General features: G+C 28.3%; 6 protein-coding genes, 1 long non-coding RNA gene and 1 pseudogene across 7 annotated transcripts; 4 read left to right on the top strand and 4 right to left on the bottom strand.

Moving 5' to 3' along the window:
* Positions 1-25,159: 25,159 nt before the first annotated feature.
* Positions 25,160-27,718, bottom strand: LOC126554354 (52 kDa repressor of the inhibitor of the protein kinase-like). Its single transcript, XM_050209437.1, has one exon. The coding sequence runs from the start codon at positions 27,716-27,718 to the stop codon at positions 25,160-25,162; it is 2,559 nt and encodes an 852-aa protein (XP_050065394.1).
* Positions 27,719-31,630: 3,912 nt separating this feature from the next.
* Positions 31,631-35,558, top strand: LOC126554355 (uncharacterized). The gene is given in 13 exon segments (XM_050209438.1): positions 31,631-31,693; positions 31,987-32,118; positions 32,548-32,666; positions 32,751-32,872; positions 32,944-33,065; positions 33,167-33,308; positions 33,370-33,567; positions 33,761-33,870; positions 34,487-34,645; positions 34,743-34,884; positions 34,887-34,931; positions 35,053-35,375; positions 35,445-35,558. Coding segments are annotated over 13 exon segments (1,791 nt in total).
* A 3,768-nt stretch (positions 35,559-39,326) lies between these two features.
* Positions 39,327-40,427, top strand: LOC126554356 (uncharacterized; annotated as a pseudogene).
* A 2,939-nt stretch (positions 40,428-43,366) lies between these two features.
* LOC126554362 (uncharacterized) lies at positions 43,367-44,561 on the top strand. Its single transcript, XR_007606658.1, has 4 exons — positions 43,367-43,733; positions 43,884-43,975; positions 44,051-44,253; positions 44,350-44,561. It is a non-coding gene; the product is annotated as an uncharacterized LOC126554362 (long non-coding RNA).
* A 359-nt stretch (positions 44,562-44,920) lies between these two features.
* LOC126554363 (death-associated inhibitor of apoptosis 1-like) lies at positions 44,921-46,198 on the bottom strand. Its single transcript, XM_050209443.1, has 2 exons — positions 45,845-46,198; positions 44,921-45,016 (listed from the first exon to the last, which is right to left on the bottom strand). The coding sequence occupies exons 1-2, from the start codon at positions 46,185-46,187 to the stop codon at positions 44,985-44,987; spliced, it is 375 nt and encodes a 124-aa protein (XP_050065400.1). The 5' UTR covers positions 46,188-46,198; the 3' UTR covers positions 44,921-44,984.
* An 802-nt stretch (positions 46,199-47,000) lies between these two features.
* LOC114119087 (zinc finger MYM-type protein 1-like) lies at positions 47,001-49,698 on the bottom strand. The gene is made up of 5 exons (XM_050209439.1): positions 49,546-49,698; positions 48,948-49,377; positions 48,450-48,827; positions 47,643-48,404; positions 47,001-47,344 (listed from the first exon to the last, which is right to left on the bottom strand). Exons 1-5 carry the CDS (start codon positions 49,696-49,698, stop codon positions 47,001-47,003), a joined length of 2,067 nt encoding a protein of 688 aa, XP_050065396.1.
* Positions 49,699-58,198: 8,500 nt separating this feature from the next.
* On the bottom strand, positions 58,199-65,514 carry LOC114129090 (uncharacterized). Its single transcript, XM_050209440.1, is given in 10 exon segments — positions 58,199-58,551; positions 58,627-59,203; positions 59,206-59,919; positions 60,023-60,189; positions 60,310-60,442; positions 60,923-60,998; positions 61,273-61,405; positions 64,526-64,678; positions 65,164-65,316; positions 65,448-65,514. Coding segments are annotated over 10 exon segments (2,526 nt in total).
* Positions 65,515-69,811: 4,297 nt separating this feature from the next.
* Positions 69,812-72,072, top strand: LOC126554357 (uncharacterized). Its single transcript, XM_050209441.1, has 3 exons — positions 69,812-70,361; positions 70,706-70,933; positions 70,994-72,072. The coding sequence occupies exons 1-3, from the start codon at positions 69,812-69,814 to the stop codon at positions 72,070-72,072; spliced, it is 1,857 nt and encodes a 618-aa protein (XP_050065398.1).
* The last annotated feature ends 17 nt before the right edge of the window (positions 72,073-72,089 follow it).

Raw genomic sequence — 72,089 nt, forward strand, 5'->3', positions numbered from 1 at the left:
AATATATTTAATGAATTACAAATAAAGGCACTATATTGGCTTAAAACTATATCTTTTTCTTTTAACACAATTGTGGGTATAGGTTGTTGAATGAGTGAGTATGCAAATTTTAATTGAAACTTTTTTGCTAATGTTAAAGTTATGTGTTTTCTAGAAGTTGTTGCATGAGCATACAGTTTTAATTCTTTGTGTTTTGCTTCAAAACGAAAGCACCAATAGTGACGAGGTGGACCAGAATATTTTATAATTGAAGGGTAGTGAATTAATAAATGATGTTTTGGTTTAAGATTATCTCCGAAGAGTAAAACATAATTAGTGTTATGTTGTTTTATAAGCTGTTGTAGTAAAATTATTTTTTCTTCTATAAATTTAAATGATAGTAATAAATCTATAATTTGAACTAAAACTAAAACAAATGCCCAAATTTCATCATTTTCTGGTATTAGTTCTCCAATTATTATTGGAAAAAAAAAACAAACGACATCATTTCCCTAGCAGACATTTTAAGATGGAATTTATCTAGATGTTTTTTTTTAATAGGAGGGCTAATATTTCCTACTTCAATTGTTCCATACTCAAAATTAGATTTGCGGTGATTTAATGTTTCTAAAGAAAAAAGTTTCAAATACTCTGTATAATATTTAATAACATGGCATAAATCATAATGGCAAACACCCTCAAACATATCATGCATAACATCAACGAAATAGTTACTAGTGACATGAAATGAAGGTATTTTGTTTAAGAGAGATTCTTTATAAACGCCTGTTAATGAAAAATTATCAATTATTATATCTGTGTTAAAATTATTTCTGTTTCTTAATAACTCAAAGTTTTCTATGCTCATATTATGTGACTCGTTTTTATGTACTTTACAGAAACGACAAAAAAAAAATTAGCTGAAAATGACTTGGAAAATTCTAGAAAGCTGTTTATACTTAAATTATCACTCAAAATAATGGCTAAAATAAAATGAACATGTATATTGCCTTTAGATGTTGAAATTGACAAACCTTCTCGTTCTAGAAATATAATTTCATCTATTAATTGGTTAAAACAGACATCATTTCCAAAGTCTTTCACATCCTTAGATTTTAGTAACCCAGCTAAAAATATGTTAGAAAGTTTAGAAGAGTTCTCTAGTACAGGAAAACTATAATATAAAGCTGATATCATTTGAATGGTGGCATGAGATCCTAATGGATTATTAATCTCAACATCATCAATATATAAAAAGAAAGGTATAACAGTCTTGTTTTGAAAGTTCAATACTTTTTGTTTCCATAATTTTCCTTGAATAAAATGTGATAAGACATTATTTGGTTTATTTAACTCGTTAATTTTGTTTAAAGTTTTTAGAAGGTTATCATCATATTCAAAGTATCTTCTGAATTGAAATTGCAGTGGTGAGAGTATACCTTTTGTTATTTGTTCATCATATACAACATCACCTGATTGTCTGGTTATACCAATTTCATTATTAATGATAAATTGTTGGATATTTGTAGCAAAATTATTTTCAATGAGCCATTTATTCAATAGATACTCAGAGTTTCAAAATTTAAAAGGATCGGAAATAACTGATGTTACATTATTAAATTCTAACAACATTGGATCTTTAATATGTGTTTTAACAATATTATCTAAAATAGTAGAAATAGGTTTAATTATGTTTTCTGCAATACTTTTTTGAATATTTAATATATCTCGAAGAGTAAAATTATTATTGTTATGCAAACTTAAAGTAAATTCAACAGCAGACTAATATACTAAATAAGATGCTGCGTTCAAGTCAAAAGGTATTGGTGAATTGTTAGGTTGAAAAGTGTCACAAAGTAATTCATCATCAGCAGAAATATTATCAGTAGGTAAATAAGTGGCTGAATTTAAAATATTTGTTGACGTTTCGATTTCATTTAAAGGCAAATTGATTAAGTGCTTAGTATTAACATGTTTTTTAAAACTATTTAAGTTTTGAAATGACTGACTACAACTATCTTCAATGCATTTATAAGAACTATATGCATGAAGAGAATGGAAAATTCTAAAATGAATTATTAACGACTTTAGATTTTCTAAATTGTGTTTACATACAAAACACTTCATTATGTCTTATTAGCGTTATTAATATATAATAAGTACTTACCTATATCGTTTTTACCGTTGAGACGATTATTAAAATAATGTAGGCGTATAAAACTCAGGCACCTTGGAAAAACTTCATAAACTTAAAACTACACTGCAGTAGTGCAGTCTGAAAACGTGATTTGTGAATGACGTGGAAACTGGAGTACTGGACGGTTAAAAGCAAAATGCAAACAGAACCAAAATACAGACATTCCGAGTGCGGAGTGAATACAGAAACACATATTATTGATAAATGATAAAGAACATTTTCATGACAACAGTTTTGTGTATTAGTTGAACAAATAAGATTGTTAAATATCTGGTAAATCCCAAACAACAGAAACCCGCGCGACGACATAACGATATAAATAGAACTAACGTAAACGGTGCGTATAATACTAACTTTTAAAATATCGTTCATTTAATAAAGAAATTGTCACATTGAAAAATATTTTATAACAATTATTATTATTATTAATTATTTAAGTGGTATTATATCGGTATATAAAATATATGAATATGCCTAATGTAGTAATGTGCATACAGATTTCTTGTTCTTATGAAACAATTTGTCATAATGAATATTATTTATATAATAATATTATCAATTGAAACAATATACTTATAAATATGACAAAATAATATTTTTTTAAATAATAATACATTGTTAATTCATTAAAAACTGTTCATGCCCGGTTTGATAAATTATTATTTGTAAGATGAATTGTTTTATCAATACGAACATTTAGGTTTGAATTAATAACTTCTGTGTTACTTGGACAAACAACTCATTGTTAGTAATTAACAACATGCATTTTTCATTATGAAGTATATATTTTTTTCAGTGAAGTCTAACCACTTCATTCAAACATAATCCATGTAGGTATCAACATTTTTAACTATACCTACATAATAAATAAGAGTGTATACAGTCCTAAGTCTGTTATCTTTTCGATATTAATAGGAAAACAAATGTTGATTATTATGTTTCTAAATTAGGTAGTATGTAACCTTTTTGAAGGGTGACCTGAACTAGTACGTAATTTTTGATTTTGACCGCAACTATAGTAAACACCGAATATTTGTAGTAATTTAATTTCACATTTAATTTATATTTTTATTTTAATCTAATCGATTTATTATTTAATCGAAACATTTTATTGTGCGACAACAAACACTCAATTGATACGGTGCCTTTTTCCAACTGTGTAAATTTAATTGAGTCTTTGAAGATACTCGCAGTCTCTGTGTGGAATTTATACAGTACAGGTGAAAATATGGAAGAATATTGTGATATTGTCCTGTCACAACAAGGACGAGAAAAATTGGTAGTGAAAGGTTATTTAATGGTTAAAGATAAAAATAGAGACGATCTGTATTATTGGAATTGTGAAAAAAAAGTATTATTTAAATTCAAAGGGCGTGCGTCCACTTTTTTAATTGATGGAAGACATAAGTTGAGATCCGATAATGACCATAATCATGCTCCAGAAGCTAGTCGAGCTCCAGTTGCTATTGCAAATTCTATATTAAAAGGTAAATAAAAATTATTAGAAATTTTTTTTAAGCCTATTTAGTAATTTAAATTAAATTAAATATTAAGATACAGCCCGGTCTACAACAAATAAACCGTCCCAAATTATTCAATCTACACAATCCAACGTTTCAGAGAATATAAAACCTTATCTTCCTAGTTATGAAGCACAACGAAAAAAAATAAAGCGTGCACGTATTACTCACCACCATACAGAACCAAATTCAATTGATGATCTTAATATACCGGATAATTTGAAAAAAAACACTATCTGATCAAATATTTCTCATTAAAGAATCAGTAATAGGTTTGTTAATAAATTAATAATTATGCAATCTAAATTTAGTTTTTTTTCTATTTATTTTAGGTGAAGATAAGATACTTGTATTTTCTACTGTGAATAACGTTCAAGAACTCAGTCAATCAATGTTTTGGATAGTTGACGGTACTTTTAAACAGTGCCTACTATATTTACGCAACTGTATACTATTCACGCACAAGTTGGTTTCGGTGACAACTCTAGAGTTTTGCCTCTAGTATATGTTCTTATGACAAGTAAAAGAGAGCAATGTTATAACCAAATGTATCAGGTAATAATGAAAATGCAACATTTTTTATTAATTTAGACATCTGTTTTTCAAGCTTATATATTTATAATTTAGAAATGAATTTACTTTAATGCGTTCTCGTTTTTAAAGTAGCTATTTAAAGCAATACATAATAAAAATATTTATAACATTTTTTTTTTAGGATATAATTGATTTTGCTGAAGACAATAATATAAACTTAGCACCTCAATACATAATAAGCGACTTTGAGATAGCTGCAATAAATGCGAGCAAACATGAGTTTCCGTTATCTAAAAGTAAAGGATGTTTATTTCATTTATGCCAAAGTGCGTGGCGAAAATTACAAAGCCTTGGTATATCCATCGAGTATCGAAATAATGAAAATTTTAGTATTAAAATTCGACAAATGTTGTCTCTTGCATTTTTGCCCGAAGAGGAAATTCCTGATGCATTAAAAGAGATTAAAGAAATCATGCCTAACAATGCAAGTAATTTTGTGCAATGGTTTGAAGACAATTATACATAAGGTAAAGTCCGTCGTATAGTGCGCAACACCGAACATAGGAACATTCCACTTTTTCCTCCATCGTTGTGGTCAATTTATGAAAACATTGGTACCTAATTACCTATACTCTATTTTTATTCGATAATTTTCAATTATTTATAAAGTTTGTTTAATTACTATTATCATCATTTTATAGATAATGGTATTCCTAGGACTTCTAACCATGCGGAGGCCTGGCATCGGCGTTGGGATGAATTGGTAGGGAGAGCTCATATTGGTCTGTTTACGCTGATTAAAGAACTTCAGAAAGAACAAAGTAAGGTTGACGCAGATAAAGAAGCAATTCTCAGAGGAGCTCCAAAGCCACGACCAACAAATGTTCAGCAAAAACGTGAACAGCGCTTGAAAACGGCTTTTGATAATCGTGAAGGTAAAACACGTCTGGAGTATCTTCGAGGTATTGCTCACAATCTAACCATGTAATGTTGTAATGTACACTTTACAATCGTATTAACTTATACATTATTTTTATTATTTTTTATTATACTGCGAATTATTTTTTTTTTAATTTATTGATCTATTACATTTAACATTATTATTTATTTTATAACAATTTTATCACTACGTGTATTATTGTCAATCGATTTTTAAAATTAATTATTTGCGTACTTTTAAAACAAAATTATAAATTAAATGTGTAATTAAATTATTACATATTATATTATTGTTGGTAATTTGGTTGTCGGTCGATTGTCCTGTCGGTCGAATGATTGTCGGTCGATTGACCCAGAACCATTGAGACTTATCACCCTCGAAGTATTTTCCTTCATGGTTTATACACTTTTACCATGAGCATCGTCTGTCGATGTCGACGGACGTCCTGAATGTGGGTCAAATGATGTTATCGAATCAATATTTGTTTTATTCAATTTGTAATGTATTAAATTTGGAGGTGACTGAATTACTTAGGATCTTGTCCTTCCACTCAGGAAAAACTCGTAAATCGAATGACTTTAAAGATGATTACTAAATGATCCTTGAGCTATATTACACATCACTTTTATAGAATTAATCGTGTTTAAATTTACAGCTTTTTCTGATTGATGGATTGCATACTTTGGTTCATAGCTTCGTTTTTCAAACCCTAATAAAGGCACTATTCCATTAATCATCTTAAACATAATTTTACCATTACATTTTATGTACGATCTAAAATCATTAGGATCAACTGAAATATAAAATGTTAAATTTGTATAATTTTCTTCATTACAGGATTTTACTTGTTTCATAACTTCACGATTAATATCTTTAATTTCATAACACCCCGTTTTTAGTGTAATAAAACATATATTTTCACCATTATCATTATCATCTATTACTTGTATCTCAAATTTGTTATTAGATGAATTTATATTTGGAAATGAATTGAACGTCTGTTAACATAACAAAGCTATTTCAGAGTCATCATAAACGTTTAGGGATGGGAAATAATTTGAAGATAATATGGTCTCATTCCCAGTTAAACTTAATATGATTGATTCGTTCCTTTATCACCACGATCTAACGTCTTTTGAATTTCGTACCAAGTCCGCAATATTGATATTTCGGAACATGGGCTTCAAATGGAAGACTATTTATAAGGTAGTTCACGAAACCTTTACCAGTCTTATTTGATTTCCACTTGTAGGTTGTACGCGTAATCTAAAACTGATTACAATTTGAAAATTCTAGAATATTTATAAGAAAATGGATTTTGTTGAACAAAAAGATAAATTAGATATTTTAAACGTAGATGTCCAAATTATAAACAACCCGTCAAGACACGGTTCATTATTACCTGATACTATACGTGAAATTATAGATGGTCCTAGTCCTAGTGGTTCAGGTAAAACAAATATAATGTATAACTTAATCGTACATAAAAATGGATTAAGATTTGAGAATATATATTTATACTCTAAAACTTCAAATCAAGAAAAATATGTTTTATTAAAAGAAATAATAGATGATGTAAAAGGTGCAAATTTAGAGAAAAAAAATTTTATTTTAATATTTGATGACATGATTTGTGATCCGCAATCTGTAATCAGGGAATATTTCTCAATTTGTAGACATTCAGGTGCTAGTTCTGTATTTTATTTAGCACAAACATATTCTAAAATACCAAAACAATTAATAAGAGATAACTCAAACTTGTTAATAATTCTTAAACAAGATGATAAGAATTTACGTAATTTATTTAATGACCATTCATCAGCATATATGGATTTTTCAGAATTTCGGAAAATTTCTCATTTATGTTATAATGATTACGGATTTATGGTTATCGATAAAACACGTGAAATGAACGAAGGAAGATATAGATGTGGTTTTTATACATTCATTAAAATAAAATAATGATATAAATACAGTTTTAAAACTGATATCATCTACATAGTATTATTTAAAGTCAAACGAAACAGTTATAATAAGTTCATTTTTTACAATGAATAAAGATAAAATTTTGTTAGACAATTTGGTAACATCAAAAAAAAATATCAAACGTAAAATAATAGATATGAAGCGTGGTGTTATAGATTCTGATAACTATTTTCGTGAAACATTTAAACATTTACTCAAACCATTGAGTACATTGTCTGGAAAAAACACTTCCCATATTTCCAACAATACTAATAAAAAAGAAACCGTGTACACTAGTGATGAACTGATGAAGATAGCGATAGTGTACTTAATTCATCATCGACAATTTTTTAATTTCAAATCCTAAATCATAACGTTATGATAAATCATATGGTATGCATTACTACGTGGTTAACGATCAACTTAAAATATCAAATATTCCTGTTACTTTCAATCATGGTAACTTACACTTGCTCGATAATTACTATCCTTAGACTAAAGGACTTTGGTCTTAATTATGTGAAAAAGTTCCAAAAAATATGACTATAAAAGACATTGTATCATATTATAATATTTTAAAAGTAACTGTCTATTTGAAAGCAGACGGGAAACCAAAAACCTCAGGATATTTTAAATGGATAAACGTTGTAAAACCTCTTTATGAACGAATGAAAATTATTGAGGAAAAGCAATTAAACGCAGAAATATTAAAAAATAATAGTACGAAAGTTAAAACTCCTTCCCAGTTAAATTTAAAACAATTTGATAACTTTTTATTTAGTTCAAGCGCTAAACGAAGAAACGTTATTGATGATTCAACCATAATAAATGATTCATTTGATTTTTCTCCTTCAATGAATAGTTCTAAATTTACAGAACCTCCAATTGATCAGCTATTTAAATTTGGTTTATCCCCAACGACTAAGAAAGGTTCTGGTTTATATAAAGATGTAATACCTTAAACACTATTTGCGTATTATGATGATCCAAATGAATTAATAACTAGATTGAATCTTATAACATCATCTCAAATTGCTGGTAAAACTGGTGTAAAAAATTAAATCATTTCTATTTTAGAAGAATTACGTGAGAGGAATATTATAGTATTATGGGCTACGAGATATCTATAAGATATCTACGAAGTATCAAGGCTAAGTTAGTATGACCATGAAACGTATCGGGATAGTAAGAGCACCAATAATTGAGGGGCGACATTCCAAAGTGTACTATTGCCAAAAATTGAAAATATGAGTTATACATTAAAACATATAGTTTAAATGTCGGGGAATCGTTTAAAACCATCAAATTATACCTAAGTGTACTATTTCCTATCAATAAATTTAGTAAAAATACTAAGATTGCGTCAAAATGCACTACTGCCGATGACGAGAATTTATCAGAATGTACTATCTGTACTGAATCTATCAATTTTGCCAAAAATGTACTATTGCCCATGGTAATTTAAAAATCAGACCATAGAAATATTTCAAAAAGAATTATTTCCATGAATTTTTTCAAAATATACTATATCCAGACTACGACATAACGTACTATTGCCCATGATAAAATCGAAATTTAGTACATCGGTTATATTCAAGATGCACTATTGCCATGTGTTATAAATGCAAAAATTATTTTTTATTTTAATTTTAAGTTTATATTTATTCTAAATTTATGTTATCACTATAACTGTGCGGATTTCCATTTTCATATAGTGATTATAATAACCTAAAAGGCAAAACAAAATAAAACGTTTCTAACTTCATAATTATACCATCAAATTCGCTCCAAAACTTGGCTGTTATCAATTGTGAATACGTGATAGACAATAGTTTAAATTTTATATTGCTTTTGAAGCTAAAAACAATTATTTTCACATGCTATTGCCTTATAAACACGTTTTTCTTAAATGTAAAGATGACTTCGAAAGGCCGCATAAGAAATTTAATGAAAAATGCAAGAGTAATGGTAAGATATTTATTATTTATAATTTGTAGTAGTTAGTATGTACTTATTAATTTATGCTTTAACAATAATAATATGTTTGGATCTACGACAAATCAGCGATAACATTTTAGGGCACGACAGTTCAGCGAACGATAATACAGCGCATACGACATTTAAGCGCAAGACAAGTCAGCTCTACGATATTTCAGCGCACGACAAGTCACTTTTTTTTTATAATAAATTATAAACTTAATTAATTAATATAAATGAATTAAACCTAATAAATATAATAAAATACCAAATCAAATTATGTTAAAAAAATATATTGTTAGATATTGCTAAATGCATATTATATTATAATATAAGTCACTTATTTAAATTTAGATTGTGAGCTATATAATTAACTAGCTGACCCGACACGGCGTTGCCCGTGTGTTACTTTCTTTTTTGGCATTTTCGTATGCCGTGTGTTAATTTTTAATTTAATCTTATTGATAGTGCTAATATTACGTCGAATTCACGACGAAAGATTTGTAATGTGGCAGTTTTTGTGCCTACGTATTTTAAAAAATTCTCCTGAACAGAACCGTCACCCTGGTGATAGGGCGTTGTGAATAAAAAATAATTAAATAAAACATATATAATGATTTAAAAGTAAGTAGTTATAGTTTTAACTGTTATAGTTTTATTTAATTATTTTTTATTCACATGTCCTCAATTGAAATCAATGCTTCATTGTAAATTTCTTCACTGATTTGTATATTTGGATTTCCCATTCTATTCTGTATTTGATACAAAATATCATCACACATATAATCTTTGTACTTGATCCACAAATCAATTGGGTTTGATGGGAAGCATGTAGATATGATTATAGAAAACAATGTTCGTATTTGATGAGCGTGTGATGATATTACAGCATCATTGAGAGTTTGATCCCAATGAGCGTCATTTTCAAGCAATTGCAAACGTTGACAGGCTTCTCTGTAGGATACACACAATTCACCATCAACAGTTCGTAACTGTTGGAATGATGTTGGGCCACGTACATTGACTAATAGCAGTCGTAAGTAAAAACATTCATCATTGCTTGGATGTACTGAATAAATCCGGCCAACCGCATCGGTGGAATATACATCTGTATATCCTGGAACTGGTTTTCCTTGTTTCCGTCGTATAAATCTCCTTGAGGATTGATTCCAGGTATAATATTTTGGCATTTCAGAATATAGCAATGTTTGTGCGAAATCATCGTTTTGGCATGTCTCAAAAAAACTGGTTAATGTAGTAGATGGTGGCTGAGCAGCTCTTTGTACTGCGTTCTGTGCTGTAAAATACACTCTTTGTCCATTTTCTAAATGCACAGCTAAGTGAACAACAGAAGGGTGTCTCTCATGAATAGGAAAAGAAAATATTCGCCAAACTGCTTCATTACTACTGACATAGCGGCCCATTTGGTATTGGGTAACTTCATCATTGGAATTCTCTGCACCAATTCCAATCACAGCCATATCACTCCCTTTGGTTACATATTTGCAAATGTATTTAATAGATTTCACTGAATGGCAAGATTCAACGTTGATGTGTGCTTTGAATGTCTTTGATAAAATGGGTGAATATGGAACAATCCAACGATTATCTATTTCAATATCTTGTTGATTTAATTTGACAATTGTTGATTTTCCATTGTCTGCTGTCGATCTGCGACGATACAATGGATAACCGTCATTACCAGTAATTGTTTCCGATATTAATGTCCGTGGATATCGTTTTGAACATTTACCATCCATCATACACGGTGAATTTTGATTAAGAGTTCCACAGGGACCATGTATCATGTTTTTGATAACTACCTCATGCAATCCAGGATCTACTTGTACATTAGGGATTTCAGCTGATATCACTGCATCAACTTCATTTGGCCTTATATTTTCAACCAACCAAATCAAAATGTGTGGTACTAGGCGGTATGAATAATAGTTCATTGAACTGACTTTTTTGTTGGTTTCAGAACCTGTAAATAGATTTTGTTTTAATAACATTCAAATATAAAATTAAAATACATAATATAATGACTGAGATATTATCGCCATAGCTAAACTAATATTTTAGTTACCTGCAATGGGATTTATCATTTTTATTGAGAAATCGTAGCCATCTTCACCTTGCCAAAATATAATGGGATATTGCAGTGCATCATATGAGCGGTGTGTTTCCTTTATACGTTGTAATTGATCATTCCGACGACGTAAAACAATATCACGGGATTCCAAGTTTTCTCCAACTACAACGATAGCAACTTCATCAATAGTTGGTGCATTAAAACGTCTTGTATGTTGACCTGCAGGTGTTTTATCAGCTCTGATTACAATTTTGTGATTATCGGATGGCATCAGATCCAGGGCAGTTTTAAACAATATAATCAATTGATTGTGTTGATGAAATAAAGTTTGTAATTGTTCTACAATAGACCTCTTTACTAAATTGTAATGTGCACAACGCAGATCAATTTCTTGTGGTGAATTGCCCATAAAATAAATTTGCAGGAATTTGTTGTCGCTATCTGACACTGGTAACAGTGAACCTGCTCTGTGATATATTTGCCCTTGTATCTGTAAATAAAAAACAAATATTATGGTGTGGTATAAATTAATGGATTGTCGGTGATCAAACTTAAATAATATTTGATCTTAAAAAGTATATATTTAGTTTTAACTAATATCTATCAAATATAAAATATAATAAAAGTGTCACTGAAACTGAAACACCATATAATATGATGACTAAGTGATATATTCGTAATGATTAAGAAATTGAAGATTAGTTATTAGACACATCTTAACTTTGGTGACAGAAAATTTTGTTCGCTAATAATTATGAGTAACTGCTATAATACATACCTTGAAAGTTGGCATAACATTTTCCCGAACTACATTTGTTGCCCCAAATGAAGTCATTTGAAAGCAATTGTTATATTGTTGGATATTTGTCAAAAAGTGTATAGAATCTGTTCCTATTCCTGAAACCAATGAGTACAATGGTTCTGGTGGTGGATCCAATGGTATCAATTTCACTTTACCATTTGCGCAACACAATCCATTGGCTTCGTTTTTGTATTTTAATGCCTTACAGTGTGAGCAAACCGAGTTCATAGAACCAATAACAACACACTGGTAGTTACTGTAGTCAATTGACACATCGTAACTGAAAGCAGCTCGATTCAAACTTGCGCGATTATTAGTTGAATTTCGCGTTCGCGCTTCACGCGTTTGTGATATCCGAATTCTTTCACGTTCATTTCGGTCGTCACGTTCTTGAGGACTTTATATTAGGATTATATTTTATTCAAACAATTAAATTGAATAAATATTGTCTATAATATTTCCATGGCAACACAAAAATATTATAATTTTAATTTATTTTTTATATTTTGACGGTATCGGGTTCAAATCAAAACCTTGCTATAACATTTTAAATAAATTATTTATTTTATTTTAATGGTTGCCATTGACTACCAAAAATAATTTAGTTTACTATTTGCTGGACAGATGGCGCCTCTGTAATTTCATCACCATCTCGTCATATTTCTCAAACCTGATAACTTTTTCAAATTTTTCGTCCGTAAGAACCTTCTCCTGGCAATTCCGAACAGTTGAAGAAAAAAATCAGCCAAATCGGTCCAGGGGTTGTTTAGTTATGCGAATACCAACACATTTTGCGATTCATTTTTATATATAAGATTAAACCTAATAAATATAATAAAATACAAATAAATTATGTTAAAAAAAGTAGTAACTGGGTCCCTGGGGGGCCACCACCGCCACCGCCACCGCCACTCACGCGACCTACCACTCACCCAAGTTACCGCCACTCGCTACCCAGCCATGGTTAGCGCCGCCGTCACACCACCTCCCGCCCTGCCATAGATGCTGCAACCGGACACTGCCCAGCCGTTATCTTGTAGTACACATTATCTTTATACCTATATTATATACTTAAACATATATCTATAAACCTATATACGTACAAAACACAAATGCATGAACCTATGTATACATGTGCATATCCCTGCAACAGGATAGTATAGTTTCTGCAAGCACATCACAAATCTTTACATGCCAATTATGCACGTAATGTGAAATCCAAACATTGTAAGATGTTTTTTCACATACATATTTTTTTTACTTAGATTTTTTATTCAGCATTTCCATACACTTAAAATAATGTGATTTAAAATAATCATAGATTATTGAATCAGTATGAAACAAATTTGTCATGAGAAGGTTTAGTGTCATTTCATAATGTTTAATTTAGCAGTCTTTTTTTTTTTTATTTCTTTATTAATAATAGAGAATTTTCAAGACATAAAAAAAACAACAACAACAACAACAACAATAATGCATTTGATACTCCAAATCAGGATTTACCTCCAATGTAAGTTTAATGTTATTTTATTTTATTATTAGTTTATTTATCATATTCGGTGTTTAGTGTTGATGAACTACCTACGACACCCGTTACAATAAACGAGGTAAGAATAATGATGGGGGAATTTCTCGAGAACGAGATCAGGAATTTGATGGTTGAAGGTGGATTGCCACAACCTTTCAACCAAAACCGATTATTTATAATGTAAGTTTATTATTATTATTATTATTTTTTCTAACATTATAAAAAAAAAATCTTATAGTAGTGATGATGAAGAAATGCCAACTGACGAAGATTTGAGTGACGACGAAATGTCTGAAACGTTTTCGTCCGTTATTTCAACAGACGACGACGAAGATTTGTGATTAAAAAAAATAAAAATAAAATAAAGTTATAGAATAATCAAGAGTTATATTTTTCATATATATGTAATACGTGTTAGGTATTAGATTCAATACAAGCTCTTAACAACATTTTCTCATCATCTGTGTATTCTTCACCCCAAATATATTTATCAAGGGCTTCAAGACATATATTATCTGAATCTTCGCAACCCCATGGATCGATATCATTTGGTTTATCTATAATAGTAAATATTTGTTATGCATAATGCACGGAAAAAACAACATTAAATGAACATACCATTGGTCTGTTGTTGATTAACACAATCATCCGATATATTATGTTAAATGTTTTACATCGTTTCTAGTCTATAACAACAACAACAAATATATAGGTATACATGACGATGGTAAGGTAAGTGCTATAATAATATATTTTGTCATACTAACTTTGTCAACAGAAATATTTTAACCTTGGCTTAATAGATTTTTATAAAACATACGTCTTGGTGTATTTGATAGCTACAAATATAATAAAATGTGTTATTTTTAATATATTATGTATAAGTAATTAAACATACCATTTTATCAAACTCGCCATTCGCTAAAAAGTCGATGAAGCCTGCTGAAACGTCAGGTGTGTTTATAGTAGATACTTGGCTGGAGTATGCCATTTTTAAAAACAAATAATTTTTAACACAACTCAACAAACTACACTAACATAATGTACTAAGATTTATCATTAGTACCGATTATATTCCAGTAAAAATTAAAAAACACCAACAAGCATTTTTTTTTTCTCTTGTAACACGATTCTGCTGACATATTTTGTTCTCCTAATTGCATTAGGTTATGGCACAGTATCACTGATTTAGTGTGGTTTTCGCAGTGATATCGTTCTGGTGTGTTTATTAAAATAATAATAATAATAATACAAAATGTTTAAGTGCGATCAGTGTCAATGTTTTTTTCTCGCGAAAAGACATTTTAGCTAGGCATTTAAAGCGCCATAATAGTAATAAACCATTTAAGTGTACTATTTGTGGAAATTTATTTACTAGAAACGATGCTCTCAAACGGCACATCAAAAGTATTCACGGTGAGTAAATAAAATTTAACGTATAATGTATAATGGTAAATATCCATACGTAATAATCACGATTTACATGCGTGTAATTTCTCACAGTCGTACAATATTAGATTTGTATGAGAAAAAAAATGTATTTATTTATTTATCATTATATAATACTAATACATGCACCATTAACAATACTACATTTTTGAAAATACGATTATAAATTATTTGGTTGTAGAATATACTACTATTTTGAACATTTTTGCATTCAGTTTCCCGCGTTTTTATCGTTTATTTTTATCGTCATATAATTCATAGACAGCACAGACTCAGGCATGCAACTAAAACGTCCATGAATTTGGGCCACCCACCTTACCTGATATACTTCAAAGGTATATTTAAAAATAGCGAATAATTAGCAAGTAATAGCAAGTTAGTTTTCAAAATTAGCAAGTCATTTTTACATTTTATATGATTCATTTTTAATTGGGTGGGCCAAGTTCAGGAAGCCCACCCACTTTTTCCGATCCACTCCAAAACCATGCCGAAAAATAGCTAATAATAAGCAAGTTATAGCAAGTCAGTTTACAAAATTAGCAAGTCAATTTGCAATTAGCAAATTAAAATTTGCACCGGGTGGGCCAAGTTCAGGTAGCCCACCTACTCGTCCGATCTACTCCAAAACCATGCCGAAAAATAGCTAATAATTGGCAAGTAATAGCAATAGTTTTCAAAATTATCAAATTAAAATTTCGATTTTCTACATCAGTATATTTTTTGACCGGAAAATGAATCTAATTAGTACTTCTAAGAGTTCAAACTAGAAAATTCACAGTAGTTTTCAAAAATACCAGGAAAAACAAAACCTAACCAGTTTCACCTAAAAGGCTGATCACATTGAAATTCGCTTAACTTATTAGTTAATTATTATTATTATTATTATTATTATATGTATGTATATTGGTTTTTTTCTGATTTTTATATTGGGTTTGGATATACCTAATATATTATATAATATTACTAGCTATCGATTCATACACATGATGAAAATTGAAAAGCATTAAACTAACTGTTATAGATTGTTTTATTGTATATACCTACGAGTAAAAATACAATTTGAGCACTTTGAATATTTAAATATTATTAAAATTAAAAATTTAAGTTTAAAAAAAAATCAAAAAAGCAATAGGTATATGAAATTAATCATTTGTTTCTATATACAAAATTAAATGAGGATTAACTGTTGTTTTTTCAATACTCTTGATTTTTTTAATTTTTTGTTCCAAATCATTATGTCTTTCCCATTTGCCGTGTGCTCGCCTAACATAAGTCATGTAGTGAAATGAGACATAATGAACAACTGCAACCAAAGCGTATCTAAAAAATTATTGTTTATAATTATTTTTAAATAATTAATAATTATTGTCAATGGTTCCTACATGTTTTCCACGAAGCAGTGCATGTATAATATTATAAGGCCTCAACATTTGTTTTTTGATGTTTGATTCAAATAATTTTTTTTTAATGCTGTAGGTAACTAGTTATAAGCTATAATTCTTTGAAACTAGTGAATGTGCACCGGATGCACAGTGTGTACTCAACGTGGGAACCATTGATTATTATAAAATTATGTTTTTTATGCTTACTTTTTAAATTTTAAATCAATTTTTACAGGAATTTCATTTAAATGACATGAATATGTTTTCGAGTTCAATGATAGTGTATCAGCTTCAATAAAAATGTGATTTCCCAAATGTATGTTTGTGCTTAATATCCCGTTGCATTTATTGTTTGAACAAGTCGTGGTTTTTGATCGTAAATATTTTTCTACTAAATTTTGGAGATAAGAAAAGCTTTTAGTATGAATTTTATTTAAGTTATTTAATATTATTGTGGCCGAGTTTCTTGTTCTGTTTTCCTCAAAACAATTTGTATTTGAAAACTTTATAATTTGTATGGAACTTGGATCGTCTTTTAAATAGTCTTGAACAACTTTAATGATATTACATTCAGCATTGAGAGTATTCACTGCTGGAATACAAGTTGAAATATCAAAATATGGTAGAAGTAATTTTAATCTCTGGTTATAAATTGTTTTTGAAGAACCATGAAGGCCAAGCTCTTTAGCAAGATTTAAGAATTCATTCTTTGATTTATTTATATATGAAGCATATTTTTCATAGTCTATATATGCAACTGCTACCGCAACTATTACTGAATCAAATGGACAAGTATTACTAACTACATATGTTTTTTTGTTAAACTTACACACTGGAGCTATATTTCCATTTAATATGACCGATGTTAAATGAGATCGCATTCTGGATCTATTTAGTATAAGATCGATTTCAGGACATGTATTTATAAATTTTGTTTGTCTTTTATTATTTTTTCCGTATTGATTGCATTATTTCTTGGATTTTTTAATGGTCCAGTTATAATTGTTTTATAGCCTCCCCGTCTTTCTTCTTCGTCGACTGTTAATGTACTACTAAATGAATATGTTGGTGATAATCTTTGTGTTATGTCTTTTTCATAATCATAATCATATTTTTCATTGTTGTTGCATTTATTTATATCCATACTGTCACTGATATCTTCGGCCGTCAGACTTCCAAATGAACATGCTGGTGACATTATTGGTGTTACCGGTTGATTCGATTCTTTATTTATGTTCATACCATCACTGAAATCTTGATGATTTATTTTATCATTAAACTCAATCCCCGTTAAATCTCCGGCAGTTAAACTGCCAAATGAACATGCTGGTGACATTATTGGTGTTATAGATTTATCTGATTCTTTAACTTTATTACTCTTGTTGTCCTTCACTTCATTAATACTGCTAATTTTATATTCTTCGAGTTGACTACTGCGTGCAATTTTCATTGTACTCTCAATACTCATTAGATGCGTGACAAGAAAACGACCAACTGCCATGGGCATTGTTTTGTGTTTTAATATATTATTTTTAAGTAAGGCGAAATCTCCTTCAACTGATGCAGATGATGCATTTGTGTAAGGAGATTTAAAAATCGAACACATAATATTTGACCATAATGGAAAGTCTTTACATAGTCTCAATACATTTTTTGTGAAATCAGGTAAATAATAAGGACTGATTCTATCACCTTCCACTAATGAGTAAGAAATACTTTGGGTTTTTATTCGATTTAAAAATTCATTAATTTTTGAATTTTCTTGTTCATTTGTATTAAAAACATCAATTTCCTCATCTGAATTATCTGAAATTGAAAAATTGTTATCTGAAGTATATTTTGACAAAATATTTTCATTGATTGTTTATTTGTTTATTGATTGATATTTTCTTATTTTGTTGAGTAATCGTATTCTGGCTTCCTCAGCTGGACATTTATTAAAACTTCCCATTTGTTCACCCTAGGTTTGGCTTATAGATACTGTTAAAATATCTAGTAAAACATTTTCAAATTCTTCTAAGCAATTTGCTCGTACTAACAACATAACACATCAAACATAAAATTCCTTTAAACGGTAATTTTTTGTGCCTGTTAAACATTTCCAGCGACAAACTAGTTTCACTAAATGAGCTATGTCAATTCGTATATAACAAGGAGGTAAACTATCAGATTTGTAGTACAAAATGTTGAAGCATTTCTCTACATAATCGTATAGCGTAATTCCATTACAAAATGCCCTCGAAATTGCACCCAACAATGCTTTAGAATAGTCACATGCAGTTTCTTGTGGTATTGGAACACCGTCTTTAAGCCATTGTGCTAACCAGTAAAAAATAGTAAGCGTATCATGTTGCTCACTCACCATTTGTGTGACTGGAACTTGGTAACAATTCGTATTTAACACTGCTTCATACAATAATATGTGACCCGATAAAATACCTTGCTTAGTTCTGTTTATTTTTTTTATCAAGCCTCCTGTTGCGTCAATCGATAAACGGCAATACGATTTTTGAACATGCTTATATATAACAAGTTGCGAAGGCATCCAATATAGAACAAATAGTTTGGCTGCAGACATTGTATGGATTGAGCCTGCATATTTCCCATATTTTAGTTCAATAAGTGACTTTATTGGACAGTTTTCCGTGATTCCTAAAGAACTGTCAATAAATTGTTGTTCACACTTCCATAGCACGGAATTTTTATAAATATTGGGCGGTAAATGATCACCAAAATCAATAGATGAAACGGCTTGTCTTCGCCAATTTCCGACAGTATCTTTCGATAATGCTTTTCTGACAATTGATCGTTTATATCCGTTCAGGGGCCTTTTTGAATAATGTTCTTCCCAAGAACCCCTTGTATCTCTGGTTTCTATGAATAACTTTAACGGAAACCCTTCTTGAGGTTTACGATCTGACCAACCATGTAAATATACTCCGCAATCCTTACATTTTCCTTGAAATGTAAGATAATGTTCAGAACTAGAAGAATTATATATACGACATCTTTTGTATATGTATGTACATGGCATTTTATAATTCTTCAGAAACTCATCATTAATTATGTTTGTCCAGATACCAGGCTTTAATGTAGTGTACGCCTTTTTTTTACTTTTTTTCCCATACAAAACAGTAGTTGGTTTCATTTTAATAAATTAACGGTAAGAAATATTAATACTGAAGCATTTAATATTTTTTTTAATATTAATTGAAGAATTAGATATTGATGATTCTAAACTTTCATCATCTGATTTGTTTTTAATTATTATAGATGACTGTTGAATATTTTGAAAATGTTCACTATTTTTCAAACGTGATAACCACGAATGGTGATTTTGGTATACAGAAATGTATAAGCTATGTGTGGTTATTTTACCATCCAAACCGTTGCTAATAGTAGACCAAATATTAGAAGTGTAAGGCATTAAGTTACCATTTGAATCAAATAATTCATCTCGAACATCTTCCAGTGCTTTAAAAACATCATCATGCGGTATTTTAGGTTTAGGACCACGAGGCTATTAAACAAAATTCATTTTACTTTTTAATTTTTATTAATTAATTTTATGAAGTTATACAATATACAGGATATTAATATATCTTACTTTTAAAGGTAATTTTTATAAACATATAACTCATAAATATAATTTATAATACTGATTAATAAGTTATTAGAAATAATAGAAATGATAAGTAAAATGTTATTTATATTAAGATGAACGTGTTGTTGTTACCATTTGCTGAGTCTTAATTTTTTTTCTATTAAACTTAATTTTATAAAATGGCAATTTCCAAGTGTTTTGTTGTAAATATTGAATACTATTAGCAATATTAAAGATAATATTATAGTGCATATTTATGGAAATTAAGTAGCTACTACAAAATTTCAACACAAATCATAATACATAAAATAGTAATGATCATAGTCCATGAGAACAAAATATAATATTTAAATATTAGAATATTAAATATACAGGGTGATTTTTTTATCAAGCAACACTCATTATTTCAAAAAGTATTAACTTTTTTCAATTTTTTTTTTCTTCAAAATTTTAGATTTACACTGTTCTAGAATTGTAGAACTCTTTATTATTTTTCGCTCTTATATTTATTAGGTAAACCACTATCAACTTCTGATTTTCAAATACTTTAAATTTTATAAATTAAAAACTCTATTTTTTTTATGAATTATCACGTTAAAATTTTCATTTTTCGTCAATCCGTTGATGAGATATAGCCCCTCAAAGTTAGGTAGTTTTGGGAAAGTTAGCGCAGTTCGCCCCACAAAGGTGATTACTGATTGATCATAATAAAACTTATCAGTTATAAAGACCAGAAGTTATACCTATTATGTAGTAAATCCGTTATCATTCGACCCAAGTTATAGCGATTATCTGATCCTACCTACCTACAATAACATATGATTATTAGGTACCTATAACTAATTGGACTGCTACTGTCGATTATCGCTTCCGATCCCAATTAATCTCTTTTCTAAGTGCGTTGAAAATGAACTTTATAATATAGTATTATTGTTCAAATTTCATAATTCATATGAAATATGATTATATCATACTAGCAAGTTGAAATAAATAAAAATATTATACATAGGCACGAATTCAATAAAATAAATATTTAATAGACTAAACAAAATTTATGAACATTTTTAAATTTAAAGTAGATAATTACTAAATAGTTCCACAATATATTATTATAATACGGTACTAATAATTTTGTTTAAACTATGATAAATTATTTGTACATGCAATACCTAATTTTAAGTTATTTTCAAGATATTGATATTAATGCTTTAAATATTATAATTTAAAATAAAAATTAATAATAATAAAAACTTTCTCTTTATGAGCTGCCACATGAGCCACTACTATTTTCTCCCCATGTTCAATTGGGTCATCAATTTTCTGACCTTTCCTCCAATGATTTCAAATCGATGTCTTACTCCTCGGTTAATGCAGCTTTTTCAAACTATCTTAATATACAGTTTCCCGACTTTATTGTTATCTATACGGATGGAACTGTATCACCTCTTTCTGCAGGTTATGCTTTCCACATTCCAAAATTACATTTATCTTTCACAAATAACCTCCCTCCATCGTCTTCCTCCTTCTCAGCTGAGTGCTATGCTATCATCGAAGCCCTAACATTAATTCTTAACTTTTCCCCAAATAAATATTTAATAGCCACTGATTCTATGTCCTGCCTACAATCCTTAGTTTCTAACCCTTTCAACTCTCAAATCTCCCCTCTCATTCTTCGTATTAAATCACTTGTTTTCAACCTCAACCAATCTAAGGTAAGATTGCTGATAATTTGGCTAAATCCTCCTCCCGTCTAATTTGTCTCTCTCTTATACCTCTACCACATTCTGATTTTATTCCGTTTTTAAAACACTACCAATTTAGCCTATGGTCTTCCCTTTGGCATAACTTACCTGCTGAGTTTGCTTCGAGATACAGACATATAACGCCTAATATAAAAAAAAAACCTGGTTTAATAATTTAAACTTACAAATATCCCATATAGTTCAGTATAACCGTTTACGGATAGGACATTCATTATTATTTAGTCACTCTTTCAAACTTGGATTAAACGACTCGCCACTTTGTACACTTTGCAAAAAGCTAAAAAATTACATTAAAAACTAGGTATTTGACATTTTGTTGTATGAACTATTATAGGATATTGAACTGTTAAATATTTGGGAAAGGAAGATTCCACGTAAAGACAAAAAGATTTGTAGTAAGGATTTTGTTTGTGCACTTCATTTTCAAATAAATGATATTGAAATTATTACCTTTGTAATGATTTGTGTATCTTTAAATGCAATATTGCTATAATTTTCAACTGTCAACTTATATATGGGCAGTTGAATAAAATGTTTCATATACCATTATATATGTATAGGCGCACACAGGTATTTTTCATCTTAAATGAAATATTTATTTATTTATACATGACGATTTAATGAAAATAATGCATTATTGCATAGTGGTTATAATGCTAAATTATTGAAATTTGAAATATTGAATAACAACCGGCCTCCGATGTTTGTGGTGCCCCCTGTGGATATTATTTAAACATACAATTTCCCAAACTCTTAAACTGACAAAACTGTACAAATTACAAATTTTATTTACACTTAGGTTAAAAATAAACATTAACACAAAATAAACACTATCAACTTATCGTATAATTATTATTATTATAAATAATAACCTAACCTATACACTTATAGAACAAGGTTTAAGTAGTGAGTTCTTATGTTCTAATTAACATGTAGAGAGAATAAAAAAAAAAATCGTTTATTTTTATTTAGGTATAACGATTTACATAAATACAAACTAGGTAACTCCTGTCCATTTGGAGTTAAGAATGCATATACACGGCTGTTAATTCAGTTTAATTGTAATTTGTAATATTGTAAACGTAGAAGTTAACATGTTCATACTTATCAAAAATATAATACATATACTTTAATACAGGTTGAATCACAAATATTTACTTGCTTTATAACATGCTAGGTAATAACAGGTAAAAATTTAATATTACATATCACCACTCTCCGCTACACCATGGATCGTTGATATCGAATTCATTACTATTATAGCTACTGGACTTAACAAATAAAAATCCCAATTCTGACTAATACTAATTAGTACTGATGTATAACACTTAAAAACTTTCTAAAACCAACCAACTTTGAGCAGCTATAACTCGCCGACGGATCAATGAAAGTTAAAATTTTAACGTGAAAATTCATGAAAAAAATGGCTTTATTATTTATGCAATTATTAATATAGGTTGTCATTTGAAAATCAAAAGTTGATAGTTATTTTACTATTAAATATAAGAGCGAAAAAAATTAAAATTTTATACAGTTGTAGAAAATCATGTAGGTATCTAAAAATTTGAAAACAAAAAAATGAAAAAAAATCTATACTTTTTGAAATAATGAGTGTTGTTTGATAAAAAAATCACTCTGTATAAACCAAGTTCTAATCGTTCTAATCTTATCCTAAGCTAGTTAGAATTATGGGGGAGGGGTGAAAGTAATCAAAACACATTTAGTTGTTTTATAATTATTGTAAGCTAAATTTATGAAAAATTTTGTACTAAATTTTCAACTCTTAGCTACTTATACAAAAAATTTGATGAATTATAACTACAAAATAATTTGCAAATATTCATGATTTTGACGAATTCTTGTCAATATTTGAACTTCAAATACTACTAAAAAAAAAAATGCTCCTATGTATTCTTATAATTTTTTAATCACTATAAGAATAACTTATAAGGAAATTTGTATTAAATTTTCAACATTTTTTGGTCATCCAAAATATTTTTATCGACACTTCAAAAAAAAATGCTCATAAAAATCGAAAATTTCAGTGGTTTACAAATAACTAAAAAAAAGTCAACAATTTTTGAAAATTTAACTGTATATAGATTATATAACAAAAACGGTGGGTGACCGAAAAAACTTGAAAATTCAATACAAAGTTTCACATAAGTCATTCTTATTGTTGTTTAAAAAAAAAAACAAAAATCGTTGGTCATAATTTTTTTTTAAGCGTTTATAGTTCAAACTTTTACGAAATATGTCATAATCGATAATAGAAAATAGGATCGAAAATAGATTTGTTGCGCCTTGTTGACTAATTTAATTAAATAATATATTGCTATTATAAGTAGGTATTTTATGAAATTTGAAATAAATCATGTATTATCTTTATTAATAAATAATATGATGGTAGAAAAAATGTCAAAATAAAAAAGTTTCGGAAAAGAAGTACAAATTAAAATATTTTAAATAACACATATAGGTACCTAATCACTCTGTATGATAATATGTTATGACATATGAATCATGAAATAAACGTTACAAAAATAACTATAAAAAAAAGTATAAAAATAAAATAAATAATTTGAAGTTAACATTTTGTGCTGTAACTTTTAAAAAATTGTTAAATTCTATTTTATTAGCATTTGAAATTCAAATATTGACAAAAATTCGTAAAAATCAAGCAAATTATTTTGTAATTAAAAATGTATAAAAAATTTGTATAAGTAGCTAAGAGTAAACAATTTAATACAAGATTTTCCCTAAGTTTGGCTTAAAATAACTATAATTTGTAAAAAAATTAAATTTTGGTGTATATATAGTGACATACTATAGGTACTGCAGAGCGTTACTCACGTCTTGATCACTTTTTTATTTTTATTTTTTATTAAAAGAATCTTAATAATAACATCTAATTAATTACTACAGGCCTGTCCTACACAATTCTGCATATTATTAGATAATTTATAACATTGTTTTATACTGCAACTTGCAAGTAGTGCAAGATAAAATTAATATTAGTTTATAAAATGTCATTATGATTGTTGACTACAATATATTAAATGTAGTTTATTTGTATAAATTATTAATTAGATACCTATATATTGTATATTAATATTAATTCAGGCATTTAGGTCCTAATAGTTACATGGGCTCTATAATATTTGATCAGGGCCGGCGAGAGCTTTTGTGGGCCCCAGGGCTAATTATTTCCGGGCCCCTTCACTTATATATACTTATTTTACTGAGATTTATAAAGCTGTATGGCATTTTTATGCAGTAGCGATACTTAATATTTAAGTTGGATGAATTGTAAATAAAACAAACATAATATATGGTATATAAAATCTTTTATTAAAATTGAAGAAAATAATGTAAAAAATTAAACAACTATTTAACAGTAGTTATAATGAATAATTATTAGGTTTAATTAAAGTGTTCCTTTTCTGGCCTTTTTCATAGCAAAATCATCGATAACAGCATCCAAGTTGGTGTTTTTAGCTAGTTCTTTTTCCACTGCCAAGACTCCTAAGCTTGATAGCCTGTTTTGACACATGGTCGAACGTAAAACATTTTTTACTCTTTTTAATACAGAGAAAGAGCGTTCTGCACTTGCTACTGTAGCAGGAATTGTGATAAATATCCTGAGAGCCACAGTAAGGTTAGGAAATAAATTTTCCAGATTTGAAGTTTTTATAGCATTGAGAAGATCCCAAGGTGAGAGTGTCTTTTCACCAAAGTTGGCTGAATATATAAGTTTTAAACTTTGAAGTTCATCTGTAAGCTCATCTCCTAAATCCTTTGGATACTGTTTTACCAGCCTAGTAGTTTTTTCTTGAATCTGGTCTATGGTCATTTCTTTATTCAACCATAGCACAGAAAATCTTTCACAAAGAGAATGCACTGATTCGAACCTAACTGTCATATCTCCAATAACACTATCTAGGATAATATTGAAAACGTCATTCTTGAATTTAGTTCTTTGAAGATCATCTGCATTTTCGTTTTCGTCATCTTCATCTATATGTCTTTTTCGTTTCCGAGTTCTTTTTAATTCTTCTTCGAAATATTGAGGCCAACCTATATTTTTAGCCACTATTAGAGTTTCATTAAGTATATTATCATAACCTTCATTTCGTATTTTGTGCAAGTCTTCGATCAATGAACTCAAATTTTTCGAGGCAACATCCAAAGTACCACTTTTACATTGTAATACACGGTTTACAATGTCTATTGACTTTAGGATCTTGAACCAAATAGAAGCTAGGAGAAGACAGTTAAAAGTTTTGAAGTACTTTTCTAATCCCTGTATGTCTCGACGACATTCTGATGTCAAGTTTAGTAGCTTCAAATCTTCAAGGGCTTCTAATATAGCTGGTAGATGTGCAACGACTGGTTTTACACTATCAACTCTTGCTGACCATCGTGTTCTTGACATTGAATGAAGAGAGGACGGTATTTTTTTTTTTAAGATTTCCCATCTTTGGGGGCTTGAACTAAAGATATTATATAATTTTTGGATGGCTCCAAAAAAAGTAATAGCTGCTGTACAGCTCTCTGCTGCTTGTTCCCCACATAGATTTAAAGAGTGACAAGTACAAGCTGAGTATATAGCCTCGTTATTAGCTCTGAGTATAATAGCTTGAGCTCCTTTATATACACCTTTCATATTACTACCATTATCATACCCTTGGCCCTTACAGTCTTCTAATGGAATTTTAAATATTTTTAATTTACTCATAATGAGGTCTGCTATAGCTTTTCCACTTTTATTGGCACAATCTACAAAGCATAGTAGACGTTCTTCCACTTGGTATTGTTGATTTTCTACCTGTTCAGTTAAATTAACATATCTAATTAATATAACAGTCTGTTCTACATGAGCAGAATCAGGTGTTGCGTCAACAATTACAGAGTAGTACCTTGCTTTTTCTCTCTCTTCAAGAATGTTTTTAGTTACTTCAGCAGCACATAAGCTTATGAATTCATTTTGAATGTCATGGGACAGGTAATGCACTTGCATTCTATCTCCCTTTTCTTGAAAGTGGCGAATTTTATTTAAATGTTCATTCAAAACTGGATCATAGTTAGCGAGTAGTTCTAAGACGCCCAAGAAATTCCCATTAGATGATTCACCGATTTTTTCAGAATCCCCTCGAAAAGCCAGCCCTCTTTCGGCCAGAAACAAAGTGACCTTAATTAAACGCTTTAAGAGCTCACGCCACTTTTCTTTATCACTGTTTATCGATTTTAATAAAATACCTGACAAGGATTTGTCTTTTTTTATTTTAAAGATCTCTGATTTCCATTGAACGTAGCTTTTTTTATGTACTGAACTATTTTCGTGTTCAGGGACCTTATCATACAGCTTTTTCCAACGTTTCACTGTAGAAAACCCTTCAGGAAGTGCCAACGCGGAACGCTGTGACTCAGGCAACGTGCTAAATAGTTTACAAGGTAAACAGTAAAATGCTTGCTTTACTTTACTCCAAACTAGCCAATCTCTCGTAATCATTTCATTATTAGTTAGTTTCTTTTTAAATATCGATATTGGCACACTAAAACCTTCAGAATCCACAGGAAAGCTTTCCGGATTTGGAATATGGGGATACTTCAAGTCACGATCTATGTCAAAATTGGGATCACCAATATCAAAATATTTATATAATGGCTGTAGCGGTGGCGAAGAAAGCGATTTTTCAGTAACAATAGTAACATTATCGGTTTCAGTTATTATATTATCCTCATTTGTATGAATAACCATACTTAAATTAGTGCTATTACTATCAATAATAATTACAATGTTGCCCTTACCTTCCAATTCATTTGATACTGGACTTGATTTCACATTAGACCGTATAGGTAACTCAGTCGAAGCTGTGGAAGGTTTAAAATATTGCCCGAGTGATAGCTGTCCTTTTTTTGCTTCGTTGTCTCTCTCATCCTTTTCTTTTCTTTTTTGTGCACCAGATTTGTGTTTATAACTCATTATAATAAAATTATATAACAAGTACTCAAATATGTACTAACAAAACACAAAATTACACACAATTCGTATTCCGTAATAACAAAATTATAAAAGATAGTAAAAACGGTAATTTCGGAACGCGATGTATATTATGCATAATGCATCATTACAACTAAAACTAATACTGGACATTTGATCGAACATATTATTATTATCTTATCTGATATATTTTGCTTCTATTATTAAATAAGCAGTCGGTCGTTATACATAAAATAATAAAATACCATTGAAAAATGTAATAACGCTCTTTAGGGACGTATTTGGGAATTTACGACTATATTATATAACCATATTATTAATAGCACACCAATTACGCGATTATACCGATCGAACCCGCATTGAATGTGCGTTTGTTTTGTTATCTATGTGCGTTCTGTGTTGCGTATTGTGTACAATTTAGTAGGTGTAACGTGTATATTATGAATATATTATTAAAGATGGTTGTTTAATTTTGAGTGAACGGACGATAGTGTTTACGCTTCAACTTGTAATTCTAAATTATATAACATAAGTAGGTATTAAATATATAATTTGTATAAAAGTAATTTTTCTAAAGTTAAAAAATTTGTAAAATTTGTCCTTCTCCTAATTTCGCCGCTCTAGGCCCGGGCCTACAGGGCCTGTGCGGCTGTGCCTAAATACGCCTCTGACAACGGGCCCCTACTGCCCCACCCTCTCGCCGGCCCTGTATTTGATTGCAAACCACCAATATAATATGTATACAAAATTGCGGCACTGTAGTTAATAATTCTAATAATTTCTTTATTATTTTTTTTATTTCTAGGTTTATTAAAGATACATAATTTTTAAACAATCAATGATAACTTACTTTTTTATTGTCCATTTTTCAAGTTCAGCAAGCAAATGCCAAAGATTTATAACTAAAACTTTAAATAACGTAATCCAATTCACATCAAACATCCACATCGAAAATTGTAGGACGAATGGCAGACATCACAAACATGTTTTTTTTTTTTGTTATAAAATTAACGACGATACAATAATATGAAAATAACATGATAACAAGACTAAACGTTATGATTATATATAAATATAGATAAATCAGAAGGCTGGAAAAATAATAATGTAATTTAGATTTAAAAATAGAAATAGTCTGTAATATGATTGTAATAAAAGGATATTACTATAATATTGAAACGTTCGAAATGAATAACTAATAAAAATAAAATGTATTACTAAACTATTACTTGTTAATGCAATTGTATTGTCTATGTACAACTTGTATTATTTTTAGTATACACTCATAAAGCAATCGACTCGATTAAATTGGTTTGGAACCCCCCCCCCTCTTTATCTTTATAGATATAATAACTAATAAGGAATAATCAAATTGTAGCCAAATTTTGGCGGCCTCACATGCACTGCTTCGTAGAAAACATGTAGGAACATGTTAATAAGAAATTAAAAATCTATATGTAAAAAAATGGAGACAAAAATGTATAAAAATTCATCAATTGAGAACAGCTGAACCGATTTCGCTAATTATTTTTTAGTTGTATTTGTTATTGTCTGGAGAAAGTTTTTACGAAAGAAAATTTTTAAAAAGTCAACCGAATAAGTAGAAAAAGTGCAAAATCTATTCATTGATGTCTGGGATTTGAACTTGATAACATTGTCTTTATTTACTCTATGGTAGACGTAGACATCTAAACATCAGCTCGATGTACAATCAATATAATCTATGGTTTCTATAGTTATTTTAGTTTGGAAATTGGAAATTTGTTGAGTGAATTTTTTTTTAGTTTACAATGATCTATCTATCTTCTATCTTTATATAAATAAAAATAGAGACAAAAATGTATAACATTTCATCAATTGAGAACGGCTGGATCGATTTCGCTCATTCCTATTTTGTTTGGGTCGTAATTTCCAGGAGAAGGTTACCGATGACTACTATTACTATTATTATTATTATTATTATTATTATTATTACTATTTCATTTTCGGTAATCAATAATCATGGTAACAATTTTTTTGTTATTATTATTTATTTTCCCCATTTTTGTAACATTTTTCACTGATGATTCGCTCCTATTGGTCGCAAGAGAAGGTGCTTATGTAGTACAATTTTAGGAAAATCCACCATAAAAATTCAGAATCTGGATGTAAAAAAACAACAACAACTATCACTGCAGTCCAGCAAGAAAATAAACTATATTAAGGTAACTATTGATTACGATTGAATATAATAATTATAGACCTGTTGTTATATTTTGTTAAAACCATAACAACAAAAATAAGAATTAGCAAAATAAGTCAATGTCTACAGTAAATTTCAAATTCACAGCAATAAACTAACATTACAAGTTATACCAAGTTTTATTGTTTTACCAACAGGCAACAATATAAAAACCACGAGATGGCACATTATTGTATTTTACCTACTGTAGTAAAATAAAAAAATGATATAACTTTGAAACTTAAGTGTTGGAAATTATAAGCTTACGTACACATCTCGCGGGGTCCACAATCCACCACGTGTGGATTGCCTACAGTTTATACATTATAAATACATTTCATTGCTTTATATACACAATTATATTATTATACCAACTCTAATAATAATTATAATCAATACATTTTTATGAAAACTTTTGGGTAACTTTAAAAATATAAAATAAAAATAAATACTATGGCATGATCCAAGGGGAGGTCCGAAGCCGGGGTCCACCCCCTGGTTGCGTCACTGGAACACATTAAGTTGTAAGTATAAAAAAAGCGGCATCCTCGAAATCACATACGGACATTGTGGTAATACGGCCCGGTAGTAATTCGCGTTGCATTCTGAATTGGACGACTATAAATTATAATGCATATCCCTGTAATACTCGGGGCTTATTAATTAGCTTATATGACTGATACAAATTGTACTTACCGGTCTGTAAAACGTCCAACGAAGTTAAAAAAAAATATATATATATAATATGTACTAAAAAAAGTACAGAAGAAAGTGCAAATTTTTGTTTACGTAAAGACAAACGTGTTGCATGAACGTCAAAGAAAAATTGCCTGATGCAGGCGCACCGGACCCAGGTCCTCAACGCTTTTCGCTCTCTACTCCGCCTCAACATGACACCAGTATTACCAAATATTAAATACCGTACATAATATAATTTAATTAATACTACAACGGATATTATTAAATATTAATTGTCAATCGTCACTAATGGGTAGACCAATAGACCAGACTTACGGTTATTTATAGTACCAATTCCAACCATAAATACGTAATATGCAATGGAACCAGTGGCGTATTTACGGGGGGGATCATTGGGTTTGATCCCCCCCCCCAAGACTTGAGTTGAGTATTTTTTTTTTTAATTTAAATCTAAATTAGACGATAGTCCGGGCGCCGTCGAAAGAGCGAGGAGAGCTCGAGAGCGGCAGTCGAACACTCGAGCTGCGTGTACCTAATGGCGCGATTAGTGCTCCAACCTCGCGCGTCAGTGAGAGGGAATATTGTGGTGGCGGTGGCGGTTCACCACAATACTAAGGACGTAAATTTAGATATAAATAGATTATAAATTGGGTATTTTATTAATAATATCTTTAATCGTGCATACAATGAATCGTAATAGTTGACGTATTTGATAACGATTAACGAAATAACGAATACTTGGTGCAATGACGCGCGTTTCAACTTTCGATTTTATTGTGGCGATATTCTCTAGTTGTGTACTATTAATGTATTGTGTGTCGAACGTCGTACTGCCATAACTTTTTATTTGAAGTGTTCTTGTTTAATACTTTAATGTCAATGTTTAAGCTTATTGTATTTCGTTAATTGTTGATTGTTGTTACTTGATCATCATGAAACCAACCAAAATAACAAAGTTTTTTTTAAAATCATCAATGTCTGATTCAGTTCATCAACCAAAAGAAAATGATCATAATAATATTAAACATGATGTTCAGGTAAGTACTTTTTCTACTGTACTTATACCTACTCTTTAGTAACAATGGCTTATTTAGTCAATGCTAAATCGCTAAATGCTCAGTGCCTTAGTAACTAAATAGCGTGCAAAATGTATATAGATATGCATTACTCGACACTTTAAATTATAAGCTTTACAATTTATTATTTTTTTAATATTAATAATTTATTATTATTCAGGGCCCTATAATATTATCGTTATATTAAGGTTAATTTATATTTTATATTAAATGATGAGTTTTAATTATTTCATAATTTATTTCTTATTTAACAGACAGAAAATGTTGATGTTGATGTTGATGGTTGTGATAATGTAAAAAAACATGTTCCCGAAACTTATGAAAGTAATGATATTTCTTTGTTTTCAAATTTGAACCGTTCTCTGACAGATGCTGAAAAAATATTGGTAAGATCAGAATCATATAATTCAATATGTGTAATGTATATTAAAATTGGGTAAATTTTCTTACAACAGAGTAGGTACCTACCTAGCTAATATTTTGATATTTATCTATTTTTTACTAGGTATTGAAAAACATTTGGGTTCCTCCTGATTATTGCGAATTTCCTTTACTAGATTTAAATAAAAATAGAAAATTGAAATTTCAAATGACATGGCTACATTCATTTCCTTGGCTTACATACTCCAAAATAAAACTAGGTGCTTATTGTAAATATTGCGTTATTTTTGCAAGGCATGGAGGTGTAGGAAACCAAAAGCTTGGGCAGCTTGTTATTAAACCATTTGTCAACTTTAAACATGCACAAGAAGTAATTTATTTTAAACCTAATAATGTCATTTTTAGTTGACTGAATTGTAATTTGGAATTTAAAGGTATTTCGTACTCATGCTAAATGGGAATATCATCTAAAATCAGTAATAGACGCTGAGAGTTTTTTGAATATATTTGAGAAGAAGGAAATTCCTTTAATACAACAAATTGATAGTGAACGGTAAATGCGTACTTTAAAATTAACGAGTAGAATAAAATATGGTTTATTTTTTGTTCTTATTTTATACACTGACAATTTTCATAGTGCTAAGCAAGTACAAGAAAATAGAAAGCGACTTATTCCAATAATACAGTGCGTTATTTTATGTGGCCGTGAAGAAATACCTTTAAGAGGACACCGTGATTTTGGATCATTTAATATTAAAGGTTTGTACCTTTTTATTGCATTTCAGTTTTAAATTTTTAATTACATATATTATTGATTTTTGTACTTAAAGATGAACAAAGTAATGAAAGTAACTTTCGAGCTATCCTTAAATATCGAGCAAAAGGAGATGATTATCTGAAATCAGTACTTGAAGGTCCAGGTAAACGAAACAAATACAATACACCAGTCCTGGTATACAAAATCAGATAATTGAAGCTTGTAATAAACTCATTTTAAATAAAATTGTGAACAAAATAAATAAATCACAATGTTTCTCAATTTTGGTCGATGAGACAACTGATGTATCAAATGTAGAGCAGTTGTCACTTTGTATTAGATATGTTGACAACAATGACATGCTAAATGAAGATTTTCTTCAGTTTTTTGCTATTCATAGCCTAACAGGATCACACTTGGCTACATCAATATTGATAGGTATCTAATTTGTAATTTATTTTACTTAATATTGAGTGTTTCAATAAATAACAATTTTTAGGTTTGAGTGATTGTGGAGTAAATTCCGAGTTTATGTATGGACAAGGCTATGAAGGAGCTAGCAATATGGCTGGGCAATTTAAAGGTGTTCAAAAAATTATAAGAGATAAATACCCTAACGCTCTATACGTACACTGTTCAGCGCATTCCCTGAACTTAGCAGTTTCATCTTCTAGCAATACAAAACCAATTAGAAACTGTTTGGGAGTCATAGAAAAACTTCATGTTTTTTTTTAATACTCCCAAAAGAAACAATATTCTTTTGACTGAAATTGAAAAATGTGATTACACGCCTAATGTAAAAACTCTTAAAAGACTCTGTGCAACAAAGTGGATTCAGCGTTATGAAGCACTAAATGTTTTATGTGAAATAATATTCTATGTTTATAAAGCTCTAAACTTCATATCTATTGAATGGAAAGATTCATCTTCCACTGATGTCAATATGTTTTTGAAATGTATTCAAGATTCAGAGTTCTTGGTTTCCCTTTATGTTACAAAGGTGGGACATAACTGTTGTTGTATTATATGTATGAATATTTAATAAGAGATGTTAGTACGTAAGAAATAAGTTAAGAAAAACTATAGATAATAAGTAAAACAGTAAAATGCAATAAGTTAAGCAATACTTAATTATTCACACAAATAGGTTAAAATAACAATTGTGCAATTCAGTATCCATAAACTTTATATTACAGTTAGCATAGTAAGCAAGATATAATAATAAGAAATGTAAATAAATTTGTTTAATAATTTACTAATCGGGTTAAAATAATAATTACATAATAATCATAGTGCATAGTGTCTATAAACTGTAAATTTAACGTAGTAATAGAAAAATGTAGAACAATCGATAGTAATTCGATTGTAAGTGTAATATATAAGTGAGATGGCTAAGACAGCAAAGAGAGTCAGTGGTGGTGATCGTGTGACTCGATCACCACCGGATGTCGTGTTCAAACTTCAAATAAAGTATTTTGCGTTATTTTGTGTTTAACTTTATTTTGGTATACGTCCGAGTAATCGGCGTATACGACACTGTCGACAAACAAACATTACATTAAGATAATTATAAACCTAATAATATAACCTAACTTATAAGATTTATTTTATATTAGGTATTGTTTTCATATGGCTTGCCAGTATGCAAACAATTTCAAAAAGAGAGAATAGATTTGAAGAAAACGGTTGATATTGTGGAAAACTTAATACAATCATTAATGAATGTAAGAGAAGATGCTGAAAATGAGTTTAAGAGAATAATTGATGAAGCTCATGTAATAACATTAGAATAATAAATAAATTGACTAAAATTAATATTATATATTTTTAAGTATACATTCATTTTTTAATTATTTGTTTGTGTATTCATAGACAATGGCTGAATTAATTGGAACATCAATCTTTAGAAAAAGGATTACATCAAAGCAAATAAATCGAGCAAATCCTCAAAATTTAAAGTCTACTGAGGAATATTATCGAGTAACTGTGTTTTTGCCATACATTGATAATTTCATTTCTCACTGACCGATAGATTTGTGAATCATAAAAACGTTTTAAGAGGTCTGAAAAATGAATATTTTTTAATTCTATTATTTTATGTGCTTTATTTTATTAATAAATCTTTTTACCTACATTTAAGTAGTTAAATGTATGTGATAAATTTATTATTTGATTGTTTTAGGATTTGAGTGCCTATTTCATTCAGAATTTTCTGATGAAGACAGAAATGAATTTCAGCACCTAATTGAATTACATTCTCCTGCAATTGATAGACACAATGTTCTTGCAGAATTGAAGATGTGGAAATTAAAACTAGCCTCCAGTAATAATGAAATTACTAAAACTGGGATAGAAGCGTTTCTTAACTGTGATAAAGAAATTTATCCAAATATCAAACTTCTGTTAAAAATATTTGTTCCATTGCCTGTATCGACTGAAACTCCTGAAAGGAGTTTTTCTAGTTTAAAGAGACTTAAAACTCATCTACGGAATACAATGAATGAGGTAAGAACGTTAGACATTTAGTTTTTAGAAAAATTTTGTTTAGACTTACAATTAATTAAAAATTTTAAGACGCGACTGAATGGATTATCGTTACTGTCAGTACATAGAGATATTGATCTATCCGTGGAAGAAGTTGTGGATGAATTGTCTAAAAAATCTAGAAAACTAGATTTTGTTTTATAAAATAAAAAGAAAAAAGAATTATTGAATACATAATAAAATACATTGTTGCTTTATCGATATAATTATAAAATATAAATTATATTAAGTGTTAAAACATATTTGTTGTTTTTATATTTAATTATTTAAACTTAGGGGGTGAGGGGGGCAGAGCCCCCCTCGAGTTGATAAGTACCGGATAAAATCATATCCCCCCCATGACAAAATCCTAAATACGCCACTGAATGGAACAAGGAACGTCTTACGGACGCCATTCAATTTGAATTGTTCATTCGAAATGAGTACACGTATTAGTTATTTTAACCTTTTCGCGTGTTTTTTTTTTGTTTTTAGGTTAACTGTAATATGTCATTTTACTTAATTAATAATTTAATATTAAATGTTATAGATTATGTTCAGTTTCAGAAACTGTAAGGTGAATTGTGATCTTCAACAACGACCAAAAATGCCAAAAAAATTTGAATATCAAAAATAATGAATATTTACAATGTTACCTATACACTTTTATTTTTCAGGATTCTATAACTGTAGCACAAAGGGCCATCTGGCCCGTGATTGTACGTATATTTTGTAATTATATATATTATTATTATTAAGCAATAAATCTTCCTAAATTATTAATAATAAGATATGTATTTTTAATACTTGTTATCCAGGCAGAAGTAAGAAGAATCGGCGGCGGCCGATACCAGGCCGTAAAGCACCACCGCGATCACGATCGCCCTACCGGTGGTCCGGGGCATCGTCTCGCGGTGGGGGCCGAGGTTCGTCGCCCGCGCCGCAGCTCACCAGCATCCGGTCCGTACCAAGGAGTCAGAGCTCGGTTGTGGCGGACCGTGTGGCCGCTATGGTGGTCATGGACGTAAGTAGTATTTATTTATTATTATTAATTTTTTTTTTTTTTTGTATAGGTTTTTTACTGTGAGGTTGTGGGAACGGTAGGGGAAAGCACGTGTGTGTATTGTGGCAGAATTTCTAGTGGGGCACCCGTAGGTTTCTGCCATGCCCCGGGGTGGGGGATGGCGGCACTTATTCTCCGGACACGGTGACTTGCCCGAAGAAAAATGCCACCCGGTGACCGCGAATCGAACCAGCAACCCGGCTGCGCCACAACCGACGCCTTAGACCGCACGGCCACCTCGTCCCCCAATATTATTAATTAATATTAATTGTTAAAAATATGATTTAAATACAGGACAGAGAAGGATGTCCAAGTGGTAAGCAATAAGTTTTTTTTTGTTAGCGTTTTTATTATTATTTTTCTAAATTTTAAATTTGTTATGTTTATTTTTACAGAATAAATAAAATATAATCAATATATTTGTATGTGTTTTTCTTTAAGAGTTTTCATGGTGTCTATATTTATATTAATATAATATGAGTATCTAATAATTAAATAATAGTATCAGTTGTAGTAGTGCAACTTGTTATGTTAGTTTATTGCTGTGAATTTGAAATTTACTGTACACATTGACTTATTTTGCTAATTCTTATTTTTGTTGTTATGGTTTTAACAAAATTTAACAACAGGTCCATAATTATTATATTCAATCATAATCAATAGTGACCTTAATATAGTTTATTTTCTTGCTGGACTGCAGTGATAGTTATTGTTGTTTTTTTACATCCAGATTCTGAAGTTTTCTGGTGGATTTTCCTAAAATTGTACTACATAAGCACCTTCTCTAAGGAGTACCAATAGGAGCGAATCATCAGTGAAAAATGTTACAAAAATGGGGAAAATAAATAATAATAATAATAGAAATAGTAGTCATCGGTATTTTTTATTTTTCATTGTATTTTTATTAATTTTCCGTGCAATTTTCTTAACTTTTTCTTACATAAGAACCTTCTCCTGGGAATAACAACCCAAACAAAATAAGAATGAGCGAAATCGATCCAGCCGTTCTCAATTGATGAAATGTTATACATTTTTGTCTCTATTTTTATATATATAAAGATAAAAGATAGATAGATTATTGTGAACTAAAAAAAAATTCACTCAACAAATTTCCAATTTCCAAACTAAAATAACTATAGAAACCATAGATTATATTGATTGTACATCGAGCTGATGTTTAGATGTCTACGTCTACCATAGAGTAAATAAAGACAATGGTATCGAGTTCAAATCCCAGACATCAATGAATAGATTTTGCACTTTCTCTACTTATTCGGTTGACTTTTTAAAAATTTTCTTTCGTAAAAACTTTCTCCAGACAATAACAAATACAACTAAAAAATAATTAGCGAAATCGGTTCAGCTGTTCTCAATTGATGAATTTTTATACATTTTTAAGCGAAATCGGTCCAGGCATTGTTGAGTTAGTTATGCGCGTACATACAAAAAAGGGGGTTCTATTTTATATAGTAGTATAGATATGAGTATCTAATAATTAAATAATAGTATCAGTTGTAGAAGTGCAACTTAAATGTATCATGTTTGTAAAGGAAAGTATAAGTTCGATCAAATTACTTACATTACAATTACAGGTATTTGTGCAGCTAATAGGTTAACCTAATAATAATAATAAACATGTATTTTAAGTACCATTATTATTATGTTGAGTGTTGGCACCGTTGGTATTGTTATAGGTATTTTTTATTTTTTGGTTAGTAGCTTAAATAATTAAAACATTTATGTATGCTTATTCAGCTTATTGTAATCTTAAGTATATTATATTATATTAATTAATTTTAAAATATATAATGCAATAAAATATTAAAATGTAAAAAAAAGAAATTAAGCAGTATAATAGGTAATAGGTATTATTGGTTAATTTACATGAGCTATTGCGTATAATACATTTAATTTTTTTTTTTTTTAATTTCATTTTCACATAAAAATGATGAAAATAGAAGAATTTTTGTAAATGAATTTAATATTAATAAGAATAAATAACATAATACATTTAATAAATTCATATTTACCATATTAAGTTACTATAATAACATGTCCAATGTCCATCCAACATATTATATTCAGTCATAACAATTCTGCTTTAGTATACACACACAGTAATATAAGTAAGTATATATATATATATGTATATATTGGTATACCTCATACCAGTGTATGTATTGAAATGTCACACTTATAATCATAATCATAACTATACACTGTATAAACTCTTGTTTCTTATCCATATGTTCTCCTGGAAATTACGACCCAAACAAAATAAGAATGAGCGAAATCGATCCAGCCGTTCTCAATTGATGAAATGTTATACATTTTTGTCTCTATTTTTATATATATAAAGATAGAAGATAGATAGATTATTGTGAACTAAAAAAAAATTCACTCAACAAATTTCAAATTTTCAAACTAAAATAACTATATAAACAGTTCTGCAAAAAACAATGCTCTCAACACCATTAATCCTACACAATCAAGGTATACGTCTGACAACTGGTACTTTTGGGACTAGCACGGTAGATAATATCTTGTGTAATGCTGATGAAATGCCTCTTGAACTTAGACGTCATACTCCGATACTTAAATTCATATCAAGAATCAAAAGTATGTCCAATCATATAGCCAGTAAGATACTCCATAATCCTCTCTCCTACAACTCACCCAACAACACGAACACAATTTTTGAATATTTCAAAATTATCAGTGAAAATCTCGGCCTTCAAACTCAAACATTGAGCAAAGTACAACGTCCGTCGCTCCCTTGGCTGTGGTCTCCGAATATCAACACTCAACTCACCAACTACTACAAACACTCCACTGACAGCACTATCATCCGCAATCTCTTCTCGGAAATAATGTCCCAACAATACTCCAGCAGTACACACATATACACTGATGTATCCAAAAATTCTAATGGAGTGGGCTTTGCAACAATCATAGGTCATGAAAATCATAAATTCTCATTTCCTCCTAGCACCAATATCTACACAGCTGAAACTTATGCCATCTTTGAAGCACTGAAAATCGCCTCCTTCTCAAATTCAGATTCTTTCACCATCATAGGCGACTCTTTGAGTGCTTAAATATCTATCTCAAATCCATACTCCAAGAATGAACTAGTACAACACATCCAAAAACTGATATCTATCTCTAACAAAACTTTCTCTTTCATGTGGGTCCCCTCTTACGTCGGCATTTCTGGCAATGAAAGAGCGGATAAATCCGCAAATGAAGCCACACTTCCTCATAATGCCTTAAAAATAAACCTAACTACATCCTCAGAGTTGCTCGACATCATTAACACCAAAATCTCCGACACATGGCAAACAAATAAACTGAGAAATATCAAGCCTTCCATAAAAAAATGGAATTTCCCCTGTAACCTCAAAAGAAGGGATGAGGTCATTATAACTCGTGCCAGAATAGGCCACACTCATCTCACCCACTCATTCCTCATCACCAAGGAACCCGCTCCAATATGTGACGCATGCAACGTGGACCTGTCGATCGAACACATTGTCACTAGATGTCCAAAATACGCCGTAGTAGTATACATTTGTATGTTCTGCGCACTTTTGACTGCGGAGATTGTAAAATTTTAAGGGGGATTTTTCCCCTCAAACTTTTTTTTTCTCCGCTGTACCAGTAAAAAACACTGATTTTAAAAAATTTAAAACCAATTATTTTTTCCCCTGTTACACATTTCTTCATCCAATCGATGAATTTCAATTAAGATATGGTTAAGTAAATCCATTTTCTAAAAAAAAACATTTTTTTTTTTTTTTATGTTTTGGAAAAACTATTATGAACAAAGTAATACTTCTATATAAGTAGGTGTATAAAAAAAAAGAAAAAATGGAAAATAGATTAAAGAAATAATATAATTAGGTTAAAAAAAATAGATTTATTTAAACAAATTTATTTATTAAATCTTCTAGTTGATTATTCAAAATTGAGGAACGATAACGTATACGTCTATTACATTTTTCACCAATATAATAAGAAAAATTATAGTCATCTAAAACGTTTCTTTTTTCATTTCTTAACTTGTCTATTTCAACTAGATCTATTATTTTTTTTTATATAAATTATTAGTTTTTTTATTTAAAGCTCTTATATCAATTTTTTTTTTCTTCATCTTGATCAACACTTTTTTGGTTTTCTAAAACTTTCAAATGTAATTCTTCAATCAAAGATCGGAGGTATACGATTTGAGGAGATTCCATTTTATAATTCTGAAATTATAGGTAAATATTTATTCGTTTATTTTTTTTATTTTAAATATAAAAAAGGTAATGTAAAAACTATATCTCATTTACACCACATCTAAAAAAAATAATTTGTACCACTTTTCAAGTTTATAATTCACACCAAATAAAATTTAAAAAAAGAGCATTATCTAATCTGTACTTACTAAAATTATAATTTGTAACATTGTTCACATTATTAAAATTATAACTATAATAAAATGTATATATATATAAGTAAATTTTTGTTTAGCAATAATTCATAAAATATATAAAATCAATCATACTTTAATTATAAATAAATGTAAAACAAACTCTATATATATATATTAAATAAGTAAATTTTTGTTTAGCAATAATTCATAAAATATATAAAATCAATCATACTTTAATTATAAATAAGTAAAACAAACTCTATATATATATATTAAATAAGTAAATTCTTGTTAAGTATATTATACTATTTTTTTAAAAAATATAATATATATATATATATATATATACCACAGAATATACTCCGTGTATATACCGTACATTACTATAACTAAGCTAATTATAACAAAAAATAATAATAACTATAATTAAGTGTATAAGACGTAACAACACAAAATATTGTTTACGATGTATCTGTGTATATGTGGTTTGGAAAAAAAAATGTGAAGATATAAAATTATACATATTATTATTTTAATAAATGACATACTTTTAAATGTTGTACTACACACTAATCTTTTGAACTATTCAAAATGTTTCGTACTATACTCAATTTTAGGGCTGGTACAAATTACATATTTCATTTCGTTTTTTTTTTAACGTGGTGTAAAAAAAAAAAAACTAAAATTTATTTATTTATGTAACGCAAATACATGTTATATTTTTGATACAAATGAACCTATTTGTGGTGTAAATTATGTAAAATACCATTATTAAATGGAATCATTTTTATAGTAGAAAATTATAATAGTAAATATTTAATTTAAAGCTAGTTAATAGTAGTAAAGTAATAGTACTTACATTTCTGTTAGCGTGGAGATGCTTGAAAAAAAAATATACTGGCTTCTAGTTGTAGTGAACGGTCTTGATGAAGATGGTTCAGCACGATTCAACGACGAAGTCCACTTTGTCGTATGTGTAAGAAATTTAAAATTAAAGTTATTTATTCACTGAATATAATAAAAGCAAGCTCGATGTATTGTTAAGTATAGAACAATGTCATCGGTCTATGCGTAAGTGAAGCTTAACTTTGTCTAATTCTTAATACTACCACAACCCATTTTATATTAAACTATTTGGGAGTAGTCCCCCAAAAATATACGTGCGTGTCATGGTAAACAGGAAATTCGACTATACGTTTCTATTTCATATTTTACTATAACCAATTATTTAAATACATATTTTTTAATCTTTAAAATATATGTATATATATATATAATATATACCACAGAATATACTCCGTGTATATACCGTACATTTACTATAACAAGCTAATTATAACAAAAAATAATAATAACTATAATTAAGTGTATAAGACGTAACAACACAAAATATTGTTTACGATGTATCTGTGTATATGTGGTTTGGAAAAAAAAATGTGAAGATATAAAATTATACATATTATTATTTTAATAAATGACATACTTTTAAATGTTGTACTACACACTAATCTTTTGAACTATTCAAAATGTTTCGTACTATACTCAATTTTAGGGCTGGTACAAATTACATATTTCATTTCGTTTTTTTTTAACGTGGTGTGTAAAAAAAAAAAAACTAAAATTTATTTATTTATGTAACGCAAATACATGTTATATTTTTGATACAAATGAACCTATTTGTGGTGTAAATTATGTAAAATACCATTATTAAATGGAATCATTTTTATAGTAGAAAATTATAATAGTAAATATTTAATTTAAAGCTAGTTAATAGTAGTAAAGTAATAGTACTTACATTTCTGTTAGCGTGGAGATGCTTGAAAAAAAAATATACTGGCTTCTAGTTGTAGTGAACGGTCTTGATGAAGATGGTTCAGCACGATTCAACGACGAAGTCCACTTTGTCGTATGTGTAAGAAATTTAAAATTAAAGTTATTTATTCACTGAATATAATAAAAGCAAGCTCGATGTATTGTTAAGTATAGAACAATGTCATCGGTCTATGCGTAAGTGAAGCTTAACTTTGTCTAATTCTTATACTACCACAACCCATTTTATATTAAACTATTTGGGAGTAGTCCCCCAAAAATATACGTGCGTGTCATGGTAAACAGGAAATTCGACTATACGTTTCTATTTCATATTTTACTATAACCAATTATTTAAATACATATTTTTTAATCTTTAAAATATATGTATATATATATATATATAAACGATTATTTAAACTATGTTCGTAATCCAATTATTTAATATATTAATATTCATTATTCTAAATCTAACCAACTAATATCAGCTTAGGGCAACAGGAATGAAGTAATGTAATATGCAGGATTTCTACATACGAACTAGCTGTATGTCTAATTCTTAATACTACCACAACCGCTTTTATATTAAACTATTTGGGCGGCGTAGTCTCCAAAATATACGTACGTTTCTATTTCATGTTTACTATAACCATTATTTAATTTTAATCTTACCTTGCTAAATTTACGTACCTTGCTAAATTGTATATAACCTTTCAAATCTGACATTGAAATGTAGAAGTCAATTACATTCTTTTAGATACAAATCGCACTTGTTATTACATTCTATTTTTTCGAATTGAAAAGACGTACCTTTCAAATTTTATTCTAGTTAGTGTTTTAGCTGAACTGATTATTTTAAACTTAAGAGGAGGAGTAGAAGTGGTTATATATAATATATATATAAGAGACTCATCGATACAGTATATTCAGTTTACTTCAACAGATTTACAATCTAGACTTTTTTTTCTTTTAATAAAATTAATTTAATTTTGAAAAAATGTCCTGCTACTCATTTAAAAGCGATGACGAGGAGTCGGTTGTATTTTCCGAAGTAAGTAAAAAAAAAATTTTTTTTTCTTTTTTTATCACAATATAATACATAATTATTTTAATTAAAAGACATTTTTTTTTTTTTATTAAATATTTTATGAAAAATTGATTTTGTAAACCGTCATCAGCTTATCGTCTATTTTAATTATAGGATAATATTGCAACAACATCTCAAAAAAAGGTACATCGAAAAGGTTAGCTGTAAAACCGGAGAAGAAACCGGTATCGAAAAAGACGAAAAAGGTGAGTTATATAAATTTATGACATACTACGAAAAAGTAAAAAAAAAAAAAATATAATTTAATTATTATTTTATAGAGCACTGCTATTTGTTATACAGACAAAATATTAGATTTAATAACAGATCCAACTATACCAACCGATGCAAAGAACACCTTGAATATAAAAAAGGATGATTGTTCATTAACGGTTAAGACACCTGTAGACAATACGGCTGTAGATTACTGGACTATAGCACATTATAAATGTGCTAAAATTGCTAATGTTGCTCTGCAAGATAGGTAATAATAATAATAATAATAATAATATATATATATATTTAACTAAAGTGAAATATTTATAATAAAATTTAATTTAACCTAATCTAACTTTTTTAGATGGAAGCATGCTGAATGCTCACTCAAAATATCTTTAACAGGACAGCATCCGGATGATTTAACTACAGCCAAAGAAATGGTGACGCTCATTCAATCTGTTTTCGACAAAATGATGCGACATCCCGCCAAGAAGCTAATCAGACACAAACCAAAAAAAATAAACTTATAAAATGTATGTAATAGGATATGGTGTTGGATTAATTTTATTTAATAAAAAAAAAATTTTTATATTTATATTTATTTTTTATTATTTAGATAAAAAAAAAAATAATAATTATTCATTTATAGGTTAAAATAAAAATAAAAATAAAAAAAAAAAAAAAATAAAAATAAAAATATTGAAAGTTAGTATACAAGTGGTATTAATTTCACATTTTTTTTTTTTTTTTTTACAAGAACGATAAATTAAAATAAATTAAGAAACTTTTTTTTATTACATCACTAAATCTTGTAATATCATGTTCGACAATGAATTAAAATGAAATTGTAATAACTAGTACATAAATGAACAATCTTCACTTTGTATATTGCTGTAGCTGAAATCATAATTTTGAATAAATTGATTTGTAAATTCGTTTCGTTGACAAGATGATGGTAACCCATTTACGTCAGACTTAATTAACGTATAAGCTGTATCAAACGTTTTTTGGTATGATTCCAATTTTTTCTGTTTTTCTACAATATACAAGTCAATACAATGTTGTAATTGTTTCAAACGATGAAGATCAATATGAGATAATGTTATATAATTATCATTAGAATATAAATCTATAGTTGATTGGTTTACATTAACAGAGTAGAAAAAATTATCAGCTATCTTAACACGTTTACAACGAGTATGCAAATTTTCGATAATTGTATTAAAATTGTTTTCGCACATTAACTTACACCACTGATCAAGATCTAACGTTACAACTTTTTTAGTTAATTTACATTCTAATAATATAATAATTGAAATTTGCTTATTAACTAGAAGTCCAACTGTTACACTTTTCTTACTAAAAGGACGAATATCGAACACAGATTTTGATACAACGATTGATGGATTCATATTGATAAAATAAAAAAAAAACAGTAAACAGTATTTTTTTCTAGAAATATGAATATGATCACTAGACAGCTTAGCTCAAACTAACAAGTTTTGTTTATCCATACATGTTATATACTAAACAAATGTAAGGTTAAAAAGAAAAAAAAAAATTAAAAAAATGTGAACGTATAGTGTCTAGTTGGATAAACAGTAAAGAGTTATTATACTTACCTAACTAATTCGATAGAACCTGAAACATTTTTTAAAATCATTAACATATTAAATTTAAATTGACGCGTTATCCCACTAGGCTATACGTTCACGAGGTATTAAATAAGTTATTAACACATTTAAGTTTATTAAATTCAGATTTTTTTTATTGAAATATAGAAAGTTAAATGAACTAAACAACAGTATCATATGACCTTGATCCACAATCACAATCACAAATATCGATAATCTTACCATATTTTTTTACTACATTTTCAACAAACTGATTTCCTTTTGATAATAATACAAAAACACATTTCGGATTCCATCTTGAATGTTCAATCCATGGATTATCTTCTTTTTCCCAACGATGCAATATAATACCGCAGCAAAAACATTCAACAATATCTTTTTTCCCTGAATATATAAAACCGCTTTCAGCTAATGAGTATTTATCTTGAGATGAAGTCAACGGAAATAAATTGAATGTTTTCAATCTTGATATAAATGTAGTGAATTCTGGATATGTAGGATATGCATTGTTTCGTACTAACGAAACAAGTGAACAAAAACTGTTGTTAATTTGTTGAAAATTCATTTTTTATAAAAAAAAAATAAAAAAAACTTAATGAATTAAACTTGATTAAAACTAACAGAACCTGATTGAACGATGGTTGAATATTAACTGAACTGTCTGAACTGGAATGAATTCAATAAAACGACTTTTATCTATAATTTATTAAAAAAAATGAAATTACAGTGTAACCTGAATGTTTAACTTACAAGGGAAATAAATAGTGTTGAAGTGTGTATACACTGTTTAAACTTTATGTGTGACAGGGGAAAAAATAATTGGTTAAAGGCGGAAACTATACCTCAGGGGCGTCATTTCAATATTTGATAGGGTAGGGCATAATATTGACTGGCCCTATCTTATAAGTATATATAAAAAAAGGCGCTCGCTCCGCTCGCTAGCTAGCCCAATTTTTATTTCAATTATTATTTTTATACTTTATAATTTATATAACACAAACTGTAGCCGCTTTTATTAACATACTACTTATTATAACATAAATACCCAATCTTAACTCACATCAACATATTATTATAATCTTCAATGTAGTTTACTCTGAAAACCAAATAATTAATAATATTTGTATAATATTAATAATAGTTTCCCAATAAAATATGCATTAAACTATTAAAGTACCACATCTGTGGCACTGTTTCACTAAGTATACCTTATTTGAATTATAACATAAAAACATTATAATACTTAAATTTAAAAAAGCAATAAGCATAAGCAAATAATAAAAAAAAGGAATTTAAGACTAAAATATTTCTTTGTTCTTTATTACTATTACAATTCAAAGAAATAACTATTTCTAAAAGCATTATAGTTGTGCATTGCTTAGCTTATAAGTGGGTAGCGACGATTCTTCATACTAGCAAAAATGTGAAGTGCTTCATCTAAATTAATTGTTGAGGCCTCATCACTTTCAACAGCAACAACCAATAAATCATTGAGACGATCATCACCCATAGTTAATCTTAAATATGATTTAATTTGCTTAAGTGATGAAAAAAAGCGTTCATTAGAAGCGGTGGAAACTGGTAAGGTCATAAGAATGGTTATTATTTTTAATGTTTCAGAGTAACATTGAGGTAATTGGAGTAATATTTTTGAAATGGAATAAAGATCATGTTTGGTATTTGAATCACCCAAAAGTAATTCTCTAGCACTCAGAAATTCAGCTTTTAGTTTGATAGTGTTAATATTAAAGTGCTTGTAATTTTGTAAAAATTCATCAAGGAATGGACATTTAAAATTAAAATATTCAGGGCTGGAGGAAAGGAAAATGCTGCTAGTTAAAATAATGCTGTTATTTGTATCATTGAAGCGTTTATCTAGTTCATTAACAAATCTACAAAAAGAAAAATATATATAGGTATATAAACAAATGTCAAATTCAATACTTGAAGTTTTAGATTATTTTAGTTGTAGGTACATACCTGTCAACTGCTGAAAAAAAAATGATTTTCAAGTCTTTACTCAACTCTGAAGTTTTGTTCTTAGAACTTTGACCAACCGTAGTTTCAACATAAAATTCTAATAGATTCTTATTCAAACATGTCTTTCTTGGATTCTTTTTTTTATTTATGTTGATACCATTTTTAACAGCAATAGTTTTTGCTTTTTTTGTAATATCATCCCAAAATTCATCATTGCGCATATTATAAAGCTGTCGTTTTGTAGATCTAATTAAATCAATGGCGACTGGTAAAATAATAGAACAGTCTTGGAGGGCCTTTGATGCACAGTGAATGGCTCTAAGAAGTGATTCCATAGCATGTGATATTTTAATAAATGACAGTGTATTCATTTCTTTTAAAATTCCTAGCGCTCTTGCCTTTTGGTCATCATTTTCGCTAAGTATAGTAATTACTTCAATAATTTCTGTATACCGCAAATTTATTTTACTAATTGATCCAAACCAGTAAGCCCATCTAGTTTCAACTAATCTTTCTAGGTGTAATACGGGTAATCCTTTTGCCTGTTGCGCTTTAACAAATAACTCATACCTAGTTTGTCCATTCATAAAAAATTTATAGAGATCTTGCAAAGTGTTGAAAAAATTGACTATATAAGGAATGTTTTGTAATGTATGAACCAAACACAAATTTAGCCTATGTGCATAACAGTGGATATAAATGGCGTGTGGTACAACATTAAGTATTCGTTCTTGAACACCTGAGTGGATACCACTCATAACGTTAGCACCATCATAACATTGAGCCACACAATTTTGTAAATCTAATTTATTATCCAAAACTGTATCAATAATTTTTTTTGATAAACTATCAGCATTAGAAATCAACATATGAAAGCAACCAATAGATTTCTCGTGAATATTCATATCACTATCCAAAAACCGTAAGACAATTACCATTTGTTCTTTTTTAGATTTGTCCTTGGTTTCATCTACCATGATTGTAAAAAGACCTTGTGGATTAATTTTATTTAAAATTTTTTGTCTAGTACATTTAGCTATAGATGAAATTAAGTCATTTTGATATTCTGGACTTGTGTAGTGGCCATACCTTGATGCAAGTCTTTCTTTCATATTTGCATCACAAAACACATCCAAAAGTTCTAAAAAATTTCCCCTATTTTTGGAATTTTTTGATTCATTATTTCCTCGAAATGGTAACCCTTGTTTAGCTAAATATAATGCTACTTTGAGTAAAAATAATATATGTTGACGATTCTCATTTATATTATTTTGTCGAACATGTATTATTTGGTTTGATACAGATAATTCATTTTTATTTTGAACTAGTCTATAATCAATCCAACGTTGCATAGAAATTATGTGCCTTTTATTTCTCTCATGTTTATTTAGAGTTCCTTTAAAATCTTTCCATTTATTACAGGTAGCACCATAATCAACAAAACTTAATTTTCCAAAAACTTCACCTGGTGCAGTAATACTGGCAGCAAAATGTCGGCAAACAAAACAATAAAGCGCATCTAAGGAAACTGAATATTCCAACCATTCATATAATTGATAATATTTTATACTAAAACGACGACCATTAGTAGTTGGATACATCATTAATTTGGGTTGAGCTGGATGGTCATTTTTCGATGAAGAAAGGTCTTGTGAATGGTTTTGTACTATATTATCTTTTAACAAAACTTTTGCATCGACAGTTGTTAGAATTTTGTTGGAATTTGTTTCTGTGTTCACACTTTCTTCAACTGAGTAAACTTGTTCAGTTTTATCCTGGATACACAAAATTAAATTACTGATTATATTTTATTAGAAATTAATTTAACAAATAATTATATTTAATAGCTATTTCTATTCAACTTTCAAATGATTAAACCAAAATATTTTATAAGAAACAAGTTTAATAAGACAATAAATTAAATAACAATAAATTGTACATACTTTCGATTCAACTTTTGAGACTTCTGACTGTTGAGTCATTATATTAAAAAAAGATAATTTCTTTTGTTTACTATCATTACCAGCAATTATTAATTCAGAATTTCTCTTGAGACGTCGCTTCTCAGCTCCGCCTTTAGGCTTATTATGAGACATAATAAAGTGTAAAATCGTTAATAGGTATACTTGAAAAATTAATTTTTAGTCAAACGCACTACACAGTACACACCAAGTCATATTAAATTCAAAATGAAAAATTCAACAATCGTTGGTCATTTTAAAAATTGTTATTGATAACGAACATTTACAGCACGGTTTAAGATATACATATATCTTAAACCGTGATTTACAGTGCTATGCTCTTATCAGTTGGTCATATCTCTGTCGTAGTTACATTACATTCATAGACCAGCTATTAACTTAGTTAATAATATTATTATTATTAGGTTTATGATTACATTATACTGGTTACCACGACGTCGATAGCTGATATTTAATCGTGGTTTTTAAATTTACTTTAGCGTCAAGATAACGAATATAGTTCCATAGAATAGAATAATAATAATAACGTAATTAATATATTATTATGATATACCACAAATTTCTATTTTTATATTATGTAGTATATTCTAGAATAGTCAGTAGATTTAAGATTATATTGATTATTATAGAAAACCCGGCCCGCTTAGACCCGGCCACCGGCCCATTTGGCTACTTTAAAATCTAGGGTCGGGCAAATGCATACTCCTGCCCCCCCCCCCAAATGACGCCCCTGCTATACCTTAAATTTTAAAAATCTCCGCAGTCAAAAGTGCGCAGAACATACATTATGGTTTTTGAGAATCAGTGTTTTTTACTGGTACAGCGGAGAAAAAAAAAGTTTGAGGGGAAAAATCCCCCTTAAAATTTTACAATCTCCGCAGTCAAAAGTGCGCAGAACATACAAATGTATACTACTGAAGGTTAAGTTGAAAGGGGGCCCACTTAGTGTATGGTATCCTGGGGCCCAATCCAACCTTAATCCGGGCTTGCTAGTTATGTAGGTTTTTAAATTTTAAAGACACAATAATTTTCAATTTAATTAAAGTTAATTTGGTATAATATAATATCTATCAGAGGTACGTATATTTACAAATATTTTTTTGCATTTAATTTTAGTCTAATTTCATACAGTACTTACAATAAACTTGGAATAAACTTATTCCAAACAAAATATTTTCAGTATATATTTTAATTTCACAGTCCAGGTTAAAGAAAAACTATACTAATTTTTAATATTTTCCTAAACATTATATTTACGAACATCGATGTGTTGGTTTGGTTCAGTGTTTAAGTTACAACATGTCCTTATATCTTTTTTTTTTTTAAATAAACTAAAACTATGTAGGTGTTTATAATTAAAGTGATAATTTTTACCATATTTTTCTATTTTAGATTTTGAGCGAAGCAAAAGTATTTTTTACAATGTGTTTTTTAAATTCTGAACGAAGTGATTCAAAAACTAATCACTGAAAATACTTGAAATTTTCACCAAATGTTAATGACAGTGGTATCTGTATATAGTTAAATTTTCAAAAAATGTTGACTTTTAATTCATAAAAATGTTTGTATAGGTAGCTAAGAGTTGAAAATTTAATACAAGATTTTTCATAAGCTTAGCTTACAATAATTATAAAAGAACTTAAATTTTGGTGTATTCAAACCATTAAAACATAAACCACCTTTTTCACCAACAACTAGAAATTATATCCTAGGCTAACTAATCATCTTCGTTCAGAATCATTTTTCGTATACAATGATACCTATCATTGCATTCAAATTTAACCTACCCTAGTCCGAGGTCCACCCCACCCCCTAATGTACAGCAGAACGGTACCCACTTGCCCGCTTTTTTTTTTTTTGTGTTGTCTGTCATCACCTTTTGGATCAGTATTTTTAACAGCATATTTTAGTAGTAAATCTAATAGGCGCTTTGGATTTTAAATTTTAAACAGTTGTCAAAATCTGCAGAAATAACAAACAAACAATTAAGGAAAAACTTAAATTTTTACACAAGACCAGTTTTTAAAAAATCAATTTTGTTTCTTAGCGTAATTCTAAAAAAATAACCATTTATAGAAGCAAGTATCAATGAATGTTTATGAATGCAATTTCCATTCACCATAATATTATCAAAATATCATGACTATATTTTTGAGTTATAAATAATATTATGCATCTGACATTTTCAATTTTTTTCTAGTTTTATATTTTATAAATGTCAATAAAATTTTATTCGTTGAATATAAAAGCTTGAAACTTCAAAACTAGGTTTCACATAAAGAGTTAACATAGTTTTTTTTAAGTTCAAATTTGAACAAAATTACATATTAGCAATAATAAAGAATAACGATTTTAGTTATATCGCTATTATTTAAAAATATGATTTGTGTGTACTTTAAACGTTTAAACTACATTATATTATATACAAATATGATGATATGAAAATAATATTAATTCAACCAACCGTCTACAGTAATAATAATATAAATATAAAATAAATTATAAAACAAAATTTCCTAGGCCAACAATCCGTCTCCAGTCAGAATCATTTTTCGTATACAATCTAATGACTACTAGCTCATTCAATGACCCACTTTCAACTTACTTTACAACAGAGCATCACCCATTTATCCGCTTTTTATTTTAAGAACTCAAATTTTCATATTTTAAAAATACTTTTCTGAAATACATAGTAACTTTTTCATAACATTGAAGTCTCTATACCCCTATATGTATTATAATAACATTTTGATTTTCAATTTTCGATCCCTTAAACCTACCAACTAGATTTATTTTTCTATCAGAAAAGAATAGAAGATACTGATGTCTAAAATTAGATCATTTTTAATACACCAAATGTTGATGACAGTAAAAAAAACACACTACATCATTATAAATATAATACATTCTTTCGCTTCGTTTAGAATCTAAAAATGTATAAAACTTATATGTTAGGTAATTGTTACAGGCATATTAATTTATGTTATATTAAATTAATGTAATGTCTAATATTTTTAGGAAATTGCGAACCTGCAATTATTCCAACTGGAAATTCTTTACGTGCTCTGAAATGTCGAAAATTAGCTAACGACCGTAGACATGAAGATACATTATCATCATTGGCAATAATGAAAATGGAAAATGAATATATTAATGTAATCCATGACATAGGGTACGATCCTTTCTACGTGTATTATCATTGTGCAGAACAAATTCATATATACAGAGGATACTGTAATAGTACTCAAATACCAAAATTAATAATTGATGCAACTGGCTCAGTCGTAAAAAAATTTTGTAAATTTGGTGGAAAAAAAACTAACTCATTGTACTTATATGAAGCCCTGGTATATGATAACACAAAAAAAGTAAATTTTACTGTAACAAACATGGTGAGTGAAAAACATAACAATTTATGTATTTCAAAATGGCTTTTAAATTGGATAAATTCAGATGTAAAAAAACCAAAGGAAACGGTTTGTGATAATTCTTTGGCCCTTCTATCCGCTGTCGTTCAAAGTTTCACGCAATACACATCACTTCAAGTATATATACGAATATGTTCAGACCTGTTAACTGGAGAATTAAGTACAAACTCACATTTGGTTCCGTGGTGTTTTGTAAGAATTGATGTGGCGCATTTTTTAAAAATTTGCACAAAATGGACTCCATTAAAAACTGTACCTCGTAGGGTAAGAGAAATTATTTTAAGAGTTATTGGACTTTTAATAAAATGTAAAACGTTAACAGAAGCCCAATCATTACTACATTCGTTGTTTGTAGTATTAGTTAATGAAACAAACGGAATTGACGAAAATGGTATAGAAACTCCATGCGAAATAAATTCTAAAATACTTGTTGATGCTACTTCTACAGGTCTTGTACTGTTTGAACAGCAATTCAATGATTTATTAGCAGCTGCAGAGACGGAGGATGAAGCTCGGAATTTTTTAGAAGAAGAATATGAAGGGTTGAATGAGTATGATAACCCATTTCAATCTTGGGCTGACAATATATACAACAAAAGTAAGAGCTCGATACATGAAGGTTCAGGGATAAACCTTTTGTACTTACCAACATTAGCACCTTATATTATTAAAAATATGAAACTATTACCCTTATGGTCGGGTATCATGATTTCGATATTCGGTTATGGTGATGATATATAGACTTCAGCAGCGGTATAATCAAGCTTCAAGAAGCTTAAAACAGTAACATTGAAACATTTCAATTCCAATCGATTTAGAACATTTTTCGGAAAATCACATTAAATCGTTAAAAGGAACTGCTTTATTACGGTCATCCTGCAAGAATATAGTTATTTCTTCATCGCCTGAACCATGTGAAACAACTGATGATAGCCATAGTTTTAAATCGCCAACAATTATTTCAAATAATTTGAATGAAAATGAAAATATGTACATTGAAAATCGTTCGAAATCTCCTTCTTATGATGCCTTATATGTGGTAGAAAGGCCAATTATTAATGATAATGTTGAATTACAAGTAGAATCGGATGATAATCAACAAACGCAATCATTGCAGTTTATCAAAATACCACCTGGTAATTGTACGAGCGAGGAAAGTAGAGCTGTTGAAAGCTGGGACCGAAAAAGCAAAAAGCAAAGGAAAAACAACTCTTATCTCAATCCAAACCCTCACTTACGGCATCTAAATATAAGTACTGCAAAAAATAAACAAACATTACCAATATTGAAAAATGGCTCAAGGTTTGCTGAACTAAAAATCTGCAAATCAAGAGAAGGCAATTTAATTTTGAGTAATACTTGTGCTTTTGATGCTTTAACGGCATTATTGATGGTTTGTCGCTTATTATTAATAAATATAAAATATAATGTTAATTAGTATATAAATTGTATAGGTATTATAATAAACTCATTCTATATATAGTATAATACACAAGGTATATAGATAATTTAATTTACAAAGAATTAATTAAATTAAGTTTTTCATTATATTGAAATTACAACTTCAACGATTATAGTTATTTGTGTGAATAATACAACGTTTATTTTAAACTATTAAATGAGCAAATATTAATATTTTGTTGAGAAAATATACATTTTTTAAAAAAAGAAAATTATACAATATTATGTTCAAGATATATAAAAACATACAAATAAATATATTTAGGTTTATCTTTCTGTTATAGAATTCGTAAAGTAAAATTTTTATTATTATTTAATGGCAATTTAAAAAGTTTGAAATAAAAAATTCCAAAAATTTAAAATAACATAGTATTATATCATATTTTATTATATAGAAAAATATACCTTACCTTACCTCTTTTCACTAATTGTATTTCTCACTTTTAGGTGTCTTATTGTGACAGCTCTAAGTTTGCAACAGCGTATAATAATATGTATAAACATATAGAGTTTTTGAATTTCATTTCAAATATTATAAAAGATGGAGTATCAAAATCTACATATAGTAAAAGAGCGGATATCATAATGACATTTATGAGTCCTAATGTTCAAGAATTGGAATATGGCAACTCCTTGGTGACATGTGATGCGACAATGAGTCATGTCATAAATAGCCTACTTAGTGGCATTCCATCAGCCAAAGAGGTAACTGAATGCCTATCATCTACACGCGAAATATCTGAGAGATCAATTTTATACTTAACGTACCAAATGAGTAAAGAAGGCCGTTTGGATGATTTACAAACATATTTGGATGAACGTACTGAAACAGACTTCATAAATTGTTCACAAATTGGCTGTGATAATCTGAAGTCTGTTAAAACAAACATTTCAAAATTAAATTTATTTATTGATATACTTTATTGGGAAGGTAATTAAATAAAATTTAAGTACATTAGTTAAAAAATGCATTCAAATATTGTATTATTTCTAGGAGAAAATGTAGTAATGAGTAGTGAAGCAGCAAATATCTCTCTGGTACGATTGTGTGATATTTCTCCTGTTCTCGTATGCGAAACAACAACATATGAACTTCGTGGCGTGATAGCTTTCCGTCATGGAAAATCAAAACTGAGAAATTCAATTGACCATTATACAACTTACGCAAAACGTGACATAAAAAGCTGGGAGTTGTATGATGACCTAAAAATTAAACCTGTGCCAGTAAAGGATACAACTATAGTGCCTTGTGAATTAGTATTGTACACAATTTAAATATAAATATGTACAGTTAATATACTTCAATATTCATGACAATGGTTAAATAAGATATAAGTTTTATGTTGAATAAGGATTTTGGTGATTATGTTGTAACGTGGTCGGGGATGACCCGTTAAATATATGATATTCAGGGAAGAAGTATGTTTCTTATGAATATAAGTTAACCGTAGCTTGGCAGCAAATGGTACTCAGGATACAAATAAATGTGGATTGATCCAAATACTTATAAATATATCAAGTTTATTCTTACCTAACTACAACGTTTACAAGCTGTTGGATTGGCTTGGAGTTCGTGTGCGCTGGTGTTAACGCGGGGAACTGGCTGTCTCTTACATATATTCTTATTTAGCCGTAGCTTTACAATAGTTAAATATGAGACAGCACAGGAGGGCCATAATGTACATTCATCATAATATATTTTACATGTTTTGGTCTACGATACACATACATATACCTATATACATATATGCACGTATACTATATAATATATAATATGTGTAAGTATATAATATTTACCTATACGGTTGTATAATATTATTATGTTTATAAATAAATATGTAACAATCGTTACATTACCCCCCTTCTTTTTTTAAAAAAATTAATTAATAATTAACTACAATTTTTACAAGAATCCGAATACTTATACATATATAATTGTTACGAGATGGTCGTTATATATTACACAACACTGCAGCACTTATATTTATATCTGTATAGTTAATTCGTTTTTCTGTGCTTTGCCAGGGCTCACAAATACGATCACACGTATTTTATATTTTTATTATTTAATGAACGCCTTATATCTATTTTTATTTGACTCATCAGTTTCTCACAGTCGTGTATGTATATAATATTTTAACGAATCTACGCAATACTTTGTAAATGTCAACAACATGTTTTTGGGTTTTTTTTTTTTATTCATTGTAAAATTTCAGCTAGTTTATAACTGACCTTGTTATTTTTATTATTTACGAGAACCCTTTCCTTTTCTTTTAATAATTACCGTAAGTATTCTTTTTCCCATTTTTTTTCTTACATATATATATACAAACCCATATTATATACATTTACATCCCATAATGAATCTATAACAAATTTACATTATTTTTTTTTTTTCAATTTTAATCAGTCGAAATATCATTCTTCCTGTGTTGAATTTAGAGATGTCTGTTACCATTGTCTGTCCTCGGATTGGTGTACGGGTAGCATATTAACAAAGTGTACATGGCCTCGGCACTACATATAAAATTACCCAATTTCATTGGCTCGTTTAAAAGTAAACATTTTACCGCGCTTTACTGTATATCTAGTGATAGCATATCTTATCATATCATTATTTATATTCATAATAAATTATAATATATTATTGAATATTAAATATTTATTATTAAAAACTTAAAATTTAATTATTAATTACTTACAGATATAATAACAAATATAAATATGGAAATATATGATATCATAATATAATAGAATAAATTATTTAGCTTAATAACATTAAACTATTTATTAGTCCTTAAACATTGACACAAATTTAGGTTGGAACTTGGAGAAGCTGTTTTAGTTAAAATATACAAAATTATTAAATATACATGATGGTGATGGCTATATAATAATTTAAACTATCTATTAGTCCTTCCCATTGATATAAATTAAAAATTATTAATCCTAATTATACCTAGAACATAGGGAACCTACAATACATGCTGACATCAAACTTGGTATAATTTATGCATTTGAGTAATGTGTTCAATAGAATTATATGTTACAGTTAATTAAGTACCTACATATGTTATTGATTTTTTCAATATTAAACTGCACATTGATTTTGCTTTTTATATATTTTTTTTATAACAAAATTGCTGTAATTTGTGCATTATTATCATATTTTTTTCTTCTATAAATAGATTATTAACTAACATATTTTGTCATTTATATATATAGTATGTATACTCACTGTCTTAACTCTAGAAGCCTAGAATACATTCCAAGTTTGAAAACATTTTTGTACCTTAAATGTTTTTGTTTATTTTCTATTAGCTAATACCTAAGCATACCTATATGAATAAGTATTAACATGAATACAATCACAGTAAATATAACTTTAAATCAATTACCATCATCATTTGACAATGAAATTATAAGTTTTTGTGAAGGTAATTATGTAATACGTTCAAACATAACTAATTTTGATCTTTGTGACAAATGGATTGGTGAATTCTCTGACTTAACAAATACTTCATGGCAAGTAAGGAACACTAATCAAAACAGTGAACGTTTTATTAGCAGGTAAGTTTTAAACTTTTAACTAATTGTAAGTAATATTGTAATTTGTAATCGTGGTTTCAACTCTCTTATTATAATTTATAACTTAACCATTAAGAAGAATAGGTACATTTATTAGAGTAAGATTATTTTAATTGTATTCATTGACTAATAATAAACTAATGTGATTTAGCATTTGGTTGGTTTTTTTTAATATTATACTGCAAGTTTCTTCTCCTTTTTAGTTTTATTTTTTTGTCGTCAGATGGTGGTCGACCAACAGCTAATCTTTTGCAGCCTTCTGTTACTTCTGGTCTTCTACGACTAATTGAAGTAGGCTGTACATGTATTTTTGATTTTGCTCCAAGGCGAAAAGAAATTTGTTTTCCAAAAGTGGATAAAAATGTTTCCCAGGAATTTTTTGTTTTTACGTTTTTTAACTTTTTTAAAAACATTTGTGTTGATGCTATTGAGGATCCATATTTAGAGTGGTTTTCAGTCATCAAATCAATGACCTTTTGAAATTCTTCTTCTTTATTGAATTCAGAACTATCATTTCTAGGTAGATGTGATGTAGATGCTACAGTATCATAATATTCATAATTACTAGTTTCAGAGTTTGCTTCATGTTCTGTACACCCCATTTTATTCTCATTGTCTTTCATCTTTGTACCTTCTTGTTCAATGTTTGTTTTTATAAAACTATTCTCTTTTGCTGTTGGTGTTGTTGTAATTTCATTTAAGGAAGTATAGAACGATAAAGGTTGTACTTTATTCCCAAATGGTAAAACAGCCATACCATGCCTGCAGTTTGCAGTGACAGGTGGTGCATTAGGTAGCTCTTTACCAAAATATAAATATATGGCTGCTTGGTGCTTGCAAAGCTTGCCTAAACGCCCATATTCACATGTACAATATCCTAAATCTGTATAAACCTCATATACACACTCACTTGTTTCACTAGGTACTTTAAATATATGATCATCCACCTCTTTAATATTTTCTTTTGATAAATACTTAATTTTTTTTTTCATCGAATTCAATAACAAGCGTGATGCATCACAACGACTGTTACAAAACTTCCTAATTCGAGGAATGTAATATTGTTCCATTATGGTACATGTAAAGTCGACTAATGACACAACATTATATGCTTTATTTCGTGATAATACAATGTCCTTACGCAAATTCTTACGCAAACTTCACTATAGTTATTTGTTTGATGACCACGAGTTTCAAAATTTCTGTAAGCTAAACACCAAATTTGTTTACGTTTCCAGTATGAACTATTATACTTCACCCAATTACAATATTTGGAAACATATGTATTATTAATATTAACTGCTTCATTATAAGCCGCCTCAGCCTTTTCTGTAGTAGGTGAATTCAAAATTGTATTAAATAAATTATACAAAAGTGGACGATCTGATTTTTCAATATGGTTTTCATTGCTCCATAACCATCTCCAAATAGACTGACAAACATGAAAACGACATAACAATTGTTTTGACTCTGGCCATATAGTTTTCAATGCTTGCCTCTCAGCTTCGCTATCATCAGTCATAAATACTTTTGGAAATTGTTGACCACCAAAACTGTTATCACCAAAACATACTTTTGCTAATTCAAAACCAGCTTTATAATCATTCAAGGATTGCCCTTTTGTCACAATCACAGCTAATGGAATATCTCCAACTGCACATGGTGTAAGCATAAATGTTATTGCATGGTTATGAGCATCACACGATGCTGTACTGTCAGAAAACACTATATCTTTTGAGTAAGGCAAGCTTTGTGCACGTTGCATCAACGGAGTGCATATTACTATAGAAAAAGGATCTTCTTTTATTAATATTTTTATACCTTTTTCATTATATGAGGACATTTTTGATTTAAGTTTCTAAAAATGAATAAAATAGTGAACTTATTAGTATTATTTATTATTTATTATAATAACTATTTTTTAGTGTATTTGGGGTGTTATGATAACAGTTAATATTTACCTCTAAAACACCATCTCCTATCCTCGGCCCTAAATTCAGTGTTCTCCATAAATTATGTAAATATTGAACAGTCCTGTATTTTGGGTTTAATGATGCATTGGCTATAATGCTCTCATCCCCTTCCAACTCTAATTTTCCTTCATGAAATAATATTGCATCAGTAATACCTAGAAAAAAAAAAAAACTTATTTAAATTTAAATAATATAATATGTATAGGTTTAGATATTTTATTTGTATAATTTAAACATTTGTTTAATTCTTATAAGTTATAACACTATGAATTTACCAAGTCGATCGTTGAAATAATTTTCAAATTGTTTCTTGGTTTCTTCAGACACTCTCAAATTACTCAAAGCTTCAGCAGCTGTTGTTGAATGAGAATGGATACTCAGTATACTAATTATTGCTACAAGTCCGTTCTAAATAGATAAATATGTACATAATAAATAGATTTATGGAATAAAACAACTTTGAAATATTTACAACAACTTAATTATAAATTGCATGAATTATATTTAAATCATAATTCATGTATTAAAAAAAAAAAAATTCAATTTATATGATATACATCTTATGTTGTTTTATTAAAATTAACAGAAATTGTGTTATTTTACATTACTTTTGGAAACAACATTTATTTTTAAAAATCAATTTGTTCACTATTTCAATGATAACAAATATTAATAATGCCAAGAATATAATATACATGGTACCATTCATTGAATGTAAATTAAAAAAAAAGATTTATAAAAATTAGCCAAACTCTGCAACATCCAATGTACCAAAGGTTACAAAAAAAAAAGAAAACATGAAATAATCTTACTTTAACAAATTATCCTTCTTAATGGTATCAACAGTAGTTTTCTTCACAATAATTTTATTTTTGCTGGACAATTTACATTTTTTGATTTCCCTCTTTTATTTTGTGCTGCTTCAACTTTCCTAAAATTACTGTGATGACAAACATAGTCTTTTCTGAAATATATAGTTTTATCAGAATATAAAAAATTATAAATAATTGTCAATTTGTATTTAAGTAATAGATATATATTACTATTATAATATTATACATACACATAAATACAAAACTAAACATAATACAATACTAACTAATGTTTTTTAGGTATGTTATATTATTGCTTAAAGAATAAATTATACAATTAGTAATTAAGTGGAATTAATAAGAGAGTTGAAACCACAATTACAAATTACAATATTACTTACAATTAGTTAAAAGTTTAAAACTTACCTGCTAATAAAACGTTCACTGTTTTGATTAGTGTTCCTTACTTGCCATGAAGTATTTGTTAAGTCAGAGAATTCACCAATCCATTTGTCACAAAGATCAAAATTAGTTATGTTTGAACGTATTACATAATTACCTTCACAAAAACTTATAATTCATTGTCAAATGATGATGGTAATTGATTTAAAGTTATATTTACTGTGATTGTATTCATGTTAATACTTATTCATATAGGTATGCTTAGGTATTAGCTAATAGAAAATAAACAAAAACATTTAAGGTACAAAAATGTTTTCAAACTTGGAATGTATTCTAGGCTTCTAGAGTTAAGACAGTGAGTATACATACTATATATATAAATGACAAAATATGTTAGTTAATAATCTATTTATAGAAGAAAAAAATATAATAATAATGCACAAATTACAGCAATTTTGTGTCAATGTTTAAGGACTAATAAATAGTTTAATGTTATTAAGCTAAATAATTTATTCTATTATATTATGATATCATATATTTCCATATTTATATTTGTTATTATATCTGTAAGTAATTAATAATTAAATTTTAAGTTATTAATAATAAATATTTAATATTCAATAATATATTATAATTTATAATGAATATAAATAATGATATGATAAGATATGATATCACTAGATATACAGTAAAGCGCGGTAAAATGTTTACTTTTAAACGGGCCAATGAAATTGGGTAATTTTATATGTAGTGCCGAGGCCATGTACACTTTGTTAATATGCGTAAGGGTATGACTTTGGTGTAGTGAAAGGTCGTGATTGAACCATATGTTTTGAGTTCAGTGTTTATGGTTCATGGATATAGCTATAAATCTAAAGAACTTTCTCACTCTTTTTTTTGCTTTTACACTTTTCTTTTACTAAAAATTTTTTTATTAGATTTTTTTTTGAAAGAAAAAAAAAAAATTATCCTTATGCTAAAAAATAAAAATACATATATGATTAATTGATAATATTACACTATTCTATCTCGACCTCTTATTCTTTGAGTTTTAATAATATCTCGATTCGTTTCCCTCATACAATACAACATTAGTTTTTTTATCGTTAAATGAATAATTATATAACTTAGTATTAAAGCGCACCTATATATTCCGTATTGATGGATTATATTGTTTGAAATAATATAAGTATTTTCGTTTTGTTTATCATGCATTTCATTATATTTTACATTTTGTTGTGATTGGGTTAATTTCGGGTTTATATCAAATTCTGATTCGTCCGTGTTCTGTTTGTCAATAAATGGCACGTTATTAAAATTTAACTTTTCCTTATAATTTTTCCGATTAATTAGTTTTAAACTGTTTATGTGATGAAATTTTTTTTTTTATGCTTATCCAGTAATTTTTCTTTGTTTTCGTTAATTACTCTGTTACGATACTCTCTAATATAGGTTCCCCAAACGTCGCAAAAAATTACGTCTCCCCCCTCGATCCAGTATGGATGGTTCGAATATTCGTGAGATTTTAACGCTGACTCGGATGTTGACAGATGTTCACAATCCTGACAATATTAAGTGTACCACATAATTGGTTTTTTGTTTACGTAATTATTTTTTAATTCACCGGGATTGTTTATGTTACGCTTATCTAATGAGTATTTTTTTTCGTCAAGGCTAGATAATGTTAATTTGTCCAAGTATTGGTTTACATGTTCTATAATAGTCTTTACATCGGGTATAATTGTGTATATGCATGTATTGTGTAAGGTAAGTGGTGATGACTCTCGATTTATTAATGCAGGAGTCCAGTGATTATTTTCATGAATCAGTGCTATCATCGGACGATTTTTTTTCCAGTATATTACAGCGGTGTTTAATACATTGTTAACTGTGTTTTTATATTTTGAAATTATTGTTAAAGTTTTATTAAATTGGTCTGTTAAATATGCTAAGTCGTCTTTAATCATAAAGTATCCCGATGTTGTATTTGGTATATTAATTTTCCTTAGTATTTCTATTGTGGATACCTCTACCCCTTCTTCTCTCAAGCAAACCCGTAGTGCATGTGCACCACAGTCGCTGTCATCGGGTACTTCTTCGATTTTTGTTATATATAATGCATTTAATAGAATATTTTCTCTCAGTGCGTGATTAATATTGTCGGCGAAAAAAAATTCATTTTCATTATTTTTCATTTTGTTGGTGATATCATTATTATTTAATATTGGTTTGTTTATGTCATAAATAGATATTTTTATACATGTATTTCGAAATATGAACCTCAGCATATTAGATATAATAGGCCAATCTTTTCCGTCTGTTCCCGCACATATTTTAGGTAATGCTAATTTTTTAATTTGCTGTTCTAGGCAAAATGTTCTCAGGTTTTGTAATGTCGCGAATATGTTAATAACGTATGTTGATTTTTCGTAATAGTAGTTTTTTGTAATCAAATTTAACAGCCATTGGTTTTCCGTTTTAATAACTGCAATTTCCGTTACTCTTTTGTTTTGTAAAATTAAATTATCAATATTATTAAATTTGTTACGAAATTGTAATGCGATACCACGGTTCATCGTTAGGCATTTGCTGACGCCGTGAGCGATAGCGTCACTTAGGTCCATGTCGACAACATTCACATTATAAATAAAGTAGGTACAAGACATAATTTGTAACTATGCTATAATATAATTATAGATTATAAAAAATGATTAGGAAAAGTTTCTAACTAAATAATTGATCATTTAATTTTATTGATTCTATAAATCATTCTATATTGAAATCTATAAATCTGTAAATTAAAAAAAAAAAAATCAAACTTCACTTTTGAGACATTATGCCTAATTGTTAATTTTTATATTGTATTTGTATTTATTTTTATCAAAATATATAATTAAAAATATATAAGATATGTAAAAAGTAAATAATATTTTTTATTCTTGAAAAAAAATTTCAGGACATTTCGTCCGAAAAATCTGGCACGTATATCATTACGAGGTCTCTTTTCTAGCCTACAGTTATTTTATTAAAACCTATTATGTAACGAGTATATTATAATATAGGTAATTAATTTATAAAATGTATATTTTATTATTCGCAGTCAATGCATTAGTACTAAGAAAATGAAGTAGGTTGTGATAAAAAAAAAAAAAAAAATCAAAAAAAGACAGCTCTAAGTTAATAAATATGCAAATAATTAATTTAATTTTCATTATAGCTTAAAGTATATAATAATATTATTATCTAGAAAAATATAGCCTTATCAGAAAAATCATACCTATAGAATGAATTGATACTCTGTATGGATCACTATATTTCATCATTGATAAAGCAGTATAAGGATCTTCATGAAGAAGTCTTGCTTTTTTTTCCCGGCACTTAGCAACCCTTAAAGCATTTGCTGAAGGAATATGGCTAGGTTCAGGTTCGCCTTTCAATTAAAAAAAAAAAAAATCAAACTTCACTTTTGAGACATTATGCCTAATTGTTAATTTTTATATTGTATTTGTATTTATTTTTATCAAAATATATAATTAAAAATATATAAGATATGTAAAAAGTAAATAATATTTTTTATTCTTGAAAAAAATTTCAGGACATTTCGTCCGAAAAATCTGGCACGTATATCATTACGAGTCTCTTTTCTAGCCTACAGTTATTTTATTAAACCTATTATGTAACGAGTATATTATAATATAGGTAATTAATTTATAAAATGTATATTTTATTATTCGCAGTCAATGCATTAGTACTAAGAAAATGAAGTAGGTTGTGATAAAAAAAAAAAAAAAATCACAAAAAAGACAGCTCTAAGTTAATAAATAATGCAAATAATTAATTTAATTTTCATTATAGCTTAAAGTATATAATAATATTATTATCTAGAAAAATATAGCCTTATCAGAAAAATCATACCTATAGAATGAATTGATACTCTGTATGGATCACTATATTTCATCATTGATAAAGCAGTATAAGGATCTTCATGAAGAAGTCTTGCTTTTTTTTCCCGGCACTTAGCAACCCTTAAAGCATTTGCTGAAGGAATATGGCTAGGTTCAGGTTCGCCTTTCAATTAAAAAAAAAAGTTTAAAAATATAACATTTTAATTATGTTAAGTATATGCTCTCCAATAAAATATAATTATTTTTGTTTAAAGTATACGCATACAATATATTATTATAAAATACCATACATACCAGTATTCATAATTCGTCTAGCAGCATCTTTTCTAAGCTCACTTGGTGCAATGCCATTGTCTATCATGGAATTTAAATAATTTTGTCGATTCTGTCCAAAAAGTCGTCTTTTTGAACCAATTTTACAAAAATATTTGTTAATTGCCGTATATTTGCATATCATAGTTGTCCTGTTAGATATAGTTTATAAATTTAAAATCTATTATTTATTTAAATTACAGAATTATTAAAATACTTTTCATTTTCGCCCGGTTTATCGACAACTTCTCCAGCAAAATATGATTCGCAGTTCGTACAATGACCTTCAACTTTTACGTAAGATAACCCATTGTCAGATACTTGGTTTTTTTTAAATGTAATTCTACAAGGAAGTCTTGTATGCAAATGAAAATGTTCAAATACAGTGTTTGTCCATTGACCTGGTTTCAAGGTTAAATATGACCTATCCCCTATAACTACACCCTTTCGTTTTCTTTTGCAGATATTAGTCACTGGTTTTATGTTATTCCATTCTTCTGCCGAAAAAGTTATTGTAAATGTTCGTTGAGTGTCAGATATATCAGAGTCATCATCTGAACTACAAATATCAGAACTATCACATTGATCTAGAAGTATTTGTAATAAAAGTATCCATTATTTACGTATTATACCTGATATTTATTTAATTAATGAAAAAGTTACAAATTAATACCTCTGAAAACTTTTTTATCAACTGTTGGTAACTGAGATACAACTCCTAGTAAATCTTTAATATTATAATAATTTTTGCACACCATAGTATAAATCGCATTTGGTGATAACTTTGGTTTTCCATCATCTGTTTTTAATGTGTTCATTTGTGAAATACTGTTCCAAACTGAAGCAGTTGGTCCTGGGATTCCTGTTTCATAATGCGTATAGGAAAAAAATTTACTCTTATGTTGTTGGAAATATAAATTGAAACTATACTTATATATAATTAAGTATAGATTTTTAACTTTAAAATATAAATTGTTATATAATTTTTAGTATTTACTAACTTAAACCTAATTTAAAAGTAATGTATTATAATATACTAAGATACATAATTTAAAAGTAGGTATGTTGATTACTTACCGAAGTCTAAAACTATTTCTTCTTTAAACGACATAATAGCAGAAGTAACTTCCTCTACAGAAACAGTACGAGGACGTCCACGACGATTCATTATTGTAACTTATTAAAAAAATGTATTTATTTATTATTAATAACAAGTAAAATCATTGATTATAAATAGTTTAAATAGTTTAATAGTTAAATCAATGGTAAAATGGTACTAACGAAAACAAATAATTCTTATTAATGAAATTTGAAAAATTAGTTGATCGTAAATTTATTCAATTTTAAAACAAGATAGGTATTTAAAATTTGATTAGAAACTTTCACGATTTAAATCATTTTTATTAAAATGAGGGCAATTTTTTTAAATACTTCACTAATTAATTAGGTAACAATATAGCTAGGTAACTATGCATAGTATTATATTATACTAAAGGCAACTTATATTATATACCTATACCTATTACCTATATAGGTATTATATTAGGGAATATACATTTAAATTTTAAATATTATTTTATTTCTAAATTGTACAGGTAATTAATATATTTAATAATTATTTAACATTGTATTATATTTATTAGTATATACCAGACAGAAATTTACGTAATTACGTCATTCCTCTTTGAATTATACTTTTTCTAAGGACGTCTATTTCCGTCTTAACTCTTATGGTAAAAATGAGTAGAACGTATTTATCCGTCTTTACTCTTTAACGTAACAATAATTGTGACGTAAATTTCCGTCAATACTATGATGAAAAACGCGGTTTTATGGTAAAAACAATTCACTCTCTGGGTGTACTAATATGAAAAATAATTTACTCGTCAAAGGGTTAACATACATTATCATTTTTTCATTCACACGTTTTCAATTCATATTTCAATGAATAAAAACATATATTAATTATTGGTATATATTGTTGTGATATATATATTTAAGCAATTATTTCAAAATTAGATCCAAAAACTTCTTAAACTATTGAAAAAGTTCAAAATATTATGCAAAATGAGCATTAATAATTAATTTAATTTTCATCTCAATGAATTTTAGTTTTATTACACATACAATTACAATATTATAAACTAAAATAAGTCCTTAAATGATAGTATGAAATTTGTCGAATCGGTGATAGAAAAATTAAAACTTGTAAGCGAACAAATTCATGATTTAAATTTTAAGTTCATGCTTTTACAGAAAAATTCCATGCTATATTGATTTTAAAACAATCAATAAAATAATGATTGACAGACACCCTTCTAAATATTTTAGAATTATTGCCTTAAAATATATTCCAATTACACCGGTTGTCAGTTGATGTGGAACAATGGTTTAGCCATTTAAAAATGTTTTGACTCCTAAAAGGCGACATTTAACATTCAATAATTTAAAAGATATTGTAATTATTCAATGCAACATATCACTTTTATATTTTATAATTATTATAATTAATATATTTTTTCCACAAATGCATTTTACTACAGAAATAATTTTGCATATATTTTATTGTTTGTATAAATTATACTTCCATATAATTAATGTGCATAATTTTGTATATTTATTACATATAAATCAGTTTATAATTTTATAACAACAATAATAATTTAAACTGACTAATTAATAAATTCATATAAATATACTTACCTCTTGTTTGAAAGGGGCTAGCGGGGCCCCTGCCCCGGGCCTCGCGCTTTTGTATGATATTTTGGGCCTCACGTTAATGAAATTATTCATTATTTTATACTATAATTTTTAAATTGAAAAAAAAATACGATATAAATTTTGTAGACAGATTACATTTAAAATAAACAAAGAAACAGTTGTCGTTATAAGTTTTATTATTATTTATTACCATTAGTTATACCACAGACTATATATTATTGTCTATTGATTATATAATAATATGTACTTGTGTAGGAGATTCCGATTCTACGTAATACGTATATTGTAATGAAATCGTTTTGTCAACGATAACGATTTCAAACAATATTAATTTATTATATTGTTATCGTGTTATTGTGACGACAATATCACGAAAACCGGCTTATTTCTGTTCCAAAGTTCACATATTGAGCGATATGCCGCTCGGAAAAAATTTAATTTGGCATTTAGGAAGTAGTTCATTTTGCATGGCACATTCGTTCGAATCTTAATTTCGTAATTTCGTAAGTACTTTTTCTTATTGATATTTGATATATTATGTGTAATATTATATAAATGTAATAATTATAAAATTATACTAAATAATAGTACTAAAATCTTAAAACTCTTACCAAATACAGGGAAAACTTTATAAATTACAACGAAACTCTTTACAACGAAAACCTCTATAGGTATAACGTTAACCTTAAAATTACCTAATAAATAATAATGGTTGGTTTGCTTTATAACTCATTAGTGGATTCATTCTCTATAGCGTATAATCCCAATAACGAAATAATATTTTATGTTTCATATTATAATTTACGTGTTAATCCTAATTCCTAATATAAATTATAGAAGTATTTTTTTTTTCGTTTGGGATCGACGACGCCGTGGGAACCGCTTGCGCATTACTTCCACGGCGCCTCCAATTATAAAAGTATCTAAATCGACATAAATGCCGAAATTTACAATTACGATTATATTCTTTCATTATCAATTTGTGTCATCGTAATAATACGGTTTATAAAAAAATATTGACAGACTAAATAAGTTTAAAACAAAATTTAAATTATTATATAAATTATAATACGTATCTTATAATAATTTAATGTAATATTACGATAAAATAATAAATAATATTATGTGTAATGTGTATATATTATACACATGAGTAGGTACATAAATTTAATTTAATTGTAACACACAATTTTGTATATTTATTAGTTTTTTTTATCAAATTTGAAATAAAACGAGCATGTTTGAGGGGTAAACCTGTATTATTATATATTTTACGTTTCTGTTTCAACAGTTAATTTCGCCATAATGGGTCGTGATCGAGATCAATTCAGAAAATTTGAATCTGGTAGTCAAAAATTAAAAAAAAAAAATTAAAAGAAAAGTTTATGAAACGTCAAACTGGTGCGTTACAAAAATTTTTAGTACCTTCAAAAGAAAATAATCCAAATACAGTAGAATTGCAATGTAACATTGATGTCCCATTGCTTCCTACTAGTACTTCCTTTTTGAATGAAAATGAAAATTATTCCGTTTTAAGTCTTGATAACGAACAAGACATGTCTAAAAATATTAGTGAAAATTTAAATGATGAACAAGGTATTATTAATAACTCAAATTTTAATAAAATGACTAGTAAACCAAATGATGAAGTTTTTCAAAATTTAGAAGATCCTGGTGAATGGCCTAGTAATTTAAGCGTTAGAGAAAGAGATATAATTATCGAAAAAGGCCCAATTGAAATAACCAATCACGATTTTCCAATAAAATCTAGTGATAATGTAGCAAAGAGAAAATTCACAGTTGAACATTATAATAGAATTTTATCTAATGGCGAAAAAGTTAAACGTAGATGGTTAATTTATTCAAAGAAAAAAGATGTTGTCTATTGTTTTTGCTGTAAACTTTTTGGAAATTCATGTGGTAGTGGTTTGGCAGATTATGGGCTGGACGATTGGAAACACATTTCAGAGAGAATAAAAAGTCATGAAAATTCTCAGAATCATTTACTAAATACTGAAAAATGGATTAGTTGTGAAATAAGAATGAAGAAAAACATAACAATTAATAAACAAAATTTAGTATTAATTAGAAAGGAAACTGAACATTGGAGGGCAGTTTTGACTCGTATTCTTCATATTGTACATTATTTATCAGAACGAAATCTTGCTTTTCGTGGTAAAAGTGACACATTATTTACTTCAAATAATGGCAATTTTCTTGGACTTATAGAAATGTTAGGAAAATTCGACCCCATAATTATAGAACATATTCGTAGAATCCAATCAAAAGAAATACATGACCATTATTTAGGAAAATCCACACAAAATGAATTTATTAATATGTTGGCGTCTTTTGTATCTAATACAATTTACAAAAAAATAAGTTCTGAAAAATATTATTCAATTATACTTGATTGCACACCAGATTTAAGCCATAGAGAACAGCTATCCATTGTATTACGTTGTGTTAATATGCATTCTGAAAAATTAAAATTGAAGAACATTTTATCAAATTCTTAGAAATCCATTCATCGACTGGAGAAAATATTAGTTTGACTATTCTTTCAGAATTAGATAAAATTGGCTTAGATATAAAAGATTGTAGAGGGCAGGGATACGATAACGGTGCTAACATGAAGGGCAAGTATAAAGGAGTACAAGCCAAAATTCTTCAAAAAAATCCAAAAGCATTTTTCACTCCATGTGCTTGTCACAGTCTAAATCTGCTATTAGGAGATATGGCAAAATGTAGTTCAAAAGCGATGACATTTTTTGGTATAATGAATAGAATATATACTATATTTTCAGGTTCTCCTATTAGGTGGTCTATTTTAATAAAAAATATTCCTAATTGCACAGTAAAACGATTATCAGAAACTAGATGGGAAAGCAGAATTGAGAGCGTAAAACCTATAAGATATCATACTGCCTTAATTAGAGATTCTCTTTTAGAAATAGCTGAAACTACAAATGATTCTACTATAAAAAGTGAAGCTGAATCACTTGCGTTAAATGAATTGGAAAATTTTGAATTTATTGTGAGCGTAGTGATATGGTATGACCTTCTTCTTTCAGTTAATAGTGTTAGCAAAATATTACAGTCAAGTGATATGAACTTGGATGTCGCAGTTAACGGTTTAAAAGGTCTACTAAAGTTTTTGAAAAATTATAGAGATACTGGATTTACTTCCGCAATAGTTGATGCAAAAGAGATTGCAACTATTTTAAAAATTAATCCTGTGTTTAAAGAGACAAGGATTCGAAAAATAAAACGATTATTTACCTATGAACAAGATGATGAACCAATCAACTTGAATAAGACACCAGAAGAAAAATTTAAAATTGAATATTTTTATCAAATTGTAGATACTGCTATACAATCTATGGAGTTACGTTTTCAACAATTTGAGGAGTATTCTAATATGTTTGGGTTCTTATATTCTCCTGAAAAATTACGTAATATAAGTGAAAATGACTTAATGAAATGCTGTTTTGATTTGGATATTTCTCTGAGGGATGGTGATAAACACGATATTGATGGCGCAGAACTTTTTTCTGAATTAAAAATTCTCAGACAAATGATACCTGAAGAAATTAATAAGTCTATCGAAGTATTACAGTTTATAAAAGATCTTCAGAATCCATTTCCTAATGCTACTGTATCATATAGAATATTACTAACTATACCAATAACTGTAGCCAGTGCAGAAAGATCTTTTTCTAAGTTAAAACTCATAAAATCATATTTAAGGACATCAATGACTCAAGAAAGGCTAACTTCACTTGCAATATTATCTAATGAAGAAGACATAGCTTCAAACTTGGACTACAATGAAATAATAAATGAATTTGCGAGAAATAAAGCAAGGAAAGTAAACTTTGTATAACCTAACTATAAGCGTCA

Source organism: Aphis gossypii, unplaced genomic scaffold (genome assembly GCF_020184175.1).
Source record: "Aphis gossypii isolate Hap1 unplaced genomic scaffold, ASM2018417v2 Contig00476, whole genome shotgun sequence".
Classification (NCBI taxonomy): Eukaryota; Metazoa; Arthropoda; class Insecta; order Hemiptera; family Aphididae; genus Aphis; species Aphis gossypii.

What these genes read in the sequence shown, in the direction of transcription:
- LOC126554354 (XM_050209437.1), bottom strand. Translation starts at nt 27,718, where the DNA reads ATGAGTTATAAACACAAATCTGGTGCACAAAAAAGAAAAGAAAAGGAT.
- LOC126554363 (XM_050209443.1), bottom strand. Translation starts at nt 46,187, where the DNA reads ATGAATTTTCAACAAATTAACAACAGTTTTTGTTCACTTGTTTCGTTA. An exon ending in AAATGTAGTAAAAAAATATG is followed by an intron (nt 45,017 to 45,844) that starts GTAAGATTATCG and finishes GTAGAAAAACAG; the next exon opens with AAAAAATTGGAATCATACCA.
- LOC114119087 (XM_050209439.1), bottom strand. Translation starts at nt 49,698, where the DNA reads ATGTCTCATAATAAGCCTAAAGGCGGAGCTGAGAAGCGACGTCTCAAG. An exon ending in TCTCAAAAGTTGAATCGAAA is followed by an intron (nt 49,378 to 49,545) that starts GTATGTACAATT and finishes TTGTGTATCCAG; the next exon opens with GATAAAACTGAACAAGTTTA. An exon ending in GAACAAAACTTCAGAGTTGA is followed by an intron (nt 47,345 to 47,642) that starts GTAAAGACTTGA and finishes TCAAACTAAAAG; the next exon opens with CTGAATTTCTGAGTGCTAGA.
- LOC126554357 (XM_050209441.1), top strand. Translation starts at nt 69,812, where the DNA reads ATGACTAGTAAACCAAATGATGAAGTTTTTCAAAATTTAGAAGATCCT. An exon ending in ACGAAATCTTGCTTTTCGTG is followed by an intron (nt 70,362 to 70,705) that starts GTAAAAGTGACA and finishes TCAAATTCTTAG; the next exon opens with AAATCCATTCATCGACTGGA. An exon ending in ATTAGGAGATATGGCAAAAT is followed by an intron (nt 70,934 to 70,993) that starts GTAGTTCAAAAG and finishes CTATATTTTCAG; the next exon opens with GTTCTCCTATTAGGTGGTCT.